General features: G+C 38.9%; 1 protein-coding gene across 3 annotated transcripts; it reads left to right on the forward strand.

Moving 5' to 3' along the window:
- Positions 1 to 9672: 9672 nt before the first annotated feature.
- HERPUD2 (HERPUD family member 2) lies at positions 9673 to 46588 on the forward strand. Of its 3 annotated transcripts, XM_052638746.1 has the most exons (9): positions 9735 to 9851; positions 10048 to 10458; positions 26729 to 26806; positions 30100 to 30213; positions 32649 to 32803; positions 40695 to 40817; positions 44163 to 44486; positions 45192 to 45309; positions 45770 to 46588. In XM_052638746.1, exons 2-9 carry the CDS (start codon positions 10312 to 10314, stop codon positions 45929 to 45931), a joined length of 1221 nt encoding a protein of 406 aa, XP_052494706.1. In that variant the 5' UTR covers positions 9735 to 9851; positions 10048 to 10311; the 3' UTR covers positions 45932 to 46588. The 3 variants fall into 3 exon arrangements, with proteins under 3 accessions (XP_052494707.1, XP_052494706.1, XP_052494708.1); XM_052638747.1 differs by lacking the exon at positions 40695 to 40817 and having other exon boundaries at positions 9673 to 9851; XM_052638748.1 differs by lacking the exon at positions 9735 to 9851 and having other exon boundaries at positions 10413 to 10458; positions 30104 to 30213.
- Positions 46589 to 72089: the final 25501 nt, after the last annotated feature.

Genomic DNA, 72089 nt, shown 5'->3' on the forward strand with positions numbered 1-72089 from the left:
AGGTGGGTGTGCAGGTGACACATGATACAGTTTTAACATTCCTATCTTCCTAGGCCCTTGGATTCCTTTATTTACATGATGTAGGTGGCTCTGGTATCTCAGCTGCATTAAATGTAGGTTGAGTTTGAGTCCAGGTTTTAGCCAACCAATCAGTAAATTGTGAGAGCTCTCTTCAGCTTCATGAACACATTAAACCTGGAATCTCTACAAAGAGCACTTATATCCAAAATCTGGCTTAATCTAGTGTTATATTTCAACCTCTGAGGTCTAACACCCTTAGGATATACTTTCTGTTTCTACTGATCTAGATTAGTTAAGTCTTGCAATTACTTTTGTGTGTAAGCTATTTCTTTCTGGGTCAATGTGTGTTCCTGTGCCTGTGGAGCAGGCTGAGATGTAACCTGTAATAGATCTAGGGGCAATAGGGGGTGGTTATGGTGTATACTGTGGAGAATAAGAGGCCCTTTTAAGACCTCTTCCCAAGATAAAGTTATCACAGGGTTTTTAAGCAAAGGAAGGCTAGTCTCCAGAGGGCAAATGTCTCTCTTGAATACAGGGAGCTTAGAGTGACTTGTAGTTTCAAGATGATCAGCTTTATCTCTAATAAAGCAGATGCCCCATGCCAATTTTCAGAATTCTGTTGTTTCCCATTGAATGCTTTAACTTTTATGTAAACATTTAAAAATTAGCCACTTTATTTTAGTAATAATAATGATGATGATGATGATAATAATAACATTAAAAAATTGCAGGTTGCATCCACTTTTGGTTTTCCTTTCTCTTTCTTGGTACCCTTTTTCTTTTTGCCCAGTATATTTTGTTTTTCCCTGTAATCCTGGTCTTTCTTCTTTGTTCATTTTTTTCTGTTTTTACCTTAAAATTTTTTTAATACAATTTTTAAAGTTTACACTCCATTTATAGTTGTTACAAAATATTGGCTATATTCCCCATACTGTACTATACACCCCTGTAGCTGATCTTACAGCCAATAGTTTGTACCTCCCACTCCCCCATCTCCCACTGGTAACCACTGATTTGTCATGTGAAAAACTTGATGGGACCATGAGTACAACTATCACTACAATTCAGAGATCCTTAAAATAAAATTTTGTGCTTGATTTTTTTGCATCACCCCTATGCCTGAAAGAACAAAATGATTCTTTTATAGTTATCATAGAGGCTTTGTGGTGTTGACTGTGACTTGCCCTGAGAGTTGAAAGACATGAGCTTGTCATTTTCTTTCTGTAAGTGCTAAAGGACACTCAGAAGACTTTATCCCATATCATTGTCCTTACAGACATATTAACTGCCATTAACAGTCAAGTGCGCAGCAACAATTTGGGCAATCATTTGTTTCAAGATTAACCACAACTGAAAGTCTGATTACTTGTAATGCCCGCATCTTACTTTTCAACAGGGAGGAGCCCAGCCAAAGGACATGACCAAAGGAACCCTCAAATTCTTTGTGTTTATCTCCTGGGGTCACTACTGATACCAATTCTGTATCAGTTAGGGTCCATTCAAGGGACTGAAGTCAAACAATATTTTGAACACAGAAGGTTAAATATAAAGAATCACCACATATAACAGGGAATTGAACTGATAAGGAGATGGGCAGTAAGGAATGAAGAGAATTCTAAGGATTACAGGAAAATCAGATATAGTGATCATCTACTGCCCTTAGGGCCGAGATAGACCTTCCTGAAGAAGAGCAGTAACTGTGGCTCATTTCACAGAGAAGTTTGCTGTGGATGCAAAGCTGCCTAAGGGGTCTGAGGAGAAGCTGTTCAAGGACAGCTTTGTACTGGTGGTACTCCATGTGAAGCCATTTGATGGGCTTCCAGGGAAAGCTGCTCATGGCTGTTGCCTGAAAAGGTTCCTGGAGGAGCTATTCACGGGATATGCTACACACTGCTGGCCACAGGACATTGCTGGAATTGAGGGCTGCAGAAGCCACACACGCTGTAAGAGCCTGTCTAAAGGAATATACTACACTACACAGGTAGAGAAATCTCTTCTTCCTCCAGTGTCCCTCCAGTGCGCTTTGCTGACAAAGCTTAATATGATGAGAGCTGGAAAAGGAAAAATAAGGTGTGCCAAGCATGCACACTTCTATTATCTTAAAATAGTCAATGAAGAGTGTTTGGGCCCTTGAGGCAATAACTTGGTTAATTGGTTCAATAAGCCATTTCCTTTAATTGGAAAAACCTTACAATGAAGACTAAATTTGGTGGTATTTCTGAAAGACGTTACAAAGGGCCCCTTCAAGAATTTGATAAAAACTGTGGACTCTCCCTCTGAATAAATGCACGTGTACACAGTACTATAGATAATTCAGGGTACATCTCTAGACTCAGATTAAGAACCCCCAAGTTAGGCCAATGACTACTCTCCATGTTCACTTTAGTAATTATTCTTAAAGTTATTTGAATGTAGTATAGCAAATTTAATATTTCCAAACTCAGTTAAACTATGTTTGCGTTTAGCAAAAAACATTTATAAACATTTGATAAATAAGCGAATAGAGTTGCGTGTGTGTGTGCGTGCTCAGTCATCCTCTCTTTGCGACCCCAAGGACTGTAGCCCGCCAAGCTCCTCTGTCCATGGAATTTCCCAGGCAATAATACTGGAGTGGGTTGCCATGCCCTCCTTCAGGGGATCTTCCCAACCCAGGGATTGAACCCACATGTCTTACTTCTCCTGTATTGGCAGACATTCTTTACCACTAGTGTCACCCAGGAAGCCCAGCCAATAGAATTAGATAGTTGTGATTTTGAGGAGAGGAAATTGGTGAAAGAGCTCTGAGAAGTGAGAGTCTAAATGCCAGAGGAAAGGTAAGCAGTTGTGAAACAACTGCCAGGTTATTGGGATTTGGGCTTGGGTAGCTGCATATAGAAAGAACAGGGTATCCATTATGACCTGCTATGCTTTGGTAAGGTACATTATTGTAACTGGCCTCCAGTATGACTGGTTCTTATCTCCTGGTATTCATGCTCCTATCTACTCTCCTCCTCCAACTCAGGGTTGATCTTTGTGACCAAATAAGAGCATCACGTAGGTGACAGCATATGATTTCAGAAACTAAGTTATGAAAGGTATTGCTGCTTAAGTCTTGGTCTCTAGTCTCCCTAGTTTTGGAGGAATTCAGCTGTCCATTGCAGGGATATTCAAAACCAGTCCTGTGAGAGATCCACATCAGGAGGAACTGAGACTTCACACCAAAAACCAGCCCAACTTGCCTCCCTGGAATTAGGTCCTCCAGTTCCAGTTGAGCTTTCAGATAATTGAATGCCAGCTGAAATCCTGACTGCAACTTCACAAGAGACTCACAACCAGAACCAACAGCAAAGACATTCCCAAAACTGACCCACAGTTTTGGGGGCAACTTGTTTTGCAGCAATAGATAACTAATACATGCATTTAGGTCAAAATTCTTTAGAGGGTGAAAAATATAAGGGGTTTCCCCTTCCTTCCTTCCTCTGGTCACCTAGAAGAGGCCAGTGAGATGCCATTTGCTATCATTTTCTCCAAGCATTATCATAAATAAATGGATTACATTATCAGAGAAATTAGGCTTCAATCTTAGCCAAATGATCACTCTAAGAATTAACTAGACACATAAGTTTCTGAAGAGCAGGAGATCCAACTGCTAAACTAGCTTATGAAGTTTTATATTAATATAGAAATTAGTAGAAATACAGATGTGACCTTATGAAGACTATTCTAGGGAAATCACATGTCAAAATGCTCATTATAAACACCATAATTGAGAAGGGTAATGCAAACTAGTGTGTTCAAAAGTAAGTCAATATTTCAAGTGATCTGGAAACTGTTCTTAAAGATGGTTGACAGATCTAGGAATATTTAGTCTGGAGAAGATGCAGACAGCATTTAACCATTAAAGGGTAGATGGGAAAACAAAAAAAACGTATTCTGGATTAGTTAAAATGAGAAAAGTGGCCTATGACAAATTATAGCAATTTTTATAAATTTTAAACTCACAATAATCATGGCTTTTTAACAGCATGTCATACAGTAGTAAAAACTGTGATGCCCCTTCTGCCTGGAAGGGTTTAAGCCAAAGTTGGCTGATTGCCTTTCAGAAATACAAGAAAAGTGATTCTGGCAGGACATGGAAAGCTGATCTAGAGGACCTCTAACATGTTGTTCCTGAAAGGCTTTTCTTCCTGAATATGTCTTGTTATACATGAACATCTTTAAATAAGACAGTTCAGTGGAGTGGAAAGAGTGTGCATTACAGAGGAATCAGAATTCTATTTGGAAGTTACTCGCTGTGTGACTTTGGGCAAGACACTTAGCCTTTCTGAGCTCCACTGCCCTCACTACCTCTCAGGGCTGTTCTGAAAATTCATTAAACGACCCATCACTCAAATCACCCATTTGGCATTTAATGCATGTGTGGCTTTCTTCCTTCCTTTGTCTACAATATGGCTTATAATCAAACATCTGGAACCAATTAAGATTTTGAAAGTGCAATGTTGAAATGAGCTAATTTTCCTAGGCTTCAAGTGTAGGATTTCACTTGTTTTTAAACAATAAATTTGATTGAGATTTGATTAGATGCTTTGTGGCACAGCATCTTAAGGAAAAAGACAAGTCTGGTATAAGTAGAAATAGAAGGAATCAGAAGCCAGATGGCCAATACCATTTTTGAAATCTGTAACTGCAAGATCATCACTTAACTTTCCTCCCAAGAGGGTTATCAAAAATAAAAAAACAAAACTGAAAACTACATTATTCAACATCATAAAGTATTTTAACTTCCAGAAAGGTATTTCAAGTAAGAAAAACTTGGTAATAAGCACTTTTCTTTAAAATTTTAAAAGAAAGTGGAATCTCACAGGAATCCATATAAGCTTCTCAAGCTGACCTCCTTCTCAATCAAAAGAATTGGAAATAAATATCTCACAAACACTGGAAATTAATTTTATTACTTGCAAATAATTTTAAGTGTTTTGCTTGTCAACAGAGAAAATTACTCCATGGGCAGAAATCACTCTGAATTACTGAACTAATTACTAAGGTTATGTCTATTGAACAAACAGTTAATATTGTTAAAGTGGATTTGGTTTTAACAAATCACAAATCCAGTATTACCTATTAGTATTACACCCTTAAGCACCTGAAAGTGGAAAAACTGACGGGTTCAAATTTGGGAAAGGAGTATGACAAGGCTGTATATTGTCACCCGGCTTATTTAACTTCTATGCAGAGTACATCATTCAAAATGCCAGGCAGGATGAATCACACGCTGGAATCAAGACTGCCAGGAGAAATATCAACAACCTCAGATATGCAGATGATATCACTCTAAAGTCTCAGTAGGTAAAAAATCTGCCTGCAAAGCAGGAGACCTGGGTTTGGAAGATCCTCTGGAGGAGGGCATGGCAACCCACTGCAGTATTCTTGCTTGGAGAATCCACAGGGACAGAGGAGCCTGGCAGGCTACAGCCTAGGGGTGCAAAGAGTTGGAAACGACTGAGCAACTAAGCACAAGAACCGCTCTAATGGCAGAAAGCAAAGAGGAACTGAAGAGCCTCTTGATGAGGGTCAATGAGAGTGAAAAAGCTGGCTTATATCTCAACACTGAAAAAAACTAAGATCATGGAATCCAGTCCCATTACTTCATGGCAAATAGAAGGGGAAAAAGTGGAAACAGTGACAGGTTTTATTTTCTTGGGCTCCAAAAATCACTGAAGACAGTGACTGCAGTCATGAAATTAGAAGACATTTGTTCCTTGGAAGAAAAGCTATGACAAACCTAGACAGAGTATTAAAAAGCAGACACGTCACTTTGCTGACAAAGGCCTGTTCAGTCAAAGTTATGGTTTTTCCAGTAGTCACGTATGGATGTGAGAGTTGGACCATAAAGAAGGTGGCGCACCGAAAAACTGATGCTTTCGAATGTGCTAGAGAAGACTCTTGAGAGTCCCCTGGACTGCAAGGAGATCAAATCAGTTAATCCTAAAGGAAATAAACCCTGACTATTCATTGGAAAGACTGTTGCTGAAACTGAAGCTCTAATACTTGGGCCACTTGATTTGAAGAGCTGACTCACTGGGAAAGACAGTGACACTGAGAAAGATCGAAGAAGGCTAAAGGAGAAGGGGGCGGCAGAGGATGGGACGGTTAGATGGGATCACTGACTCAACAGACATGAATTTGGGCAAACTATGGGAGATAGTGGAGGACAGAGGAGTCTGGTGTACTGCAGTCCATGGCGTTGCAAACAGGCTGACATGACCTAGCAAATGAACAAGTAGTACATAAACACTCTCACTGCACACTGTCTTTAGCAAATGGTAACTGAAATGTGTAGTTCTTTCACATTTCCCTTTCATATCTGCAACATGGACAAGGAACAAACAGCTCATAGCAGCCTCTAAGTAACTGCTGACTTATATACATTCCATGCTAACTATTTTCCCTATTCCAAATACCAAGTTAAACACCACCAACCAATATTCTGGGGACTAACCTTTCACTGATTAATGAAAAGAAACAGAGGAAAACAATAGAATGCAAAGGACTAGATATCTCTTCAAGAAAATTAGAGACACCAAGGGAACATTTCATGCAAAGATGGGCACAATAAAGGACAGAAACAGTATGGACCTAACAGAAGCAGAAGATTTTAAGAAGAGGTGGCAAGAATACACAGAGGAACTATACAAAAGAGATCTTAATGATTCAGATAACCACGATGGTGATCATTCACCTAGAGCCAGACATCCTGGAGTCTGAAGTCAAGTGGGCCTTAAGAAGCATCACGGCAAACAAAGCTAGTGGAGGGGATGAAATTCCAGCTGAGCTATTTCAAGACCTAAAAGATGATGTTGTGAAAGTGCTACACTCAATATGACAGCAAATTTGGAAACCTCAGCAGTGGCCAAAGGACTGCAAAAGGTCAGTTTTCATTCCAATCCCAAAGAAAGGCAATGCCAAAGAATGTTCAAACTACTGCACAATTTCACTTATCACACATGCTAGCAAAGTAATGCTCAAAATTCTCCAAGCGAGGCTTCAACAGTATGTGAACCAAGAACTTCCAGAAGTTCAAGCTGGATTTAGAAAAAGGCAGAGGAACCAGAGATTAAATTGCCAACATCTGTCTGATCATCGAAAAAGCAAGAGACTTCCAGAAAAACATCTACTTCTGCTTTAATGACTATGCCAAAGCCTTTGACTATGTGGATCACAACAAACTGTGGAAAATTTTTAAAGAGATGGGAATGCCAGACTACCTTAACTGCTTCCTGAGAAACCTGTATGCAGGTCAAGAAGCAACAGTCAGAACCGGACGTGGAACAACAGACATTCCAAACTGGGAAAGGAGTACAACAAGGCTATATAATGTCACTGTGCTTATTTAACTTATATGCAGAGTACATCATGCAAAATTCCAGGCTGAATGAAGCACAAGCTGGAATCAAGATTGCCAGGAGGAATATCAATAACTTCAGATATACAGATGACACCACCCTTACAGCAGAAAAGTGAAGAGGAACTGAAGAGCCTCTGGATGAAAGTGAAAGAGGAGAGGGAAAAAACTGTCTTGAAAATCAACATTCAGAAAACTAAGATCATGGCATCCAGTCTCATCACTTCATGGCTAACAGATGGGGAAACAATGGAAACAGTGACAGACTTTATTTTCTTGGGCTCCAAAATCACTGCAGATGGTGACTGCAGCCATGAAACTAAAAGATGCTTGCTCTTTGGAAGAAAAGCTATGACAAACATATTAAAAAGCAGAGGTATTACTTTGCCAGCAACAGTCCATATAGTCAAAGCTATGGTTTTTCCAGTAGTCATGTATGGATGTGAGAATTGGACCATAAAGAAAGCTGAGTGCCAAAGAATTGATGCTTTTGAACTGTGGTGTTGGAGAAGATTCTTGAGAGTCCCTTGGACTGCAAGATCCAACCAGTCAATCCTAAGGGAAATCCATCCTGTATATTCACTGGAAGGACTGATGCTGAAGCTGAAGCTCCAATACTTTGGCCACCTGATGTGAAGAACTAGCTCATGGTAAAGACCCTGATGCTAGGCAAGACTGAAGGCAGGAAAAGGGGATGACAGAGGACGAGGTTGAGCTCTAGTCTACAGAACATGTTCGCCTGAACACTCTCCGAGAAGCTCCAGTAGCAACTTCACCTTTCTTCTTATGGGCTATAATTGTGTCAAAAGGCTGCTGCTAGATGAAAGGGAGTCTGAAAAAGTATTTGAAGCTAGAATTAAGTTAAGTAAGTAAGTGAAGTTGCTCAGTCGTGTCCGACTCTTTGTGACCCCGTGGACTGTAGCTCACCAGGCTCCTCTGTCCATGGGATCTCCCAGGCAAGAATACTGGAGTGGGATGCCAAGGTTCTATTATAATGATTAGACACAAGGCAGAAAAAGACCTGTTACAGAAAATACAAGTCCTAGCAAGTTGTTCTCATTCCATGACAAGAAATAAAAGAAACTTCACTCTTATTTCAGAAGTGCATTGTGAGTTTATAGCTAAGATATGGTAGGTGTCCTGTCACAAAAAAAAAAGGTAGAGGAGAGGATGTAAGGAATCCTGCTGCATCAGCTGTTGAGAGGAAGAATCTCCTCTTGGTCTAACTTTCCTGAAAGTCTTCTGAAGCTGAGAGGATTAGAGACCAGGTCTCCAAAGCCCCCTGCATTATCTGCTTGTATTCACCTATAAGTGGACGCCTGGAGCTGAGCAAATACCCATCTAACAAACTTAACTTACTGCACTGACTCCTAAACCTGTGCAGAGAATAGAGAACAAGTCAGCTTGGGGCAGTAGCCTGAACCTTCGGGGTCCCAACGTCTCAGCCATAAAACAGAAAAATAACATTGCCATCTGTCTTCATCTCTCACTGAACACACAATACCTGCAGTAAACAAATACTTGTCAACTTCTGAGAAGATGAAGAGGAAGGACATGAAATTAATATTTAGTTGAAAAACTGACATACGCCAAAACTGTACCAAATGGTTTACATAGCTCATTTACTCAACAGCACGCAGTCAGGCAGGCATCATCCTCCCCGTTTAGAGAAACAAACTGAGGCATAGAAAAGTTAACCTGGATCACAAGTAAATTACAGGTAGCCTTTAGGTTTAACTGAAAGCCTCCCCCAAGATCCAGGTACCGTGCCTTGCACACAGTCGACACAAGAAATTTGGGGCATAAGTCTGATTCAGCATTCGACAACTCTAAGGATGGAGCAACACTTCCCAAGTCTTCGGGGTGTGGTCAAACCAGAATGTGCTAGTGCTAAGGCCCAAGTGCTTCTGGAGAAGCAGGGCGGAGGGAATGGTCTGCTCTGGCGGGCTCGACGCACCCCAGTGGCTTCCGGGCGACCCAAAATTTGGCTCAAGGTGTCGGGAGCCAGCCGCGGCGGGCGGCGGGGTGCGCCGACAGGCCCTGGAGGGCCGCGTGCCGGGGCGAGCCGCCCGTGACGCATTTCCGCCCTGGGTTTTCCGGCTTAAAGGGACCCGGACCTTCTTCACAACAACAACAAAACCAGCGCGCTCGCGGCCGGCGCCCGGACTCCAGTCCCCGCCCTCCTGCCACCTGCCGCCGCCTCGGCCGCACCCGGCAGTGAGCCGCGGCTCCCCTGCCCGAGGGGTCGGGCGGAGAGCAGACCGCGCCCTTCGGCCAACTTCTCCAGCTGCCACCGCGCCGCCTCGCGAGACCCGGGGCCGGACCCTGGGCGCCGCCGATCAGCAGGAAGGGTGCGGCCACCGCGGAGGACGCTCGGCCAGACTGTGCGATCGGTGGCCGTGCTTGGGCGCGGAGGGCAGCGGTGGCAGGACCCGCGGCCATCTCTCAGGTAGCCTTGCCTGTCGCGGCTGGCCGCCCTGAGCGGCCCGTCCCCTTCTCTAACCCGCGTGGGGGGACCATCGCGTAGGGGCCTTGTTGCGTTTCAGGCTGGGGGTCGCGGCGGGGGCGGGGCGGTGGCTCGGGCTGTCTCGCCCTCACCCCTCCCTTCTCACCGCTTTCTCTCTCACCCGGGCCTCCTTCTGCAGTCCGGAGCCCGGCGGAGCCCGGCGGAGCCCGGACCTGGCGGGGAAAACTGCACCCACGGCCGGGCCCTCAGACCTCGCCGCCGCCGCTGCCCATCATCCTCGGTACCTGCAATGGCCTTTGTATCGCCCGATGACTGACTTGGACAAGGAATATTAAGAACACACTCGCTTCCGTCTCCATCCCAGCTGCGCCGGCAGTAACCATCTCAGCTCATTTGAGCTTAACTGCTGCTCCTCTTGACTCTGTAAGACTTTGGGGGCACCATGGACCAAAATGGGATGGAGATTCCTGTGACCCTCATCATTAAAGCACCGAATCAGAAATACAGTGACCAGACTATTAGCTGCTTCTTGAACTGGACCGTGGGGAAACTAAAAACGCATCTGTCTAACGTGTACCCTAGCAAACCAGTAAGTGTCTAAAAGCTGGGCACAGCTGCTCTGGCCAGCAGCTTTTCGTGTCCTGTACTCTCTTACTCCCTGCTTATCCCCTCCCCTCTTGAGTCAAATAGGTCTCTTTTTAACTGTGAGGTATTTTGCATCCCGAGGTTATGTGTCTCTCTTGAGTGTCTGAACATCATTAATGTCTTCCTGATGAGGTTCAGTTAATTAGTAAAGAGTATACAGAAATATCAAGGGACGTGAGAATTGGCAGGCATACAATAAGACTGTTTTCCTTGTACTCAAAAGTCTTCAACCTAATGTGAGAATGACATTTTAAAGGAGATGCATCCTTTAAAAAAGAGAGAGATAAACACTACAACCCATATTAAAGCTTTTATTACTTATTAGAATAAAATTCCTTTTTACTTTCTCAACACCTGGCCCAGAAATTGCTTTCTGCTGAACAGCGAGTTTTTTCTTGGAAATAAGCATGTGACCTCTATAAAAGTTACAGTTTCCACACTAGTATATATGTTTTAAGAAGCAAAGAGTTTTTAGTTTGACTTTCTCCTGCCCCTCCCTCTCTCATTTTTCTCTTGTAGAGGACACAGAAATTTTCTTAATTTAGAAGAGAACAGTCCTTCCACCCCTCCACTATTTGGTACATCATTTTATTCTGTTCATACAGCATTTGTAAATCAGTGTGGCAGTGTTTTCCATTCTGAATCATATCTGGATATTGCAAACATAATAAAACAGACAGTACACCTCCATCTGTTCCCAAAGTTAGATTTGAAAGTTATCAACATAGTTGATAATTAAGTCTTGGAATAATTTAGAGAAGTATGTCATGCACAGTGTGTGAAAGTGAGGCTTTCTTGTTATCCACTGTGTAAAAATTTCATTTCTGAATAAGTAGTTTTCAGCAATTACTAAACCTTTTTTTTTTTCTTTTTTATTAATGAAGAGGCTTGGATTTTTAGGGTGGCAAATATTTTTGGCATCTGGTAAATTTAAGCCAGCAGTAAGGATGTGTTGGAAGGCAACTGTGCTTTCCAGGTTTTACTTAACACTTGTTTTATGCACACAAGTAAGGAAGACACTTGATCTATATTAAGATATTAATGAATTAATACTGTTTCAGTGTTACAGTATTAAGTTTAGTTAGGCATTTAGGTTTCTAGAACAACTATAGAAATAGGGCAGTTATTGCAAAAACAGGAGATGTAGAAAAACAACTGTTAGTTGGCATTAGCTCTGTTTGGCAGTATTTTTTCGTTCAAATACTCTTAGAAGGGAAAGTAAAAACCCTGATGTATTTAAGTACTTGAAACAAAATTGTTGGAACTCTAATTCATTCACATCTTGTCTTGAAAGCAAAGATTTACACAGGGGTAACAATTTCTTTTTAAAAATTTCTGTTTTGCAAAAGATTTCCTATTGCATATGATGAAGTAGATAATAGCTTTTTAGGGTAGTTGGAATTGAATGTCATGGATGTCCATAGTACTGTTCATAACAGCCATTATTGAGCATATATCTTAAGTACTTACCTAAGTGAAAGTGAAAGTGAAGTCGCTCAGTTGTGTCCGACTCTTTGCGACCCATGGGCTGTAGCCCACCAAGTTCCTCCGTCCATGGGATTCTCCAGGCAAGAATACTGGAGTGGGTTGCCATTTCCTTCTCCAGGGGATCTTCCTGACCCAGGGATCGAACCCAGGTCTCCTGCATTGCAGGCAGACACTTTAACCTCTGCGCCACCAGGGAAGCCCACTTACCTAAGATATATGCTCAAATATATACTTATGTGAGGATCTTTATGTGAGTAAACCAAAAAGGACTTGGTTTGTACTGTGATAGAACAAGAGTTATCACTTTTCTGAAAATTTTTCTTTTTAAAGAAGTATATAAGAGAGGAGTGTGAAACACATTTGTCTTAACCTGCACCTGAGATAAGCCTGTTTTTGCCAGGAGTTCTGCCCTCTTAGTACTAATCTCCAGTGGAGGGCTGTCAGTGCCCATCTGGATCAGTCAGCTGCTGGAGGATAGATAAGCTGCAAATTTCTCTACACCCCACCCTCCTAACCCTCTTGCTTCTAGGACACGCTGGAGGCAGTTTTGGAAGCTGTACCAAATAATATGCAGCTTATTAATTACCTAGCCTTGTGGCAAACCTTTTTTTTTCTCCTCCAGCAGGTTTTCTCCAAGTGAAAATATCTGAAGTTTATTTCTAGGTTACTGAGAGTGGGGATGGTATACATGTGTTTATTTTCATAGAGCTTCACTGAAAACTTTGTAAGGTTATTAGATTTGACACACTTAACATTCTAACTTTTTTTATCACCTAGAACTGATTTGAAGCATCACAGTTGTTGAACAGACCAACTGTTTAATGATACTCCAAAGCCATAGTTAGTCCTCAGCATAGGAATTGGAGTTCTCAAAGTTTGCTTGTAAAGTTGTTATTTAGAACAGAGAAATTTAACAGTATAAACAATATTATATTAATGATTTAATATATAGAAAGGTTAGGTTCTTATGACCTCCCACAATGACTACTTAACATTGATTCTGTTTTAAAGTGTCTCAGGTGCTAGTTGGTGTTTAACAGATCATTTCTTATGCCTATTTCTTTGCATCTCTGCCTGGTGGAGGTGGGTGGACTTTGAAGCAGAGAAGAGTTCAGTGCCTGGTAGAAGCAACTGTTTCATAGCAAGAAGTAGAAAAGTGTGTAGCTCTCGTCATTACTGCTCTTATTGGGCCTCTTGGGTCAGGTAAGGTAGAGGGCCTTGGTCCCTGTGAGGAGTGGCTTCTAGGAAAATAAATGAGAGCTGTTGGCAGAAGAATGGAGATTTGAAGTTGTTCTTTTAGGATGTCTACATGCTATTAATGGAATTCTGGCTAAACTTTGCAACAGTGTATAAAATCTTAGGATTTTAGTTTTGTGGTCAGATACTGACTTCATTTAATTCAACCTCTCCTTCCCTCAATAAACCCAACCCACAACAAATATACTCCTCCTTCCAAAGCACGTGTTCTTGGGCTTCATTTATTTATTTAATCAGGATTTATTGATCTGGCATATGAAGGTCTATGTATATACTAAGCAAAAAGGCGATAGGAGTCCTTTGCTCTTAAGTAGCTCAGGCCTTGGAGAAGGCAATGGCACCCCTCTCCAGTACTCTTGCCTGGAAAATACCACGGATGGAGGAGCCTGGTAGGCTGCAGTCCATGGGGTTGCGAAGAGTCCACTCGACTGAGTGACTTCACTTTCACTTCTCACTTTCATGCATTGGAGAAGGAACTGGCAACCCACTCCAGTGTTCTTGCCTGGAGAATCCTAAGGATGGGGGAGCCTGGTGGGCTGCTGTCCATGGGGTCGCAGAGTCGGACACGACTGAAGCGACTTAGCAGCAGCAGCAGCAGCTCAGGTCTAGTGGGGGATACAGACATATGATATTATGTGGCTAGTGTCATACAAGAGGGAGGTACTGAGTGCTGTAGGAACACAGGAAGGAACAGTCCACTTGAGCTGAGATAAGGGAATGTGAAGCTGTTTTAGAAAAGATTCACAGAAACATTTTTCTTATAGAATTGAGAACAGTTTTAAGGAGGTAAGATGATAATTTCTTTTTTTAACTGTTCTTTCAGAGATATTGTTGCCCTGATGATTTTGAATGCTTTATATTATCTAGTACCTGGTAGTATGCTGCTGCCGCTAAGTCGCCTCAGTCGTGTCCGACTCTGTGCGACCCCAGACACAGCAGCCCACCAGGCTCCCCTGTCCCTGGTTTTCTCCAGGCAAGAACACTGGAGTGGGTTGCCATTTCCTTCTCCAATGCATGAAAGTGAAAAGTAAAAGTGAAGTCGCTCAGTTATGTCCGACTCCTAGCGATCCCATGGACTGCAGCCTAACCTGGTAGTATAGTACTGTGTTAAAAGATTATAGATCCATAATGGGCTGCCAGGGGGAAAGTGTTTTCCAGTTAGGAAGCAAGGCAGTTGCTACATTTATGCAGAAGTTTAAACAGTCATTACAAAAAAACCTCAGATCTGAAATTGAGCTCTGGTGGAGATTTATCTAACTTTGGTATTGATACTTGGTTTAGAACATGGTTTAAGACCTGGTTAGTGCAGCAGTTCATGTTGATAGTGTATATAATTGTGAATCATATTCTAATATGACATTTGTCATCACTTAATGATTTTAGATTTTCAGTTCTTAAACTTGGCCTGTAGTGTGAAATAATTATTCTGAAATTTAGGTAATTGCTACTAGTGGGTGAAGATAACCTATCAAGAGGACTACTTTTACTTGAGCAGTTTCAGACTTTGATTTAGTTTAGACCAGGTATGTAAATATCAAAATGGTTGAACTTAATGTTATTCAGTAGAATGGACTGTCCTAGAGAAAACTTTAAAAATGGGAAATAAAAAATAAGACTCTCTAAATCCAGTTAGGCATCTTTTTCATTATCTTGTTTCTTACTATTTGCTCTTATACACAAACCAAGATCAACATGACTTACCCTGAAATCAACTTTGAAGGGACGTGTATTCTTTTGTTTCCCATTTTTCAGTCTTGAACTCAGAGTTGCCTGTTGAACATGTCCCTCAGTTCTGGATAGATTTCCCCTCTCTTGCTGCCTTTTCAAATTGTGCCTTTGCTCTGATTCTTTTAGAATTAAAGAGATAGGAATAGAACTAGTTGTATAGATTCTGTTCTGAGAATGTAACATTGCATAATCAAACTGCCTACAGTTCAGATAGAAGTCTTACTTTCATTGTCAGTGGAAGTAGCTTTTATAATATAATTTGAGGTTTATATCTCTGTTATTTTTGTAATTCCCTATTACCTTACTTAGGAAGGTCATTTTTTATTTAAAAAAACTTGTAAAATATTGGCTATATTCCATGTTGTACAATATATCCTTATAACTTAAATTTTATACATTATAGTTTGTATCTCTTAGTCCCCTACCCTTTTATTACCTTCCCCCTTCCCTCTCTTCACTAGTAACCACTAGTTTGTTCTGTGAGTATGTTTCTTTTTTGTTATATTCACTAGTTATATTTGTTGTATTCACTAGTTTGGTATATTTTTTAGATTACACATATAAGTGATATCATATGTATTTATCTTTCTGACTTATTTCATTTATCATAACTGAAAGTGAAAGTGAAGTCACTCAGTCGTGTCTGACTCTTTGTGACCCCATGGACTGTAGCCCACCAGGCTCCTCCGTCCATGGGATTCTCCAGGCAAGAGTACTGGAGTGGGTTGCCATTTCCTTCTCCAGGGGATCTTCCTGACCCAGGGATCGAACCCAGGTCTCCCGCATTGCAGGCAGACGCTTTAACCTCTGAGCCACCAGGGAAGCACAGGTCATTTTTAAAATCTGCCTGCTTAATCACCTCAGAACTATTGATTTAAAGGGGCTATAATCCACCCTAATTTTTGTTTTATAAGATTTTTATCAAAGGTTGATGGAAAGTTAAAAGTTTTGAATGAGTGGTGACTAAAGTTTCTTTTATTTAGCTCCTCTTGTAGCCTTTTTCTAATGTCTTTTTTGGAAAATAACAGTACTGTGAAGGTGATGTTTTGTTTAATCATGCATCAGTGGTTTTAAAAATAGAATTTTTCTAGAACTTTATTCGTTTCCTTTACATAATAATTTTTTGGTGTGTGTGTGTTTGGCCGGGGGATGGGTTGCAGTGCTTTGTTGGTTGTGGGATTTTAGGTCTTTAATCAGGAATTGAAACTGGCCCTCAGCAGTGACAGCATGGGGTCGTAATCACTGGACTGCCGTGGGATTCCCATACATAATAAATACAGATTTGATGGTCTTGAATGCTTTTACTTAACTGTCATATTTGTTGCTCTGATTTTAAACTGACATTTACTAAGTGGTTGTGTATACCAGTCACTCTACCAAGCATTTTATATATTTATCACATTTATTCCTCATAGGTTATGCTGTAAGTTTTATTATGAGCTCTCTGTTCTAGATGAGGAAGCTGAGACTTGGTTATTTTTTTTTTTGCCCAAGGTCATAGAACTTTAACTAGAATCAGAATTTGTATTTAGGTTGGTCTGGTCTGACTTGCAAGCTTCAGATCTTAAACATATGTGGTTATATATAATAACATGAAGAAAGGCATTTAGGGCTTGGCTCTATCAGTTATATACTTGCAAATTAAAAAGAAGTAAGTAAACTGTAAAAAGGCATGTGTGTTCAGATGGTTTATCGTCTAAAGACTACAGGTGAATGGGTAACATAGTTTTAATACTGTTCTAATGCATCAGTTTAGACTGTGGTTATTTTTGTGATTTTGATAAATTATAAAGAAGGTATGGGAACATAATATCTTAAGACTTCAAAGTACATAGCTTTGCCTATCGTTTCACATTCCTGCTTGTTTGTATGAACCACAACAGTCATACATTCTGGCATCTCTGTTGTATGTATACCTAATTTGGCCTGTGAGTAGAAACAGCTAAGCACAGAATGCCCCTTGGAGTTCTAGAGGAAATTATTGTTTAAGCTCTGTGAGCTTTTTTTGTTTACGGTCGTTGTAAGAGGATAAGAGGTAGAGGCAGTTTGGTTAAGCTGTGCTTCCATTTACAGTCTCTCTAAATTTCCTGAAGCGTTAGATTGGGTGGATCTAGTGGAAATAAGAGGGAGATACATTTCAGTACAAATTCACAGAATTCATTTCCCATAGAAAATGATATTTTGTGCACTTCCTGGGAACTAGCTCTTTAAGGCTGTTTGACATTTGTAGCTGAATTATATGTAAGTACTGAAATGTTAATAGTTAACTATTTTCAAAGAAATTGGACTGTAGTTCTTTGAATCAACATGTAAGTTGACTGTTGCATTTACTGAGCTGTTTAGTTATGTTGGATATACTAAGGACATGATTTTTTTTAAGCCATACATAATCATGAGAGACCCATTGAGTCCTTCACATAAAAAATCTAATCTTTTGATACCAACTACATGACTTTCTGGGCTTCCCAAGTGGCTCAGTGGTAAAGAATCTGCCTGCGAATGCAGGAGACACAGGTTTGATTCCTGGGTTGGGAAGATCCCCTGGAGAAGGAAATGTCAACGCACTCCATTATTCTTGTCTGGAAAATCTCATGGACAGAAAAGCCTGGCGGGCTATAGGCCATAGGGTTGCAAAGAGTCAGACATGACCTAGTGACTGATGAGCAAGCAAGCAACATGACTTGCCAGAAATAAAAAAGTGTTGTTCTCTTAGTAAACTCATGTTAGACTCTTGTGAATATTTTAAATGCATTAGGGATACATAGTATTTCATTTTGCTATGTAGTTAAACATTAAAAAGTCAGATACTTCAGATAAAATATATATAAACCTTTTAGAAAGAAAACATCTTTTCCCAGTTTAGGATTTATTTTTGTATATTATACTAGCAGATGAACTTTCCTCACCTTGGTTTCTAGCCATCTCTGTTAAGTAGGTAGCTAAGTTTTGGGGCCAGCTGATAAAGCAGCTGTTTATTTGGAGTGATATAGTTCTGTCTCTGGGCTACTCAGAGTGCCAACAGGATGTTTCCAGCTTGGTAATTTAGCTGCCTCTGCTCTGCCATATATCACCAGGCTTCATCTAGGGTGGAACAGTAGAGATGGTGAGAGTATTAATTGTATGTTGTACTAAGTCACTTCAGTCGTGTCCAACTCTGTGTGATCCTAAGGACTTCAGCCTGCCAGGCTCCTCTGTCCATGGAATTCTCCAGGCAAGAATACTGGAGTGGGTTGCTGTGCTCTCCTCCAGGGGATCTTCCGGACCCAGGGATAGAACCTGTGTCTCTTATGTCTAACCTGCATTGGCAGGCAGGTTCTTTACCAGTAGAGCCACCTGGGAAGCACTGTTAATAGTATCCCTGATAGGATTTGCTGACTGTTGGATGTAGGGTGTGAGCAGAAGGAAGAATGGTGGTGCTGTTAACAGAAATAGTCAAGTGTATATATATGTTACTCTGTGTAGACAGTTATCTTAACAGAAGAAATTTTTAATTGACAATATCATTAGTACTTTGTTTTAAATTTACCAAGCCTCGAGTCTTCTGAATTCTTATATTTAAAGGATGTAATGTTTTAATTAAGAGAAAAATGAACTTCTATTGTGCTGAGCTACTGAGATCTTGAGGTTTGTTATAGCAGTTAGCATTACTTACTCTAACTAATACAGAAATGAATTTTTAATCAAAGTAAAAAATACTGTTATTAGTAGGTCTGGATAAATAAATTTGTGTCACTTTTACAAGTTAAACTGAGTTTGAATTGAGATCTCAAAATCCGTTCTTTTCCTAATACTGTAGCTTATAATCCAACCAATTGAAAATTCACTTGATGGTTGTATGGTTTGTTACCGTGTCTAAGCACTGATTTTCCAAATATTTAAATTAAATTACTGATATTTAAACTGAATTTTTTCAGTATTTTTTTTAGTGGAGAAAATTTCAAGTCTTATTTAATTTATGCATCTGAAAACTTAATCTATTTTCAAATACAGTAAAATTAAAGAATTCTTTTTCCTTTTACTTCTGATTATCTGAAGGCATTTGAATATTCCATTTAAAGCAACAGTTTTAAAAATTGAGATATAATTCATATACTATAAAATTTACCCTTTAACACGTACAAGTCAGTGGTTTTTAATACTTCAAAAAGTTGTACAGTCATCACCACTGTCTGGTGTTCTGATGTCCAGAACATTTTCATCAGCCCATGCTCACTAGCCATCACCCCTTGTTCTCTGTTTCCTCAGTCCTTGGTAACCACTAATCTACTTTTTGTCTCTATGTATTCACCTATTCTGAAAATTTCACATAAATGGAACTGTGATATATGTGATCTTTTATGTCTTCCTCTTACATTTAGCATGCTTACACGATTCACTTATGTTATATCATGTCTGAGTTCTTCCTTACTTTTTATGATCAAATAATATTCCATTGTATGTATGCATAGATGTCACATTTTGTTTGTCCATTCATCAGCTGACAGGCATTTGAGTTGTTTCTACTTTTTTCTGCTGTGCATATTCTCTTACAGGCTTTTGTGCGGATGTGTGTTTTCACTTCTCTTTGGTATATACCTAGGAATGATGTATACTGAGTCATATGGTAGCTTTCTGAGGAACTGTCAAGCTTTTTAAGAGGCCATGCCGTTTTATATTCCCACTAGACTTAGCAGCAGCAGTAATGTAAAAGGGTTCTACTTTCTTCACGTTTTCATCCATACTTGTTTTTGCTTTATGTATTTTTTGGGTGGGGTATAATCTAATTTTGTTATGTTGTACTTTTTGAAAATTGATGGTCCCTTGCTGTGGAAAGATAAAAGTTTATTTGAAATAGACTATTTATTTAGGGAAAAGTTAATACTAAGATACCAACACACGATTGTTGCTTGATAATAATATGCTAATATCAGTACCATTTACAGAAATGAACCAGATGAATTTAGCACCAGTATTTTAAGCTAGTAAGTATTGTGATTCATAAGACTGAATACTAACTGAACACTTCATTTTCATTCTTAATGATTACATGTAAAATAACTGATACAATGAATTTCAAATAAGTTATGTCTTCCAAATCTATGTAAACGCTTTTGGACTTCATAACACTTCATTTAATACAGTGGCATTTAGCATCTCCTCTGCAAGACACATGACTGGGCTATAGGAACAAAGGGATGAGCTAGACAGACATGGACCCTCTCTTGTTCCTGACAGTCATATCCCACTTAGGGAAATAAACTCGTGCACATAATTACAGATTATGGTTTGTGTTATGAAGAAAACAAACTGGGTGAGTAAAAGAGAATACTCTTCTTCAAGGTTGTAAATCAGGTTAGGCCTCTCTGAGAAGGTCATTTTAAAGCTAAGACCCAAAAGATGATTAAGAAAGAGTTAAGTCTGCAAGAGCTGAGAGAGAATACTACAGGTATGGTGTCTGAGTTGGTAACGAGCTTAGCATATTTGGAGATCAAAGTGATTACCCATTTGGCTAATGAGAGAGGAGGAAAGAATAAAATCAGAGGATGTGGGAAAGAGATAGAAAGCAGATCTGCTGGGACCATCTGGTTATGGTAAGGAATTAGAATTAAATCCAGACTGGTAGGGATCTACTAGAGAGTGACAGGAATGATTCACATTTTTAAAAGATCACTCTGTTTACTGACTGTAGACCAGAGTGTGTGAAGACCAATTAAAGATGCTATTTATTAATATTACAGAAGTTCCGGCAAGAGGTAGCAGTTTAGATTAGAGTAATGACAATGGAAATGGAAAGAAATGAACCGAGAGGGGCTTCTGGAGATAGAGTCCGTGAGATTTGCTGATGGTTAGAAACGTTAGACAAGGTGAGAGAAAAATTGAGGATAATGCCCAGAGTTTGGCTTAAACATCTGGTGGCAAGTTGTTTAAGAAATAGGGAACAAGTAAGGGGAAAGATCTGGAGATTTGGAAACTGAGAACTGTTGTAGATGTTTTGACTCTGCGTTGCTTATTAAGATATCTGAAGGTGGGGACTTCACTTGTGGTCCAGTGGTTAAGATTCTGCATGTCTGCTGCAGGGGGCATGAATTTGATCCCTGGTCCTAGAACTAAGATCCCATGTGCTGCCTGGTGTGGCCAAAGGCAAAAAACAAACAACAACAGAAAACTCATAAAGATATCTGAAGGTGTTAGATGTCTAATAAATGGTTGGGTATATGGATTTGGGTTTGAGAGGGAGAGAGGCCTTGGATAGAGAAGCAAATTTGCGTCTCAGCCGAAGAAGCTTTCTTAACGTTTAGAATTGGATGGAAAATTTAGCAAAGGACTCTGGAGGGACAGTGACCAGTGATATGAATGAAATGTACAAATGCCTCTTAATGGATTTTCTAAACTTTGATTGCTCTTCCAGAGGTACAAATGGTGAAAGCCATGGTCTTTTCTCCTTTCAAATGTCAGAACCTTTTGCTAGGCACTTTTGGCCATGCTATTCCTCATCCTGCTGAGGGACTTGCTTGGCCATTATCCAGCCTTTCTGTTCAGTGGGTATGAAAGAAAGAAAGGGAAGTCGCTCAGTCGTGTCAGACTCTGTGGCCTCATGGACTGTAGCCTGCCAGGCTCCTCCATCCATGGCATTTTCTAGGCAAGAGTACTGGAGTGGGTCGCCATTTCCTTCTCCAGGGGATCTTCCTAACCCAGGGATCGAACCTGGGTCTCCAGCATTGCAGGCAGATGTTTTTACTGTGTGAGCCACCAGGGAAGCCCATGGGTATAGGCTTTAAAAAAATAGGACTTGGCGATAAGGGATTATCAGTCTCTGGGCTTCTAGGAGTGCTATTTCAGTCAGTATATTTTGGGTTAAATAGATTATGTGCTGTTAGGTTTGAAAGTTTGATAAGTGTATGTATTTCTGAAACTGGGACTCATAGTTTTAGGACTAGGAGTTCTCACAATCTTTAATTTGGAGTTTTTAATTTTCACATAAGAATTATCATTATAGATAACCGAATGATTACTTTATAGCTGACTCTCATGAGATTTTAGTACCTATATTCTAAACTAAGTGATCTTCCTAAATGTCTTTAATTTATATGGCTAAGTTTCTCAAGCATGGGTTTCTGGAGTCTATGAGGTTGCTGACTGATAGTGGTCTGTATTGTTTCTGTGAAAAAATTGTTTTAAATCTATCTACTAGATAATTATGAGAGTAAACTAAGTTGGATTGCCACTGTACTTAATTTATATATATACATGTCAGTAGTCCAAAATATTGAGTATTCTAGCATGCTTTTATGTCCTATCTTGTTTAAAAATGATCCTTGTGATAAAGTACTTGATTAATTCCATTACTGCTACAGTTTAATAGTAAAATGATGATTACCTATGTAGAAAACAGCTAATACATAGTTTTCTTACATTTTGAAGTAGTTGATAAATACTTCTTTCATCCCATCCACTTAGTACATCCTTTCACTAAAAATCTGAAGGTAAGTAATTTATGCTTTGCACATGGACTTCTTGACTTTTTTTTTAAACTAATTTCACATATTTTTCTATGTAGAGAAGGTGAAATGAATTAAAAGTTTTCTTTTTGTTATTTATAAATGTCATTTTAAACTGATTCTTGAAAGCTCTTCAAATATGGAATAGGGCTTGCTTTTTTATTCATTAAATTGATAGTTATTGCAGCTTTAAACCTATTTAGCAGTATCCTAATCATGTTCTTACACATAATGAACAAAGGTAGCCTGCTACTGGTCATACAGCTTATCAATACTGTCACAAAATCTCTCATTAGATCCTCATGAAACTGCATGTCAGAGAAGCAGTTGTTAGAGATTAGTATCAAATGCTCATTGAATGTTTTCATAGTGTTCTGCTCTGCTGTTAGAAGTTTGTGTGCATTTTTATTGTGAAAATTCAGCCTTGTGAAATAGGTGCTATTATTGCCCTCATTATTTAAATAAGAAAGCTGAGGCAACGAGTGGTGGTAGTGGGATTGTGTACAAGTTTCTTAACATTTCTTCGCCTGTCTCTGCCGTATTCTTCTCTAAGTTCAACTCCTTCACACAAGATTTTACCCCTTATGAGTTACTCAAGAACATTGCTCTGGAAATTTTCTGTTTTTCTCTTCTGCATCATCACTTTCCTGAGGATGAATTATTTCTATTGGCATACAAACATGTAATTTCTCTTTCCTTAAAAAAACAAAAACACAAAACAGTAAAACAAGACCCTCTTTTGACTTCACTTCCCTTCCAGCTATTACTTTTATTCCCTTTCTGTCTTTAGTGCACAGCTCCTTATAAACTGTGAATATTCACTATTTGTAATTGTACTCCTCTCCTTTTCTCTTAAATACATCCCAGTTAAGTTTTTACCCTACTGTTCCACCAAGATTGCTTTTATCAAGGTCACCAGGGAGCTCTATGTTGCAGGATATGGTGGGGGATGTAGAGAAATGAATAGTATGAAAGAAGGACACTATGAGTATATAACAAAAACCTAGAAACATTCAAATATCCATGTTGTAAACTTTAGTATTTCTGTGTAATGGAGCATTCAAAAAGAGTGGGGAAGACATCTTTATACTGCTAAGGAGTAATTGCCAGGGTAAAATAAGGGAGAAAACAAAGTACTAAAGAGTGAGTATCGTGTTCTACCTTTTATGTGAGAAAAGAAGGGAAACATAAGTGTGCTTATATCCACATTTGTTACGTTGTTAAAAAACCATGGAAGGGTGATTCAAAATTACAGAGGAAGAGGGTAGGGGACAGAAGCTAAACCTTTTTGTACCTTGTTCTATAATTTTTCCTTTGTTTCTGTATATGTTATATATAATTTTAAAAATTAAATAGAAAAAAAATTCCTAAACAGTTTAACAATGTCAGGATGTTAACAAAATTACAAGTAATTTTGAAACACTATATTTTGACTACATATCTCTAGTAGGATAGATCTAAGGACTGAAAAAGTGACAAGAAATCTTAAACCTCATCCAGAATTATTGAGATTATACATAGTAGGATAAAGCCCATAAGTACTTTTGCTAATGGCATACTTTTGTTAATATCATTAGTAAAAAAGATTTTCAGGGTGACAGATGTGTAAATAAAAAAACCTTATACCATTCAATTAAAATCAGAAAAATGAATATTCACTCAGGGTTTAAGTTTCTCCTTTGCAAAAAATACATATTTTGTATCTCTCTTGAAGAATCTTAGAAATAATAGCAAGTGACCGTAAGTACCCTTAGGCCCCAGATTTTGTCTTTAGATGCCATTTCCTATTAAAAGGAATCAAAGCCCCTGGAACTGTGGCTGTTTCCAGGCCTGGCAAAAGACACGTGGAAGGTGAACCTTATGTGCCCGAAAGCAAGGAAGCTCTTACAGACTGCAGAGGTCAAAATTATTTTCTACCCCTAATGAAATAATGGATCTAGGCAGTTTGATCTAAGTTATTAAAAAGGTGAATGTTTGATGGCAGACTTCATAGGGGATGAATCAGGCTGACAATATTTAAACACACTGATCGATCTTGACATGACTAAAAGTAGGTCACCCAGTCTACATGTGCTAATAATGATGTGATACAACAGGAAGTTCTCTTGTCAAACAAAAAAGAACCTGAAGTTCATCAACCCTCCAGATCTAACTGCATTTACAGAAGACTATAGGACAAACTCTACCATACCAGAAGGACACAGTCACTTACATCCAGACTGCAACATGTTTTCTTCAACAAGTAGCTAGGGAAAATTTTGAAAGAAGTGGAAGCTGTTGAAAGATTAAAAGAGACGTAACAACCCAATTCCATGTGTGAACCTTGTTTGATTCTGGTTTAGACAAACCATCAGACAGTAAAGAATCTGCGTGCAATGTGGAAGACCTGGGTCAATCCTTGGGTTAGAGTGACCCCCTGGAGAAGGGCATGGCAACCCACTCCAGTATTCTTGCCTGGAGAATCCCCATGGAGAGAGGAGCCTGGCAGGGGCCGCAGTCCATGAGGTCACAGAGTTGGACACGACTGAATGACTCAGCACAGCACAGCACACATCCCTTAAAAGGCATTTTTGAGCAAGTGGGGAAAATTGAACTGTACTGGATATTACATACTAAGCAATTAATGTTTATTTTATTGAAGGTGGTAATGTGGCTAATTACAAAAACAACTGCTACAGATACATGCTGTTTTTTGACATGTGAAAAGAAATATGGGGTGTTTGCTTTAAAACTCTTTTCCTTGCCAAAAATGAAATGGGGGTGGGTAAATGAAACAAGAATAGCAAAATGTTGATAATTGTTGGAGCTGGGTATTTGGGAATTCTAAAGATGGTAAGGGGCTTCATTTTATTCTCTCCACTTTGTGTGTGTTTGAGAATTTTAATAGTAAAGTAAAATTATAAGAAAAGACTGATATTTTTTGTATCAAATGATATGACATAGGAGTATTTATTAAATGTTTGAACTGATAGTTTATGATGGCTTAAATCAGGGCTTAAATCAGTCTTTATCACTTAGCGTTTAACTCATGTTATATAATTTACTATTGTGCCCCACTCAGTGTTCATATGTATTGATTAAAGTTTCAAGACTTGTGATATGTAGTTTTTCAAAAAAAATCCTGTGTTGTATTTGGTTGTTTATATGTAAGAATTTGTGCATTTTCAGAATGGTGCACTCAAAAATACTTCTGGGGAAATTAAATTATGCCAAAAAGCTAAGTAAGTTGGAAGGACAACTGTACCTTCTCTTGATCTTTGGTACCTAAGAACCTGTGAACCACAGATCTTAACTACAGAATGGCTCTTTTTACTGTGGTTAATTTTAATGTAAGACTCTTTTTTTAGTAGCCATGTTGCATATATAGACTGTTTGAAAATTGTCATAGTTATTACTTGGATTTGGCATGTTTAGTAATTGTCCATATAGCCAGTATTTGTTTTAGTAGAATTCAAGGAACGCTTGCCTGTTTCTCCATGATGAAATAGGAGGTCTTATGGGGACTGTACATAAATGTTTTTATTTTAAATACCTAATGCTTGTAGTGTGAGCACTTAGCAGATTTGTTAGAAGTACAAAATAAGGCAGAGATAACCAGAATTTATTTTATATTTTGGGTTGTATATGGAGATGGCACTTGGCTCTCCATGCACTTGAGCTTGTTTTTCTTGTGTTTTTGAAAAATGTAAAAAGGTATTCATGAGAATGGCAAAAATAATAAAAACTAGAATAGTTATCTAAAACTGTAAACTATATCCAAATGGCTTTTGAATTTAAAACTGATAAATTACCCTGCATGATGTTACTAAAGTAGAAAATAAATTTTATGTATACTTTTGATTAAAAATACTGACAAAATAATGCAAAATAACACTGGTGACCTTGGAATTTTATCCCATTGTTGACTGTTAATAGAAAGCCAGCCACCTTCTCATTAATAGTCTTGAAGGTTTTTAATGACAGTCACACATGCATTGCATTATGGCTGAAAGACCAACTTCCAATTTACCTATTTCCCCCATTTTAAAGATAAATTGGGAATTATCTGTATTTTATTATATCTACAGTAGATATGTTACCATTTGCTGAACTTTTAATGTCTTAAATAGAATTTGGAAAAACAAAATTCTTAAATTATGTCAGTTTTCTGCTTATTTGTGCCGAAAGGGAATTTTACTTTACCCATAGTAAGGCATCTTATTCCCAACTTTCAATTTGTATAATTAGAAAAAGTTGAATTTTTTTCTTTATCCCGTTTCTTAGTTGACGAAGGATCAGAGATTGGTGTATTCGGGCAGACTGCTTCCCGATCATCTGCAGCTGAAAGACATTCTCAGAAAAGTAAGCTTTTCCACCACTATTCAATACCAGTTACTCAGAGTGCCAGAGGAGATATGTTCTGAACTTTCTTTTGCTATCCAACCAATTTAGTTCTTAGATACTTAAAATCAACCCTTTTAGGTAGCATAATAAGTGATTCTGATTAGTTAACAGTTTTATATATCCATCTGATAGCTAAATCTGAAATAGTATTACATATTTGTGTTCAGGGATTTGTTATCTTGTGGAAGAAAGCCATATTCACTTATCATTAATGCAGGAGTAGAGTGCTCAAGTAGACCGGTAACAGTCCCCTCTCTTAAATCCGTTTTTGATGAAACTACATAACATTTTAATACACGTTAACTTGGGTTAGGAGTTTAATTTTGGGACATCAAATATTACAGAAGGAAGCCCACGTGGTCCATCAGCAAACTTTGAATCCTGGTACTCAGAGTTAAATATATTTTAATATAATTTTTTGATAGAATACTAGTTACTTTAATGGCAGCTTTTAGCTCATGTTTATTTGTGGAATTTATACTTTTAGAATTTTTCTGCATTTGAGATTCTTTTTGCTTGTGAATGTAGCAGAATTGAATATATAGCTGTTAGGTTTCACTTTAGATTTTTGACTTAACTCAGTGTTTTCTGGATATCCCTAATCTCTTTATGCTCTTGTGTATGTTTATGATCACCTGTGGGAAATTTTAAAAAACCTTACACTGGTGTATTCCTTCTGTCTAGATAGTTGACATTTTAGTTTTGCTAGTGTGACTTCCTGCTGTCATTTTCGTTTTAATCATGTAGTTTCAGGTTGCCAAAGTGGTTTAATAACATCCCTCACTGTCTCTCTCTCCCTACTTCTCCCTCTCTCTCAAAAATACTGGCTTTTGTAGCATATATCCTCCCCTCTTTCTTTTCTTAATAGACTTTATTTTTTAGAGTAGTTTTAGGTTCATAACAAAATTGGGCGGAAGGTATAACGATTACCCATTTAACTCCTGCCTCCGCACATACACAGCTACTCCCACTAACAGCATTCCACATCAGTCTACATTAGAGTGCTACAGTAGTTAGAGTTGAAGCCTGCATTGATATCATCACCCCAAACCCATCGTTTACATTAGGGTTCACTCTTGGTATTGTACTTTCTGTATAATGACAGGTATCCACCTTATAATATTGTACAGAATATTTACTACCCCCCAAATCTGCTATGTTCCACCTCTTCATTTTCTTTCCTGGTTTTATCCTTAAAAACTTTTTTCACTGTATGCTATTTGAAATATAGATTTATTATTTTAACCCAAGGATAGCTAGAGTCTGAACATGCATACTTCTAAAAAGGATTTTGCTGCCAGAAATCATTTCCAACCAGAATACTTAAAATGCTTTGGGATTTCCGTGGTGGTCCAGTGGTTAAGACCCTGTGCTTTCACTGCAAGGGACTCGGGTTCAATCCCTGATCAGGGAACTGAGATCCCACATGTGCCTCTCCATGCCAACCATGCCCGCCCCCCCCAAAAAACAACAACAACAACAACAACAACAAACAAAAACCCCCCAGCTTCAGTCAAAGGACTGTTGTGCCCCTTATGACAGAACACTTCGAACAGTATGTTTACAGTTTGAACAGAGCATTGAACTGTATAACCCTTTACTTCTTTCAGTTAAATGCTGTCATTAACTTTACCTGTTTAGTTATAAAATGTTTTATAGAAACATTCCCCAAAGGTGAATAAATACTATGAGGTAATTGTGGTTAATATGACCTTTGAAACTAGTTTTGTAAGGATGAACATTTTACACTTGGATGCTTTTTTTTTACTGTTTTTTTACTGTATTCCCAAGCTAAGGGGACATTGTAAATCAGGCATCCTTTCTACCTGCTTTGCTTGGTGTACCTCATGTAATGCTATTTCTGGGAATGCCTTTCTCTAGTATTCTAACTCCTATTAACTTCTTCCTCTAAACCCATAAACGGTTACAGTTCATGCATCTCAGTTTTGTGCAAAAGACTGATTTATATATTTCTCTAATTGGGCTCTAATGTGCTAGTCTGTTCTTAAAATAATTTTTTTTAAATTTATTTGTTTTTGGCTGCTGGGTCTTCATTGCTGTGCCAATTTTTCTCCAGTTGTGGAGAGTGGGAGCTACTGTCTAGTTGCAGTGTGCGGGCTTCTCTCTGCGGTGACTTGTCTTGTTGCCAAGCACAGGCTCCAGGGCGCGCGGGCTTCAGTAACTGCAGCCCTTGGGCTCTAGAGCACAGGCTCAGTAGTTGCGGTGCGTGGGCTTAGTTGCTGTCTGTGGGGTCTTCCCAGATCAGGGATCAGACCCGGGCCTCCTGCATTGGTAGGCAGATTGTTTACCACGGAGCCACCAGGGAAGCCCCAGTCTGTTCTTTGAACAACATCGTGAGTCTGTTTAGGCGGGGGACTGACTCCTGCCCTTTCTTGGATTCACCTCAGAATTAAGCACAGTTCTTGTTTATGGAAGATGGTGAATTCCTAGAGCTTTGTTTCTCTTTCTCACAACTGGGCATCTTTTCTTTATTTCCTGCCGCGCCCCCCCTTTTAAAAAGTCATTTTCTGATTTTTTAAAATTGCTGCGCCATCCTTTGTTCTTCTCTGCGTCTCCTTACTGTACCTTGTTTACTCGCTTTATGCTATGACAAGTATACTCATGAAATCATTAAGCTAGAATGCCAGTTAATTATTTTTAGAGTATTTTCCTTCACTCATAGTTGTAGATTTATGGAGACACACTTGGAATATTAACAGAATATAGTTCAAATATATGCTCTATATCTGTGTATAAGTGTTAGAGATAAAACCAGTTTTTGACTTAAAAAATAAAATATTATTGCTAAAATTCAGACAGATGAGATTAGAGTGAGGTTATTTGAGTTTCCTTATCACTGTAAGTTTTCAAATAATGAAAACATTTACTATTCAAAGTTTGTAGGCCTAAACGTCAATGTGACTGTCACAGTGCTGATATTAATGTGTGTAGTGTTTTTATACTGAAATAATAGGTTGCATTGACACAACTTTACAGCAGTGTTTGCTTGGTATACAAAATAATAATTTTTTTCGTATAGTAGTTCCTGAGTATTGAGACTGTTTTCTAAGCATGGAAGAAATACTCAGAAGGATCCCAGTTTATGTGCAGGTGACAGTTTATTACTAATAAAGCAGCTGTGGTAGGAAGAAACTTAAGTTTTGAGTTCAGTATTTCTGCTTAGCTACTGACATTGTTGAGCTGCGTACTTTCTAGTACTACCCTTTAAATGTAATTTTCTTTAATTTTAGCAAGATGAGTATCATATGGTTCATCTAGTATGTACCTCTCGGACTCCTCCCAGTTCTCCAAAATCCAGCACCAATAGAGAAAGTCATGAAGCACTGGCATCCAACAGCAATTCTGTGAGTTGTTCTGGGCAGAGTAAATGCTGAAGTTTTCTGATTATCCCTTCTTGCCTCTAAAAACTAAGTTGAAAACAGAACAACTGGATCTTGTGGGTGGTGAGACTGTGTTGTGAACAGCTGAAGTTAATCATTTAAACTTCATTTTTAGAGATCCAGTACACAGTGTAATCCCTTGAAGCCTGTGCCCATGAGTTATAATTTGCTATATGGCAGGTCAGTAATAGAGCCAATTTTCAGGGGTTTAATTACTGAAATACTGATAAGACAAAATTATGATATGGTTATATAATATAAACTCTTTAAGGTATTTTGTATATTATATTTAATCAAGGTAGATTAAATTATTTAAACTTTAAGTTTGCTAAAGAAGATTGCTTGTTCAATAATTGTTTTATAAAATGACCGGATTTGAGTATATATTCCGACTATGGGAGGAATAATTACTTGATGTACCCAGTTCTTTCAGACTTGAGTATTCATTTTTCCCTCTTCCTAAAATTGTTTGGGAAATTTAAAAAACTAGTTGAACTTTTCAACTTAGACATTTTTTATACTGTTCAAATTCTTTTATATTAAATTATTTTTGGTTTCCTTTTGTAAAAGCTTTATGTGACACTTTTGGAGGTGAAAGAAAAGGACTGGTTGAGTGGGAACCTTGCTTCAAGCTTGCTGGGTAGGGATCTTTTGTACTGCTAAGTGTACTTTCCTGCTTGTCAGGAATCTAGCCAGAATTTTGAGGAGGGGATGCATGGCAGGGGTGATAAAGAGAGACTGATTGTTCCTGCTTCTTTAAGAAGCTAGATCTTGTAGTTGCTCTCTTTAATTAGCATAGCCTCAATGGTAAGTAGTTTCTAGTACTAGTCATGGGAATTCAGCTTTCACTAAACCGAAATTTGTTTTCTCGATAAACCTAAGGGTCTTTCTATGTTTCCTACCTTGCATAAGAAGGGACAAAACCCTGGCACTGGCATAGAATTCTGTTTATAGTCTTTGAACAGTTGTGTTGCTCCAGTTTCTGCTGACAGAGAACTTTCTTTTCCCTTTTCTGGTGGTTCCTCGGCCATGATTTCATTTCTTTATAATATATATTCAGTTTTTCAGAGGTGTGTTATAAAAAATCTAAGAAGTATCAAAGGAGAATGAAATTGAATTCCTCTTAATTTTTTTATGGCTGATAAATTTCATTGGGACTTGATAATGTCTTAAAAATCTGTTCATGAAAGTTATATAATAAGGTCAGAAATAATTAGTTCTAGAGAAATTAGGGTGTGCTGCCAAATGGCTAGGCCTTTCTTCTATTAATTTTTTTTAGTGACTACCATATTTTGATGATCCATTTAATACGAAATCTTGCCAAAAAAGAAGCCTTTCCAAGTTGTGTGCCTAATAATCAGCCTCCCTAGTAAGATATTTGGTGTCTGTTCGGTATGGAATAACATTGTAAAGCTTTTGTTAATTTTTCAAAGGTCCTTAGGACCTTTCACATGGCAGGACTAATGAAGGTAGACATGTAAAAAGAGATGCTGTAAATAGGAAGGCAGTACCAGTAATGTGATTTTAAAAACTTGGAATGATGCTGAAATTATCTTGTATCCAGTTTTTTAAAGTAGGTAATTTATATAAACTGTAATTGTGTTTTAAATTTACATAAAACACTTGACAAACTATTTTCAAACAGCAACAAATTGAGGTGGTCTTCAAGGGGTTATGTTGATTGAAGTTGTTGAATCTGTAAGTTTCTGACACCATTAATGCATGAGAATTTAAAAATTCTGTTTGGTATCTTGTTTATTTTGTTAAAAAAAAAGTATTTGTTGGTAGTATCTTTAAACTAATAGGATTTTAGGACTGGAAGGAATCTTGAAAATCTAGTTCCATCTCATTTCTTATAGGAAAGCTGTGACTTAGGGGTTAAGTGAATTGTAAGTTTATGTTCCTTGTTAATGTCAGAGTTAACACCAAATTCTAGCATGCTCTTCAGTATTTTAAACCAGTATATGACTAATGGCATGTTATACAGTAGCTGGTACATATTAACTGTTTAAGTGATACAGTTATTAGTACCATTATTGAACACTTCTTATGTGTTAGGCATCATGAAAAGAGCTTTGCATGCGTTAATTTTCACAAATTTTGTATGCTATTTTTGGTATACTACTCAGCCTTTTATAGTTGAGAAATGGACTATTATTGTATAATTAATGGATTTTGATTTTCTAAACTCTTTAGTCTCATGAGAATTAAATTATTTATACCTATATATATAAATAAATATACCTATTATGCTGGGCACACAAGTCAAATCAGTAAATTTCTAGAATTCATTCTTTGCAGAGGGATTTCACAGATACATTTTTAGTAATGTGTCTATAATATTGTGATTATAATGAATTAAATCTCCTTGAAAAAAATAATTACATTTTTGTTTGTAGAGTTCAGATCAGTCAGGATCATCAACTCCATCATCCAGTCAAGAAACCTTGACTTTAGCTACCAGTTCTTCCTCAGAAGGATTGAGGCAACGAACCCTTCCACAAGCACAAACTGACCCAGCACAGAGTCATCAGGTCCCATATGTAATGCAAGGGTGAGTGAAACTGATAGCTTTGGTCCTCTTAAAAATCTATGACTCCAGACTTTCATGGTAGCGCCCTTCACTAATCAAAGTACATTTGAAATTTATTCATATACCTGATTATATGTTTTGTGAATTAGAGGGTTAGGTGTAGCAGTTTTGGGGCGGCTGTCCTGTGTGGTTTGTGGGATTTTAGTTCCCTGACCAGGGACTGAACCTGGGCCCTCTGCAGTGAGAGCACTGGACTGCCACTGAACTCCATGGAACAGTGCTTTTGAAAGCTGGTTGTACATTAGAATTGTCTGGGGCAGTACCTTTCGGTCTTTAATGTTTGTGCTAATCACCTGGAGATGTTGTTAAGATGCAGGTTCTGATTCAGTTGGTCTAACAGGGCCCAAGATTATGTATTTCCAGTGAGCTCTGCTGTGATGCTGATGCTTCTGATGCTTTGACCATAGTTTGAATAGCAAGGATCTAGGTAACTAAAATTTTTGTTTTTACTCAATCTTACCATGTCATGCTCAAGTGCTCAGTCGTCTCCAACTTTGTGACCCTAAGGACTATAGTCCGCGAGGCTCTTCTGTCCATGGATTTTACAGGCACGAATACTGAAGTAGGCTGCCATTTCCTCCTCCAGGGTATCTTCCTTACCCAGGGATTGAACCTGCGTCTCCTACATCTTGGGTATTGGCAGGCGGATTCTTTACCACTAAGCCATCAGGGAAGCCCCAGTCTCACTGTAGATCTACTCAAATTAGTCTTCTGGAGAACAGATGGGTGAATAAGGGTGTTCTTGGAAGAGTACAGAGCCCAGTAATCTGTTTTTTAAAAGTCCTGCTGGTGTTTATAATCAGCCAGGCTTGGTAACAATTAAGACAGAGTATTGTGATAAGTATTATGGTGATGTATTATGAAGATATGCTAACCATTGCAAGTTATCGAGTGACTTTCTTAAGAGGAGTTTACCCAAGAAGCTTGCTATGGCTATCTTATATTTAGCAATTACAATAGGTCTCTTGGGTTAGGCAGTTCCAGGGGGAATGCAGCCAACAGCCACGGCAGCTGTGGACAGCTCAGAGAGGAGGATATTGGGGAATACAGTTTAAATCTGGGTCATGTCTGAAACTGGAGTACCTTTGAAGTAAAGGAAACAGGAATAACAGTTACTGACAGTTGTTTTGCGTTGCATATTGTGCTGTGGTGTGTGTGACAGTGCTCCAGATCTATGATGGAGGCTGGAAATAAGCAAATGGCTAGGACCCCCCCAAAATGGTAGTAAGTGACGCAACCAGGGAGTAGCCACTAACTGTTATGCCAAAGGGGATGTAATAGCATATGGCTGCTTTTTACCTTGAATTTTATAAACTTAATTCAATTCTTAATGTAGAAAAACAAAGCTGAGTATATAGAAAAATATGAAAAAGACTCATTTGTCTCATATTCTTGAGTTTTTCTTTTAAAAATAAGTGTTTAGTAAGGCTGATTGTAGACTTTATAAAGCATCTCATGAAACTATTTTTGTTTTCAGAAAATGATTATTACAAACCGGAACTTTGTTATTTGTAAAAAAGTATTGTCACGATTTACATGGTAGAATAGTGGCTTAAAATAGTTTGTCTTATGACAGTGATTCCTTTTCTGTCTTTTTTGCAAAATAAAATAGCTCAGTTCCTCTCAATTAATACAGAGTGCTATTACTAATATTTTACCAAATATGTTGGTAGTGATGGAAAGTGAGAATGGATATAATAAACCTTGAAGAATATATAATGATATGTTGACAATAGTTATGTCTGCACAATATTTTTAACTCTGTCTCATATTTACAGTGAATATATTAATATGTATATTTAACTCTTGATTTATTAAATTAAGGGAAAATATGCATAAAATAAACCTTTTAAAGCATTTTTAAAGTGCACAGTTCACTAGCATTAAGTATCTACACAGTGAATATATACTCTGTAATAAAGTATATGAAGTCGCATGTTTTCAGAATAAGACCATGGATATCTTGGAAACACATTAATAATTTCTTTAAACTAGTCTGTTGAGAAAATCAACAGACTTTGGAGCAAAGGCATTTAGCTGTTAGAAATATATAAAACAGATTAGAAAAATCTGAAATAGTGTTTATTTTGCTAAAAATGAGTATTAAGATGAAAAGAGGTAAAATCCTTAAATAATGGTTAGTTTTAAATCAGGAGGGCAGTATAGCTGAGTGGATGTATAGATTCAGGAGTCAGCCTGCCTTGGTTTGAATCCTAGCCCTGTCCACTGACTACCTTGGGCAAGTCTCTTCTCTGCTTCAGTTTGCTCATGATCTGGAGATAATAGTACTTACTGTACAGAATTTCTGTGTGGATTAAGATTTCATGTCTGTAAAGAGTTAGGTGATATGTTAGCAATTATTTATAAATTCATTCATACTTATAAATGAATGCTGTATGTTCATTCAGCAAACATATTTATAGGCATTTGTGAGTCTGACACACTGAAACATCCGAATGAATGCCAGTACCCGGTGCTGGAAAATAAATCTGTATTTGGAAAGAGCACTTTTGATTTACAAAGTTATTTAAGTGAAAGTTCAATAAGTAGGTTATTCGGCTTAACAATGAATGTGATATAACCTAATCTTATAGTTGTAATCTTTTACTAAAGAAGACTTTACATCTGTCTTTAAGTAAAATTTTATTTAATATAGCCTTGCCTTACATGTGCAAGAGCAGTAATTTAGAAATTTGAAGAATTCACCAACAAAATAAAATCTCTCCACATCATTTTTAGACTCCAGCACAGCTTATATTTAGCTAGTCACATATGTTTTCCACCATGTAGGTTAGTACTGTCAGTCTTTAAAATGGCTAAATTCTGATCACTGTTTCCTGAGTTTTTGAATCACTAGGTTTGGGGTAGTGTTTAGGACTCTGCCAACTTAACAGCATTCGGGGAACCTAACTTTTCAAGAAATCCTAATGCAGGTGATTATTTGCCCATTAAGCTCTTGAGGAAACAATGAGAAGACCAGACGGTACATGTGCATCACATTGGCTGTCCATCTATAATGTCACATTTATAAACCTCGACTGTTTTGGACTCAGTGTGTTATGCTGTCATGTTTATTTAACTCTAAAAATTGCTGACTGGTTCATAAAAAATTGCCCACTGTTAGGTACACTTAATTTCCCTGCCTGAAATAGTAGCAGCCTTGTTTTATAATTAAAAAAACTGAAAACCTACTCATTGTACTCTTCCGTTATCTGATTTTTTGATAGCAAAAACTGCTTACAACCCACCACCCAGAGATAACTATTACTAACATTTTTGTACTTTCATTCTAAATACTTTTAAAATAGAAACATCATACTATTTTATTTGTGGGGCCCTAAATGGGAAACCTTAAAAAGAAGGGCTAGCTTTGCGGTTTAGAGCTAAGATGGTGCCTGGCGGAAGAGATGAGGGCGCAGCTTAAGTTGTTTGTCAAAATTTTTGATTGGCTCTCTTGATTTCTGTGCACGTGGACAACGCGTGATCACCGTAGACCCCTGTCATGATGTAAGCACGTGGTAATCTGACCTTTAACTTGATTGGTAGAACTATGGAAAGGCCCTCGCAAAACCCCCCTGCTTGCCTATATAAACCAGGAGCTTAGGACAATAACGCGGAACAGCTTAGACAGAACCCCTGTCACGTCTGATTGTCTTTCCCTTGCTGAGGGGCTGGGTTGACGGACAGCAGGCTCACTTTTCCTCGGGACCCCTCAGCTCTGCTGAGGGAAGTACCACTGCCTCTCTCTTTCTGCGGAGCGCCCCCCGCATTTATTTTATAAACCTTTTAAAAAAGCAGAATGTAGTCTGGACATATTTCCAGATCAAATATAGATCTACAACATTTAAAGTTTGTATTAGCAATCAATTTAGCTAAGGACCTGAAAGGCCTATGCACTGAAAACTATGAGATAATGATGAAAGAAACTGAAGACACAAATAAATGAAAAGATATTCCATGCTCATGAGTTAGAAGAATTAATGTTGTTAAAATGTCCATACTACTCAAAGCAATCTATAGATTCAGTCAGTCTCTATCAAAATTCCAAATTTTTCACAAAAGTGAACAATCCTAAAATTTGTAGAGAACCACAAGATCCTAAATAGCCATAGCAATCTTGAGAAAGAAGAACAAAGCTAAAGGCATCACACTCCCTGATTTCAAACTATACTATGGAGTGATAGTAATTAAAACAATATGGTATTGGCATAAAAACAGACTAGGGGAACAGAATAGAGAACCCAGAAATAAATCCATACATATATAATCAATTAATTTATGACAAGAAGCAAGACTATACAATGAGGAAAGGACAGTCTCTTCAATATATGGTGTGGAAAAACTGCAACAAAATTAAGCTAGACTACTATTTTATATCCTACATAAAATTAACTCAAAATAGGAATTCCCTGGCAGTCCAGTGGTTAGGACTAGGTACTTTCACTGCTGAGGGTGCAGGTTCAATCCCTGATTAGGAAACTAAGATCCTGCAAGCCACACAGCATGGCCAAAAAAGAAAAAGTTAACTCAAAATGAATTTGATTTGAATGTAAGGCTTGAAACCATTAAAATCCTAGAACAAAATAAAACTCATTGACGCTGGGCTTGGTGATGATTTTTTAGATTTGACAACGAAAGCAAAACTAAATAAATGGAATTACATTAGACTAAAAAGCTTTTGCACAGTAAAGGAAATCATCAACAAAATGAAAAGGCAACCCGCTGAATAGGATAGAGTATTTACAAATCATATGCCTGATAACGGGTTATATACAAAATATGTAACGAACTTATACAATAGCAGAAAACCAAATAATCCAGTTTAAAAATGGGCAGAGGACCTGAACAGACTTTCTTTCAAGAAGGCACACAGATGGCCAGCAGTTACATGAAAAGATGCTCAACATCACTAATCATCAGACCAGTGCAGGTCAAAAGCACAGTGAGACACTACCTCACACCTGTCAGAATGGCTGTTATTAAAAAGACAACAAATAATAAGTGTTGGTCAGGATTGTGGAGAAAAGGGAACCCATGGGTACTGTTGTTGGTAATGTAAATTGGTGCATCCACTATGGAAAACATTATGGAGTTTCCTAAAAAAAATAACAGAACTACCATGTGACCCATCAGGTCCAGTTCTAAGTATCTGAAGAAAATGAAAATATTTAATTTGAAGAGACAAATGTGCCCACATGTTCACTGCAGCATTATTTATAATGACCATAATAAGGAAACAACCCAAGTGTCCCTAGGTAGAAAGTAGATAAAGAACTTGTGCTACATTTATACACAATGAAATACTATTCAGCCATAAAAAGAAAACTTATAGTTTAGCTTTCAGTAACCGTTGTTAAGAGCCTGATTCATCATACCATTACAAATTCATACTTCCCAGTGCAGTAAGTTGGAAATGTCCTTGTTTTAATTTAGACATGATAAAGAGACATTCTTTTTATTCTGTTTTGTGAAGTGCTTATTTGTTGGCATGTTGGTATTTTAAAAAGTTCATTGGTGACAGTTCTTTATGTAAAAGAATATTACTAATTGATACTATTGAGTATTATTACTTAGCACAAGCTTGGCATTGTATTAAGCACTTATACATGCTTTATTTCATTGAACTTTATACCAACTCTGTGCTCGAGGTACTGTTCTCTCCCAATTTATGAACGAGGAGAAGGAGGCTAAAAGGTACATAGCCTGCCTTACTTCAGTAGTCAGTATCAGGACTAGAATTCAGATCCACATCTGACTGGAAAGTCTGTTAACTGTCTTGTTGAAGTGAATATTTTATCATTTGTTTCAGTGTATTTTTTGGTGTTATCATTTATATTTTGATTTCATTTATAATGGTGGTTCTCTCCCCTCTACTCTCCCATTTAAAACTTTTCTCTAGTCAGATCTATTGGTCAGATTTGAAGCAGTCTGACTGAATAAGCCAATTTGTCGTATAAGGATCATGTGGCTTTCTTCAGGAAAAGTTTACTTAGAATTTACGGTAGCTGGGCACTGAAGACAGGAAAATGAATTATGTAGTTGCCCTCAATGGAAGTAGGTCAGATCGGCAAATAAATTGCCATTCACTGATGTGCTTCTATGGTTTGACAAAGTTTTGCAGGAGCCTGGAGGAGGGAGTGCCTGTGTGCTTACAGAAGGTGGGAGAGCTTCATGGCTGGTAACATTGGGGCTGATTTTAAGGGAAGTTCAGCAAGGGAGAACAAAGTAGTGTGGAGAGTCTTGAAAAGGCATATTGTGGAGATAAAGTGGGAATTCCATGCAGGTTTTCTTTGAAAGAATTTGTTTCTGATTGTTTCCAGTTCATCTCCTTTCCTTTATCATTCTTAACTTTAAAAGCATACTAATGAATCTCTATTAGAAGGATCTTACCTAACATCCTGCTTCAGCAACAGTTAATAGACAACAGCTCTCCAACCTTTCCCTTGTTCCTCTTTTTTTTTCTCTTGGGCTGGAGTATTTTTAAAGTAATCCTAGACGTCATATCCCTTCATCTGTAAATACTGTGTATCTGTAACAGATATGGACTATAAGAATCACAATACCATTAGAACATGCAACAGAATTAAAAATTCTTTAATATCTTTTATTACTCGATTTGTGTTCCATTTTCCCTGATTGTCCCAAATGTCTTTTTAAGATGGTTTGGATTGGATCAGTATTCAGAGATTGACTTACTGCATTTGAGTAATTTTGTTTCTTAAGGCTCTTTTAATCTAATCCCTATCCCTATCTTTTTTCACTTTATGCTTTTTCTGTTGTTCTATGTTCTAATTTCCCATAGTAGTCTAGATTCAGCTCGTTGCATCCATGTGGTATCATTAATATTGTCCTCTGTTTTCATAGATTGCCTGTAAACTGGTAGTTAGATCTCGGGCCTAATGATTAAATTTGAAGTTCAGCTTTTAAAAACAGTTTTATTTATTTTTGGCTGTGCTGGGTCTTTGTTGCTGTGTGGGCTTTTCTTTAGTTGCAGCAAGTGGGAGCTACTCTAGGTATAATGTGCTGGCTTCTGGTTGCGGTGGCTTCTCTCGTTGCAGAGCACAGGCTCTAGGGTGTGTGGGTTTCAGTATTTGCAGCTCTCGGGCTCTGGAGCACAGGCTCAGTAGTTGTGGCACACTGGCTTAGCTGCTCCGTGGCACGTGGGATTCTCCTGGATCAAGGGCAGAACCCATGTCTCCTGTGCTGGCAGGCAGATTCTTTACTGCTATGTCAGCATGGAAGCCCAAAGTTCAACTTTTAAATTTTATTTATTTTTACTTAAGTTTATATGGAAAATGGGATATTTATTAAATCACTTTTATAAAACATTTTGACAGTTGACTAACAATTAACAACCTAACTAACAATTTTAGAATCTTAACATCATAGAAGTTTGTTTCTTACTCATGTAGTAGTCTGATTCTAGGCTGTGATGTTCGTTGTTCTGTATATGTGGGGTCAGGATCATCTTAGATAAGCCGTAATGTCTTACTTGGGGCTTTCCTTGTGGCTCAGATGATAAAGAGTCTGCCTGCAATGCAGGAGACCTGGGTCAGGAAGATCTGGAGAAGGAAATGGCAACCCACTCCAGTATTCTTGCCTGGAGAATTCCAAGGACAGAGGAGCCTGGAGAGCTACAGTCCATGGGGTTGCAAAGAGTTGGACACGACTGAGTGACTAACACACATACACAGTGTCTTACTTGAGGAATGTTGAACAGAAGTATTTTTTTTCGGTGAGTTTTAGTATGTTTTGTCAATGGATGACATAGTTCAGAAATAAAAATGTAGAGAAATGCTTTCAACTTCTTCTGGAACATTAAAAGACATTTTTTAAAATTATTTTATTGCAGAAATGTAGACAACCAGCTTCCTGGGCAGGCTGTTCCGGCTGGATTCCCAGTGTATCCCGCTTTCAACCCACTGCAGATGCTGTGGTGGCAACAGATGTATGCTCATCAGTATTATATGCAATAGTAAGTCAGTTTGAGTTGATTTTTTTACACATTGTGTTCTTTGCTTTATTTTCTTTTTCATCCTAAGTAAGTTGATTTGGGATTTCATTTACTGATGTATATTATTGGTTTTTAAAAATTATTTTAAATTATTTGCTTAAAGGAAAAAGGGTATGCATCCTGTTCACATCAACTAAACCTATTCTCTCCTTCTTCCTCTCTCCCTTAATTATATTTGGCAGTATTCAGGTGCTTTCTTTAAGAGAACATTTTATCTATTTAAGAGGAGAAAACTTAGGAAAGTTTCACTGGAAGGCAACAATTCTATATGAAGATAGGATGTCAACTAAAAAAGGGAATAGAGAGACTCATACGTCAGGGACGCTCATATTGATGTATTGATGTCGGGTTCACTTGTGGCTAATACGCCTTCTGGACTTTTCTGTATTTTAGTTAAGTTTTGCTCCTGATCAGCATGAAACATTCTTAGCATGGAACAGTTTCTTGGTGTTCTTTGTGCTGGGCTTCCTATGTATTCATTTAACATTTCTAGTGTTCTTGCCTGGAGAGTCCCAGGGACGGGGGTGCCTGGTGGGCTACTGTCTCTGGGGCCGCACAGAGTCGGACATGACTGAAGCGACTTAGCAGCAGCAGCAGCTTCTCTTTAGTGTTCTCCTCTCCTTGTTACTGTGATTCTGTTACCCTGTTCATTCTTTTTCTCTTTCTGATTACTCATTTTGTATCCTTTGATAGCCTGTTTTTTTTCCCTTTTTCTAAATGGTAACATTCCTTGTTCAGTTAAGTATTTGTATACTTACCATGTGCCTTGTGATACACAGTCTGGTAGGGAAGATAGAATTTAGCTCCAGGCTAGTCCTCTTGGATTTCCTTTTTCTGTGGCCTTAGTTGTTAGCTCTGTGTGATGGCTCCCAGTTCTTTATCTCCTGTGCCTCATCTTGTGTCTCCCCTTAATTGTTGGAGATTTCCATAGAGAAATTTGCCTGCCTTTAAATTCAGTTAGGTCTGAACTTTGACTGCATCATCTTGTTATGTGCATTCTCCTTCTTGACTTCCTTGTCAGTGATACTCTCTTCTCAATCATCCTCCAAGCCCTTAACATTAATCAGGTTTGATTCTAGCTTCTGTTATCCCTGAACTCAACAACTTACCAAGATGAATTAGTATGTTGTTACTAGCTTCTGTCCTTCCCTATATTTTACTTCTGATGTTTTCCCTAGATATTTCTAATATTAGACCCACTTGAATGCAATCACTTTTCCTCCTTTTAGGCTCCTGACTGTATTTCATTGTACTGCTTGCCAGGTTAACTTAACACATAATTGAGTCCATCATTCTCCATTCCCTAAAATATCAGACGGCCCTCTTGCCTACAGCGTGAAGTCTGTATCCTTATTCTTCCTCTATGCTGCTGCTGCTAAGTTGCTTCAGTCATCAGTCATGTCTGACTCTGTACGACTCCATAGATGGCAGCCCACCAGGTTCCCCCATCCCTGGGATTCTCCAGGCAAGAACACTGGAGTGGGTTGCCATTTCCTTCTCCAGTGCATGAAAGTGAAAAGTGAAAGTGAAGTCGCTCAGTCATATCCGACTCTTAGTGACCCCATGGATTGTAGGCCACTAGGCTGCTCCATCCATGGGATTTTCCAGGCAAGAGTACTGGAGTGGGGTGCCATTGCCTTTTCCAATTCTTCCTCTATACCTTACCTCATAAAGCTAACCTGCTTTATTAACTTCATATCCTAATGCTCTCCTGTGTAATCTCTTGGCTCCAGGCAGGCTATTTATACCTTACCTGTTGTCATGGTAATCGTTATCATAATTAGTCACTTTGGTCATGTCCGATTCTTTGTGACCCTATGGGCTGTAGCCCGTCAGGTTCCTCTGTCCATGGGATTCTTCAGGCAAGAATACTGGAGTGGGTTGCCGTACCCTCCTCCAGAGGATCTTCCTGACCCATGGATTGAACCCATCTCTTATTGGGCTGTAACACCAGCACCACCTGGGGAAGACTTAGTATTACACTATATCTTTACACCTCTTGTCTTGTTTACAACATCATGGGAACTGTGTAATAAGATAAGTGGGGCTTATTGTAGTTAGCTACTGAACCATATAATCTTATGTACATCATTTAACTTCAGAGACTCAAGTTTTCACCTTTAATGAAATAACTCACTTATGAATCAGAATGTCCATGAGGTAGGAAGTATTCTGGAAATGAATATGGGGCTTCCCTTGTGGCTCAGCTGGTAAAGAATCTGCCTGCAATGCGGGAGACCTGGGTTCGATCCCTGAGTTGGGAAGATCCCCTGGAGAAGGGAACAGCTAAGTTGGACATGACTGAGTGACTTTAACTATAGATACAGTGTATCAGCATACTGGCTTAAATAAGCTTTTTTTTTTTTTTTTAATTAATTTTTTTTAAACTTTTTTTTTTAAAATAAGCTTTTGTACCATAGAAAACTTCTATTTCATTTTGCTATCTTGATTTTAAAACTTTCTTGTAGAGAAAATTCAACATATGTAAAGACAGAATAAATAAAGTGAACCCCGGTATTCTCACCGCCCAGCTTTTAAACATTTATCAATTCAAGACTCTCTGATTCTACAACTTTCCCCTCTTTGCTGAATAATTTAAAGCAAATTTCAGATATATTATCTCTTTACTGGTAGTCTTTTCCAGGAAAATTTATTCTGACTCTTAAGCAGTCAAATTATAAGCAAACTTCAGGACCACACATCTTCGTAACTTGACAAGGATCTACACCAGTGTTCTCCAGGTGGAGTTCTCAAAAGTCAGGATTGAGATTGAGGGATTGTTATCTGGGACCTAGTTAATATTTGAAAATACCAATACAAATCATTTACTATGAGAGTGTATACACAGGGTAATGATTAATGTACTTATTTAGACAAATCTTTTCAAACATGGGTCTGAGGGAGAGGTGGTATGTGTGTGTGAGGGGGTGGCAAGCAGTATTTATCCTATGTAGAAGAGCAAAAGAGGCAATTAGGGAAAAGTTTTGGAGAAAGATTTGGTCACAGCCTTATAATTTAGTGAATGAAACAAATAGTGGCTGTTGTTAATCTCTTCCACCTCTCCGCCTGCTGTCCTAGACTACCAGGCTGGGAGAACCTTTCCTGAGCTACTCCTGCCATCCATGTTGGCTCTACTTTCGCACTGGGAATTATGCTTACCTAGGAAATGTGGTATAGGAGTTGTGATATTCCATGTAAGGTTTATGAGACATACATACGGCTTCCCAGGAAGTTCTGAAAAATATAATGTAGTATGATAAATGTTTTTGTTTTTCTTTTTAATATTTATTTTGGTGACTATTTCAGTCAAGCTGCAGTTTCAGCTCAGGCCACGTCAAATGCTAACCCAGCCCAGCCTGCTGCTACACAGCCTCTAAATTTGGCACATGTGCCTGGAGAAGAACCCCCACCAGCTCCAAACCTAGTGGCCCAAGAAAATCGACCCGTGAATGACAATGTTCAAATGAATGCACAGGGAGGTCCAGTGCTAAACGAAGAAGACTTCAATCGAGACTGGCTAGACTGGATGTACACGTTCTCACGAGCTGCAATTCTCCTTAGCATTGTATACTTCTATTCTTCTTTTAGTCGGTTTATCATGGTAATGGGAGCCATGCTACTGGTTTATTTGTGAGTGATGTTCATTCATTATAATTACTTTCTAAAACTTAAGCATGGAATCTGACATGTGGTAGTCTGTTGCGAATGTTGAGTGAAGGAATATGAATGTTGGGCTTCAGATACCTAGCATCAAGAGCAAAGCAAGTTACATTTTGTAAGACTGTTTATGAGAATTGTCTAGAAGCAGATTTTTTCCCTTTACTACTTTTTATAAAAATTGTTAGTTCAGTTAGGTATGCTCTAGTAATCATTTAGAACTTGAGTATATGATGCAGTCTTGGAGAGGAGTTTCTTTTTAATTAAGTATAGTTATCGATAGTAAGTCTGTTAGATATAGGTCGGATTTTTTTTCATAAGTAGACTAACTCCCTTGCTCCTCTTTTTTCTTAGGAAGCAAACAAATATCTAGTTGAATTTCATTTTGAGAAATATCAAAAAATGATTTTATGACTCCTGATATGTCTTACTAGCTCAGGATAGAGTTTAAATTGATTCGTGTTTTCCTGTCATTGGTTTGAGAGGGGTAGTTCTTGATCTGAAGAAGGAAATTAGTTTTTTTCATTTATCATAAATTAGTTTTTTTCATTTATCATAGTTCAACCCATGAATGAAAATGTTCTAATCATTTTGCTCTTATAGGACAGAAATATTTCATAGTGTTACAAGTAAAAACAGTTGTGACTTATTTTCTTTTCTCTTTATTTTACTGAGCAGACACCAAGCTGGATGGTTTCCTTTTAGGCAAGAAGGAGTTCAGCAACAGGCTCCCAACAATAATGCTGAAGTTAACAATGATGTACAGAATGCGAACAATCTAGAACTTGAAGAAATGGTATGCTTATGAGGTTTTCATATACTTAAATATAGGTGTTTCTTCAGCACTGTATGAGACCAATATAGTAAAAGAATCTCGGGTATTTCATAGTATGGAAGAAAAGTTAACATGCTAATGTGTGGTTTAATTCCAGAGAACCTATAATACTGAGTCAGTCATATATTAGAATTAAGTGGAAAGAACTAACATCATTCTTCCTAAAAATAGCCTAGGAAGAAAGTTATGCTCACGGTGAGAAATTATTGTATTAAACTGGCAGTTATTCCTTTGAACTTGAACAAGGAGGAGTTCATCAGGTTTGGACTTAAGGAAGATCTCTAACGACCAGATAGTTCTGCTTCCTTATCATATACTCATATTCCTTCTTTAGGAAGAATTTAACTCTCTCCTTTTCTGTAATGAGTTCATGGTAGCTGCTAAGACCACTTAGGAATATGTTTCTTGTTTTGTTTGAAAGGAGCGTCTTATGGATGATGGGCTTGAAGATGAGAGTGGAGAAGATGCAGGTGAAGATGCCAGTGCGATTCAAAGGCCTGGATTAATGGCGTCAGCCTGGTCTTTTATCACCACATTCTTTACTTCGCTAATACCAGAGGGGCCTCCCCAGGTTGCCAATTAGACTTGAAAAACTGTGCCGGCTGCAAAGGAGGGTCTGAATTTAGGAAAGTGTTTTAAATAACAGTGCAATTTCAAAAAATTTATTACTTTCTTTTCATCATCATGTATAGAGGTGTTTTTTCTTTAAACTTCTCATGCATATGAATATTTTAAGCACAAATAGACTACTAAATATGTGATTTTTTTTTTAAGATCCTAACAGAACATAGCATAACAATATTGGTCTTCCAGGTTTTATTAATTTCAATTATGTATATTATATCAAGACAGACTTGTGTGTCTTATTTCTTTAAAGAGCTGCTTCACATATAAATGTCTATAGCTTATAGCCCAGCCCTTCAATGTATAATTTGAATAAATATATCTATTTTCTGTGAATTGTCCTAAAAGTTTTAAACAGAATGACCTCATAGTTTTTAATGAAGAATATTAATTACCTAAAATGTGCTAGTAGCATCTTACCCAGCCATAAAGCAATAAACTTCTCAATAATCTTCATTTTGACATTTGAATAAATGGAAACTTTCTATTTTAAGGGGATGTATCCCATCAATTGGAATTAATACCTTTAAAAAAAAGGCAGCTCTTCAATGGAATTAATAGTGACATAAAATGTTTGATATAGGCAATACTTTTATAAAATAAGATTCTGGAAATCACTCCCTGTAATTTTTTTAAAATAAAAGGTCAATTATGGTAAAACTGTCTTGTGGTATATTTATTTAAACTCTTCCATATTATACTCTCTCCGTACAAAAATCCATGTAAATTTCAGTAGTTCTGGGGTTGCTGAAGTCTTCAAGGTCATTTTCACCTCTTTTTATCCCAGATGGATATCTTCTAGTTCTCAGAGAGTGTAAAACCTCTTTGAGTTCAGTTCAGTCGCTCAGTCGTGTCCGACTCTTTGCGACCCCATGAATCGCAGCACACCAGGCCTCCCTGTCCATCACCATCTCCCGGAGTTCACTCAGACTCACTTCCATCGAGTCCATGATGCCATCCAACCATCTCATCCTCTGTCGTCCCCTTCTCCTCCTGCCCCCAATCCCTCCCAGCATCAGAGTCTTTTCCAATGAGTCAACTCTTCTCATGAGGTGGCCAAAGTACTGGAGTTTCAGCTTTAGTGTCATTCCTTCCAAAGAAATCCCAGGGCTGATCTCCTTCAGAATGGACTGGTTGGATCTCCTTGCAGTCCAAGGGACCCTCAAGAGTCTTCTCCAACACCACAGTTCAAAAGCATCAATTCTTCGGCGCTCAGCCTTCTTCAGAGTCCAACTCTCACATCCATACATGACCACTGGAAAAACCATAACCTTGACTAGATGGACCTTAGTTGGCAAAGTAATGTCTCTGCTTTTGAATATGCTATCTAAAAATCCCTGTGAAAGTCAATTTGATTTTCCTTAAGAAAGGAGTAAGTCTGTTACAGGGTAGCTAATTAAAATGGAATAAATGCAGATAGTAGAACTTACTATGGAGGAACTTTATCTCATGTGAAATGTATTATGGAAGTATGTGTAGTACTGTTACAGTAGTATACAATAGCTGTTCACCAGGGTGAACTATGGTACATTTGTACACCATTTGGGTTCATGATTAGGGATGGCTTGTTTCAGGGCTGATAAATCATTGCATCCAGAGGGAGCATCTGGATTTTAACTTGGGAACTAAATAAATAAACTGTCAGAGCCAAAAGAAGTGTTCTATAGGTCAGATCCTAAAAAGTAGAGTCGGTGGGTAGAGTAAGAAAGAAAGCAGATGTAATTATGAGATTGAGCAGTCTCAGTCTCGTCTCTGCAGTTGGGAGTTGGGCAGGGGAGAACTGAAGCCACAGAATTCATAGAGGGGAGCATTATTGTGTGGGACACTATCTGAAGGAAATGAGCAGGTCTCTGCATCCTAACTGCAGGTTGGGCCCTAAGGAGAAAGATTCTGGTCGTTGACCCCCTGTGAAAGGCTGTGGCTAAGCATTCTAATAAAAGCGAAATGTATTATACTACTATATAATTTCCCCCATATTGTTAATTCCCTCATATTAGTCTTACTTCCAGTAAGTCTTTGTCAGAAACTACAGCCCAGTGTCATCTATGTTTTGGACGATTAAGGGAGGAGCTGTGTCCATGCTGGGGCCGGATGGTGCTTAGAAGGCAGTTGTAGCATGGAGATGGTTTCCAGATGGAAAAAGAGCCGCACAGAAGCCCAGATACTGGTCTCTAGGCTAAATGGTGACTAGCAACAGTCAGGATGGGCTTGAAATACTTCCCAGGACTAGACTTGTATGTCTAGCCTAGTGTTAGTCGCTCAGTCTTGTCTGACTTCGCAGCCCCGTGGACTCTAGCCCGCCAGGCTCATCTGTCCATGGGATTTCCCAGGTAAGAATACTGGAGTGGGTAGCCATTCCCTTTTCCAGGGGATCTTCCTGACCCAGGGATCAAAACTGGGTCTCCCTCATTCTTTACCATCTGAGGAGGTTCTGGGTCTCGTCAGAGTCTTTACCATTTGAGGCACCAGGTCAAGCAGTATGGGTGAAAGGGTTGGTTTTTATTGGCTGGGTGAAAGGAAAGAGTGATCCTGAGGGCTGAAGAACTGGAAATATTTTCACCATAGTTTGATGTCACCATCTATCATCATTCTAACTAGTTCCTCTGGCTGCATCGTCCCTATTGAAATTTGGCTTTTAAGTAGGGGAAGCAAGGCCAAATTTGGAGCCTCATTAGTAGAGACCCCGTGTCGTTTTTTGCTTCACTGAGCAAAGACTAAGGTGTGCTGCTCTGTATGTCAGCTCTCTGTACGTCTGGTGTGTATTAGACCCTGAGGCCTGTTGTGTCTGGAATCATGTTGATGGATGGAATGTGGTATTCCCAACTACTGATCTTTCCTGAGAGTCCTGATGTGGCTAGCTGACTCACCTCCCCGCATGACATCACACACTGTCACTGCTGCATGGTGGGTATAAAGCATATATATTGTATTTTATATCTTATAAGGGCTTCCCTGGTAACTCAGCTGGTAAAGAATCTGCCTGCAATGAAGGAGACCCTGGTTCAATTCCTGGGTCAGGAAGATCCCCTGCATAAGGGATAGGCTACCCATTCCAGTATTCTTGCGCTTCCCTGGTGACTCAAGATGCTAAAGAGTCCCCTGCAATACAAAAGACCTGGGTTTGATTCCTGGGTTGGGAAGATCTCCTGGAAAAGGGAATGGCTACCTACTCCAGTATTCTTGCCTAGAGAATTCCATGGACAGGAACCTGGTGGGCTACAGTCCATGGGGTCGCAGAGTCGGACATGACTGACTTTCACTTCACTTATATCTTACACATAAATGATATTTTGGTTGTTTTAATATTTAAACATTAAAAAACAATTTTTTTGAATTTGAAAAATTGTGACAAGAATGTTTACCATGAAGTTTACTGTCAACAGATGTTTAAGTGTATAATACAGAGTAGCATTTAAGAACATTTAAGTAAGACGTGAAAACAAAGAAGAATAATGATACTTCTTGAATAAAACTGTTGGGGAACAATGCAAGCCTTTTTAAATTAAAATACCATGGCATCTTTGAAATAAAACTTTTTCTTACAAAAAGAGCCAAGAACAATCTGGAGCTTCTTGACTGTCAGGAGTCTTGTAAGTGGAAGGCTTTTCTCAGCATCATGGGGCCTCAGCCCAAATAGGGAGGACAGCAGGAGATCTGAATCCTTCCAGAGCATATCTCAGGGGTTAGTGTCTCACATCACACTTGGGGGATAAGCCCTGGAGGCCCCAGTATAGGGTGCTAGTTTCAAGAGCCTTCTTGCCGAAGCTTACTTTGATCCTGCTGCTACATTCTAGCTCTTTTACTCCAACTGATGTGTTTTCCAAAGTGAAAATATTGATGGCTACATAAACTATTTCATGTGGTGCAGTAAAATGGTGTGGTCCATTTTGCCCAGCTATTCCCAAGCCATAGGAAAGTTGGAAAAATTAAGATCTATATAGCACCTTAACCAGTTATCATTCCTCACAGAGGGTACATGGAGAAAGGCTGTCATTATGTGTTAATTTATATAATTAATAGAAACCATTATAATGTTTTAAAAATTGCTGTTACTAACGTCTGAACATTTGTTAAATTTCTGGCTCTGTGCTGAGTACTATACCTGCATTGAAAAAATATTTAAAGCAACTCAAGGTAAGTGCTATTGTTAGTTCCATTTTTCAAATAAGGTAGCGAAGACTCATATTAAATAGCTCACTTCAAGTCATATAGCTAGTAAGTGACAGAATCAAGTCTATTTTACTTCAGAACTTGAATTTTCTAAAAGTAATTTTTCAAATAAAGCACGTAGAGACTTCAGCTTCCAGTAATGGGTGATTAGCTTGTTTTGCCCCAACCCCTCTGCTGAGAAAACTGGAAAAGTTAGGATATATTAAAGCATCAGAGAGCTACCAAGAAAGCAGGAGCTGATACTCCACACAGATGAGACCTATGTTTGGTGCCACATTTTACTCTTAGAAGCACTTTGTAATTCAAGAACAAGTGAGAGAAACAGCAAAATTTTTGGTAGACTCATAGGAAACAAAAATTAGAGTTCTGACTGCACCAAGAAGAAATGTCCTTTAAACGTCCTGGGCTTTTTCTTATTGGATCCCCAAAGGCCTACCCCTTGAGTGAAGGAGAACTGGAAATTGATTCTATACTCACAAGGACTGAAGCCCAACCTCAAGTGGTCTCAGTCCCTAGCTGAATGAGGCAACTGGCCCCAAACCTAGTGGACAGCCAGAAGCAGAAATAAACCCCTCTGAAGAAAGGTAACATCATGCAGTTTCTCAGATTGTCTCTATAATTGTTCAAAGTCTGTTAACCCCAATAAAAAAATAACTAGCAATACAAACACATTAAGATTTGACCAAAAAGGAGAAAATGAAACAGATAAACCTTAGAAAATTAAGATATCTAGCATTATCTGATAGAGACCTTATAATACTGTGATCAAAATGTTAAAGGATTTACATGACAAGATGGAGAAACTTCAGAAGACAACTGGAAATTATACAAAAATTCTAGAACTTAATATGACTGAAGTTAAGAAATCAGTAGATGGCTTTGATAGTCACAGTTTAAGAGAATTAGTGAACTGAAAGGTAAAAAAATTATCCAGAGTGATGCTGGGCGGAGAATAGGGCAGACAACACTTGAAGAGATAATGGCTAAGAATTTTTCAAAATTGGTGAAAGACACTGAGCAATGATAGTAGAAATATTATTGGCTTCCAAGCAGAATAAATACAAAGAAAATCATGGCAAATTACTACAGAGTAAAACTGCTGAGAAACAAACTTTAAAAGTAGCCAGAGGAAAATGTAGCTTATTTTCAAAGGAGCAACAGTAAGTACGCCTAGTAAGTGATATTTTCAAAGAGCTTATAGAAAATAACGGCCAATATGGAAGATAATGTGCAGCAAAAATATCCTTTGAAAGACATTTTCAGGCAAATGAAAACAATTTGGCACCATTGGAAAGTACTAAAGGAAAATACTAATGGGATTTTGGGCAGAAGGGAAATTATCACATATCACAGCTTGGAGGTGCAGAAAAAAAACAGAAAAGCATTGGAAAGGTAAATCCGTGCATAAATCTAAAAGGATATTGCCATAAAATAATCCATTTATGCTTTATGGGGTCTTACATGTATAAAGAATTAAAATACATGACAAGAAAAGCATATAAGTCTGATAGGTAAATAGGATTGAGTATCCTGAGGTCCTTGAATTGTCTTGGAAATGGAAATGATCAAGACACTAATTTATATGAGAAATGAATAATTAGTGTGTTTTAATTTCTATGATACTTTTTAAAACCAATAAAAGAATGTAAAACTAACAGGACAGTAGAAAAGGAATATGAAATTTAAATTCAAATGAAGGCAAGCATGGAGAAAAAAAAGTAGATGGGAGCAAACAGAAAACAAAAAACCAGGAAGGTAGATTTAAATCCAAATGTAGCAATACATGAAGCATAAATGGACTAAATATTACAACTTAAAGACAAAACCTGGGGATTCCTTTGCATGTTGTTTGTCGCTTCTCTCTTGTTGATTTTATTATTTTTTGTCTTTGTAGTGGTTTAGTCGCTAAGTCGTGTCTGACTTGGTCCACGGACTGTGGCCTGGTGGGCTCCTCTGTCCATGGACTTCTCCAGGAAAGAATGCTGGAGTGGGTTGCCATTTTCTTCTCCAGGAGATCTTCCAGACCCAGAAATTGAACCCGGGTCTCCTGCACTGCAGGCAGATTCTTTACTGAGCAATGAGAGAAGCCGTCGCTCACTATGTGTGTCAGCGTGTTCCTCCTTGGGTTTATCCTGCCTGCAATTCTGCACTTTCTGGACTAGGGTGACTGTTCCACTTCCCACCTTAGGGAGATTTTCAGCCATTGTATCTTTAACTATTTCTCAGGTCCTTTTCCTCTCTATTCTCCTTTTTGGACCCCTGTAATGCAAATATTGGTGTGTTGAATGTTTCTTGTATCTTCTTGATCTGTGCTTCCATTCTTTTTCTAAAGTATTGGATCATCTTTACTATCATTACTCTGGATTTTTTTTATGATGAGATTAGAAATCAACTACAAGAAGAACAAAACCCAGTTCTATGAGACTTGAAAACAACATGCCTTAAGTACAATGTAAGGATAGCTGAAAGTAAGGTTGAAAGTAAAAAGATGGGAAAAGACTTCTCCTGCAAGTATTAACCAACAGAAAATGGGTGTGCTTAGTATCCAAAGCAGACTCAAGGGTGAGAAGCATTAATAGAGTAAGAGGGTATGCAGTCACTCAGGCATCTTGCCACTCAGAAAGGCTTTGCACCCGCTTAGTGATGGACCAGGAAGCTAGCTTAGTCAAGAGGCATCAAATTATAAGTATCTGAAGATAGAATATGTGTGTCTGTGTGTTTTGCGGAAAACACAAGAGATAGAGTAGTAACATTCAAAAGGATGAGAAATGTGAAACGTGTAACATATTCTTTTTTTTAATCACCAATATTTATTTGATATCTCATTATATACCAAGTATTAGAGTGTTCAAGCTGTGAAAGTAAACCAGTAAGACAAAATGGTGTTTTAGAAGGCTGGTTTTACTACAAATTAATAATTTTCTCCATAGATAAATATTTTCAGTCGTGGTGCATTTTGGTGCATTTTTTTTTTCAGGTTGAGCAGTTTATTTTATTTTTAATTAATTAATTTATTTTACTTTACAATATTGTATTGGTTTTGCCATACATTGACTTGAATCCGCCACAGGTGTACATGGGTTCCCCATCCTGAACACCCCTCCCACCTCTCTCCCCATCCCATCCCTCTGGGTCATCGCAGTGTACTAGCCCCGAGCACCCTGTATCATGCATCAAACCTGGACTGGCGATTTGTTTCACATATGATATTTTATGTGTTTCAATGCCATTCTCCCATACCGTCCCACCCTCGCCCTCTCCCACAGAGTCCAGAAGACTGTTCCGTGCGTCTGTGTCTCTTTTGCTGTCTCGCATACAGGGTCATTGTTACCTTCTTTCTAAGTTCCGTATAGATGTGTTAGTAGACTGTATCGGTGTTTTTTTTCTGGCTCACTTCACTCTGTATAATAGGATCACCGTATCTTTGACAAAGGAGGCAAGAATATACAATGGAGATAAGACAATCTTCTTAACAAGTGGTGCTGGGAAAACTGGTCAACCACTTGTAAAAGAATGAAACTAGAACACTTTCTAACACCATACACAAAAATAAACTCAAAATGGATTAAAGATCTGAACGTAAGACCAGAAACTATTAAACTCCTAAAGGAAAACACAGGCAAAACACTCTCCGACATAAACCACAGCAGGATCCTCTATGACCCACCTCCCAGAATATTGGAAATAAAAGCAAAAATAAACAAATGGGACCTAATTAAAATTAAAAGCTTCTACACAACAAAGGAAACTATAAGCAAGGTGAAAAGACAGCCTTCAGAATGGGAGAAAATAATAGCAAATGAAGCAACGGACAAAGAATTAATCTCAAAAATATACAAGCAACGCCTGCAGCTCAATTCCAGAAAAATAAAAGACCCAATCAAAAAGTGGGCCAAAGAACTAAACAGACATTTCTCCAAAGAAGACATACAGATGGCTAACAAACACATGGAAATGTGCTCAACATCACTCATTATCAGAGAACTGCAAATCAAAACCACAATGAGGTACCATTTCATGCCAGTCAGAATGGCTGCGATCCAAAAGCCTACAAGCAATAAATTTTGGAGAAGGTGTGGAGAAAAGGGAAGCCTCTTACACTGTTGGTGGGAATGCAAACTAGTTCAGCCACTATGGAGAACAGTGTGGACGTTCCTTAAAAAACTAGAAATAGAACTGCCATATGACCCAGCAATCCCACTGCTGGGCATACACACCGAGGAAACCAGAATTGAAAGAGACACGTGTACCCCAATATTCATCACAGCACTGTTTATAATAGCCAGGACATGGAAGCAACCTAGATGTCCGTCAGCAGAGGAATGGATAAGAAAGTTGTGGTACATACATACAATGGAATATTACTCAGCCATTAAAAAGAATACATTTGAATCCATTCTACTGAGGTGGATGAAACTGGAGCCTATTATACAGAGTGAAGTAAGCCAGAAAGAAAAACCTTTTCTTTTACAAATCAAATGAACTGGCTTGGAGCCTACCCAGCCTCACCCCTGGTTTTTGGAATCAGCAGGTGGCGCTAGTGGTAAAGAACCCGCCTGCCAAGGCAGGAGATATCAGAGATGCTGGTTTGATTCCTGGGTTGGGAAGATCTCCTGGAGGAGGGCACTGGCAACCCACTCCACTATCTTTGCCTGGAGAATCCCATGCACAGAGGAGCCTGGTGGGCTACAGTCCATAGGGTCGCAAAGAGTCGGTCTCAGCTGAAGAGACTACCCACGCACATGTGCACATCGTTATGAAATGCTACTGATAATAGATCCACACATCAAATGCGTATTGTTCTAAGTGCTTTGCAGATATTAACTTATTTAATCCTCACAGCAATCCTAGGGGATAGGTATCTTTATTAATATTTCTATTTTACAGATGGAAAACCAAGCAACTGGCAGAGTTGGTATTCAAAACAAGGCAGCCCCAGTGCCAGGGTCCCTGGCCTATATTCTATGCAATACGGACTCTGAAATTTACAGTCTGTCCAACGTTTTGGAAAAACATTATTGAACCTCTCATGAATTATCCCTTTCATTTTGATGACTCCAGGTTGTCATGGAAACTGTGCACAAGGAGGTAGAGAGGAGTGTGAAGAGGAACACATATTTATCTGGGATTTACTGTGAACCCAGGACTCATCAAGGTATAACTGCCTTACATGTAGATATTATGAGCCCCCATTTTAATATGAGAAAACTAATGTTCAGAGACATTTCAGAGACTTAACAAAGTCACTTTCAGTAAGAGCAGGGAAGGGATTCTATCTTGGTCCATTTGTCTCCATCGCCTCTTTCAAATGAACCACATTGTCTTGTTTATGTGGCTTCTAACACTATGAAGTTAGCGCACGTGTGTGCTTGTTAAGTTGCTTCAGTCGTGTCTGACTGCTTGCAACCGTATGTACTGTAGCCCGCCAGGCTTCCCTGTTCACGGTATTCTCTAGGCAAGAAGTCACAGTACGTTGATTAAATCTTGGCGAGTTGCTTCTTCAAGATTGTCAACCTCTGCTTAACTACTTGTTACACCTCGGAAGTGTGACTGGCGAGGCAGGGACGGTGGTGTTGCACTTTACTGCTTTTTCCACTAGATGGAGGTGTAACACCACATATCTCTTCTGCTGTAGGCCTGGAGGAAGGTAATTTCAGAGTCTAGGGGCACCCGAGGGCACAGAGGCTACTTCAAAGTAGCAAGAGGAAGAATAGAAAAAAGGAACCTCTCTCTCTTGGCCTTCACATTCTGATCCTTGGTGCTAAACTCTGAGAAGGCTGGAGAGTGTGACCCTCAGTCAGCTTCAGGATATGTAGTACTGACAGCCTGGGCTTTTTTCAAACAGTCTTGAGTTCAACTCTTAGCTTCACCAAGCCCTGGTGAGTGGACTTGGGCAAGTACTCTCATTGACAATGGGCTGCCCTATCTCAGAAGTTCCTGCCAGTGAGGAGAGGTCTCTGGGCATCTAAGAACTTTGGCACTGCAATAGATGTTTATGAAACTGTAGGTCCAAAAACTCAGTAATCCTACTGGGGTATAGTCTGCCCCTGCTCAACCACTCCCCATGTCCTTCTCCTGCCCCTTCTGTGGACTTGCTTGAGGTTACAGAGTCATCTGGGATTAGAGCCTATTTCAAAGCTCTTCCCTGATGTGCTGGCAGCTATCTGGAGAGCTTCCTTTAATAAAATTCTTTTGGGGAGATAGTCATAAATTTGATGGGTTTAACTGTTTTCCTTTGACCCTGCAAAAGTGTTAAGGGCATGAAAAGCAGAGAAAGACTAATTAACTGCCTCGCATTGGAGACATGGCATCTAAATGCAATGTAGGATCTTGGATTGTGATTCTGGATCAGAAAAAGGACATCAGTAGGACAACTGGTGACATTTGAATATAGTCTGTAGATTAGTTAATAATGGTGGCTCAGACAGCAAAGAATCTGACTGTAATGCCGAAGACCTGGGTTTGGTCCCTGGGTTGGGAAGATCCTCTGGAGAAAGAAATGGCAACCCACTCCAGTATTCTTGCCTGGAGAATTCCATGGAGGGAGAAGCTTGGCTGGCTACAGTCCATAGGGTCACAAAGAGTCAGACATGATTGAGTGACTAACACTTTCACTTTTGCTTCAAGTTAGTTTCTTGGTTTTGATTACTGTACTGTGGCTATGTAAAATGTTAACATTTGGGGAAGTGGGGTGAATGGTGTACAGGAATTCTTGTATTATTTTGTAACTGTCAAGTCTGAAATTATTGAGTCTGAAAGCTCAATAGGAAAAAATTATTCATATGAAAACATTACCTTAACACTATTATAGAATATTTCAGACATACAGAAAAATATAGAGGATAAAAATAACCACTGTATAAGTGATTCAAGGTGTGCTATGTGTGTGTGTGGGGGAAACACACAAATGAGTGGTTCCTGAAGGAGTTAAGCATTGTGCTCATACCATCTTTCTGTATGCACAGTTGGCTCCTGATGATTTGACTCAGATCACTGTTTTTCAGGCAGTGAAAGTGTTAGTCTCTCAGTCGTGTTTGACTCTTTGCAACCCCATGGACCACAGCCCGCCAGGCTCCTCTCTTCATGGAATTCTCCAGGCAAGAATACTGGAGTGTGTAGCCATTCCCTTCTCCAGGGGATCTTCCTGACCCAGGAACCAAACCCAGGTCTCCTGCACTCCCTGAGCCACCAAGGAAACTTTTTGACAGTCTCCACTTCAGGATACTTTAGCGGAAAATTCAGTGATGAGATGACAGTATTTGATAATGAGATGGCACTTTATGCCATAAGTCTTACTTAGTAATTCTCTTGGGAAATGTTTTTCTTCAGTCCTCATCTTTCAGTGTGCCTGTGTGCTCAGTTGCTCAGCAGTATCTGACTCTTAACGACCCTATGCACTGTAGCCCCATGACTGTAGCCCGGCTCCTCTGTCCATGGGATTCTCCAGGGATATAACCATTAGTGGCTAAAACTAAAACGTATAGATGAAAATGGCCTCAGTGACTTAATGTTTCATTGACTTTTAACTTAAAACTTTATTTATTTCTGGCTGTGCTGGGTCATCGTTTGCGGGTGGGCTTTCTCTAGTTGGCTGCAAGCAGGGGCTGCTCTCTAGTTGTGGCTTCTCCTTGCTGAGGCTTCTCTCGCTGGGAAGCATGGGCTCCTGGCGTTTGGGCTTCGGTGGTGTGGCTCCTGGACTCCAGGGCACAGGCTCAAGAGTTGCGGTGCGCAGGCTTAGTTGCTGCATGGCACAGGGGCTCCTCCTGGATTAGGGATCGAATCTGTCTGTCCTGCATTGGCAGGTGGATTCTTTGCCAGTGAGCTACCAGGGAAGCCCTGACCTTTAACCTAAAAAAATAAACTTTTAGAAATTTTAGATTCACAGAAAAAATCGCAAAGAAAGTGCAAAGAGTTCCCACACACCTTGCAGCCAATTTCCCTTATTATTAACCCTTTTCATTGGTATGGTAAATTTGTTGCAAGAAATGAATCAGTATCGATATATTGTTATTAACAGAAGCCCATATTTTATCTCCTTAATCTTTACCTCATGTCTCTTTTCTATTTCAGAATCTTCTCTAGGCTATCGCAGTAAATTTAGTTTTCATGTCTACCTAAACTACTCTGGGCTGTGACTATTTCTTAGATGATTTTTGTAACTTTTTGATGACCTTGACAGTTCTGAGGGGTACTGGTCAGGTATTTTGTAGGGTGTTCCTCCTCTGGGAGTCATCTGATATTTTTCTCATAATTATACTGGAGCCATGTATTTTTTTTAGGAACAGGCACAGAGGTGAAATGACATTTTCATCACATCATATCAAAAGCACACACGATCAACACGACCTGTCACTCTTGCTGTTGATCTTGATCACCTGGCTGATGTAGTGTTTGTCATATTTCCCCACTAGAAATTCACTCTTATCTCCTCCCTTTCTATTCTGTGCTCTTTGAAGGGAAGTCGCTGTGTGAAGTCCACGTTTAAGGAGTTGGGGGTTTGGCTCTAGCACTATGAGAGCGGAGTACCTACATATATTATTTAGAATTTTTCTGCATGGGAGAGTTGTCTCTTCTTGCCTACTTATTTTTTTCAATCATTTATATGTCAGTATGAATTCATGAATACTTATGTATTTTATGCTTTGGGTTTTTTTAAGCCTTTTTTATTTTGTTTTGGGGTGTAGCTGATTAATGATGTGATAGTTTCAGGTGAACAGCAAAGGGACTCGCCCTTCATATATGTGTATCCATTCTCCCCCAAACTCCCCTCCCATCCAGATTGCTATGTAACATTGAGCAGAGTTCCATGTGCTAGACAGTACCTCTCTGATGGTTATCCATTTTAGGTATAGCAGTGTGTACACGTCCATTCTAAACTTCCTAACTATCCCTTCTCTCCATCATTCCTCTGGCAACCGAAAGTTCGTTCTAAGTCTGTTTCTGTTGTGTAAGTAAGTTCATTTTGGATCGTTTCTTTTTTAGATTCCATATATAATAGGTATCATATGATATTTCTCTTTCTCTGTTTGATTTACTTCACTCAGTATGGCAGTCTCTAGGTCCATCTATGTTGGTACAAATGTTATTATTTCATTCTTTTTAATGGCTGAGTAATATTTCATTACACACACACACACACACACACACACACAGAGCACAAATTCTTTGGGTTTTAATCCAAAACTTCTTTATTTTGTTGCATTGGGAGCGCTTTCAGTTGTCAAGACTGAAATTTGAGAGGGGGGTTGGGCAGGATATGGATGTGGGGATATACACAGAGATGTGTTAACTGAAATGGGTGCCACAGAAAGATCGCTGGTAAGTAATTTAAAAGGTTACTACCTTAATGTCGAAACCAAAGATTAATATGTATTAAAATCGCAAAGTTGCACTCAAGTTGAGATAAAGACTGCAGAGAAAGTTATATATTGCAGTAGGCTGTTTCATACCTCAGATTCTTAGGGATCACCTGTTTCTCAACTAAGCACATGTATACGCCCTGCTTCCCTTCACTGTGCCTCTTGTTTTGTGCGCACCAGACTGTGCCTGACTCTCTACTGTGCCCATGAGGTACCTGGCCCTCAGTAGGTGTCCAGATGCAGAAAGATGCTTGCTGCAGCATTGCTAATAGTAGTAAAAATGGGAAACAATATGAATGTCTAAAAAGGGCATGGTTCACAAACCTTGTTTTAAGAAAACAAGGGCATATTTACTTGATGGAATGTCAGACAGCATTTCTAAATGATGGTTGTAAAGACTATGTTGTCACCTCAAAAAAAGCATTTGGATTTTCTAGAAAACTGACCCCTCCCACATCCTTTATTAAGAAGCTGCTGGAGGATGTGTTTCTTCAGAAAAAGAAAAGAGGAAAAAACAGAAATGGAAAGACCCTCAGGATTCCAGATACTAGAGTTAAGAGTTACAGGCTTTAATAAACTATATTTACTAAGTTTGAAGAATTAAAAAAAATAAACAAAAGGCAGCCATGGGATACTGGAATCAATAGCAGAGAGAGGTGAAGGGAATCCACAGGGAAGTTCCTGTGGATGGTAGGATGAAGGAAGTTCCCAGGATGGTAGGCATTTTGCAGATAGAGGAGGCAGCCACAATATGCTGAGAACAAAATTTCAAGATACCTGCTGTCTTACTACCATCACTGTGACCTTTGAGATGGTAGAATTACAAAACGGAAACAACCTAAAGTCTTAAGTTATTGCTGGAGTTGTCAAGGGGAGTTCCTTGGAGTGCATGGACTATAATGTGAACAAAGTATAAATGTGTATATGATGTGTATGCATGTACTTTAAGCTAATGAAATTATGAGATCTGTCTTTAGCTGCTTCAAGATATTAATACTCTAGGGGCTTCTAAAATATTCATAATATTCTATTTCTTAAGCAGGGAATGGATACATAGGTATTAATTTATTGTTATTCTTTAACTGCATATATTTTATATACTTTTGTGTACATATATTGCAAAATAAACAGTCACCTTCTTCTGTGCATTATGACTACCTTAGATTGAAAGTTAATTAATCCTATTAATTGAATAAGATATGTAGGATTAGAAATTGGAATAGTGTTTTGGGAAAGTTTTCACAATATATCTCAACAATCTAAATATTATCCTTTGATTTAGTAGTCCCACTTCTAAGAGCTCAACCAATGGAAATAATCCTAGATATTAAAAAAGGATGCAGAAAGATGCTCACTGCAGTATTATTAATAGTGGTTTGTTAAAGTAGCATGTGTCCACCAATGGACTCCCAGGCAGCTTTTCCAAGTGATGGTTGTAAGGACTATGTTAATCTCCAAAACGCATATGGTAGGCTAGATAAAAAAAGAGAATACAAAATTTTGTCTACTGGATGAATATAGCTATGTGAAAAGAAATGTGAAACAAAAAGATTTGTCCCACATTTGAGAAGTTCATCCTATCCCTAAGTGTTCTTTAGACCATTACTTTGATAAAGAACAATAATTTATATATAAGGTATAATAGAAATGTATAAACACATAAACAGAAAACATGTTTGAATTATGGATGATATCCTTTTCTTCATTTAGATTAGTTTTAAACATTGAAACACACTTTTAATAAATATGACCATTCAGAAATACAGTTGGAAGAATTGTACACATTTATGGGTAAAGATGGAAGATTGAAAAGGCAGGGCTATGAATGGGATGGGGACAATATTCCTTTTGGCTCAGTGGCTGGAACTGTGACAGACAGCAGAATTCAGTTAGTTGTCAGATGAACGTGAGATGACCCCTAAAATTTCTCCCATTATGTCTATGACCTTGCATTTCATCATTTGAAAAGAAATTACAAGATGTTCTACTGTTACAGTGTTAATTTCTTCTCAAGGTTTTCCAGTCATCAAAGCTTTGTCCGAAAGACAGAAGACTCCTGGATAAAACGTCGGTTCCTAAGAAGGTGGACAAACATACCTTCCCTAGTCTCCTTTCCTCTTCCCTCTGAAGAGAACAAGCTGCCCTGACCTCCAGGGTAAGTTCAGTCCTTCTCTGCTGTTACTCTCTCAGCTGAGCCACCATGTCTTAAAGTAGTAAGAGATTCTACCACTTCTCAAAGGCCCTTAAGTGCCTTACAGCTGTTTCTCTTTGGAGGCTTGCCAGGCTGATGGAATCTCAGATCACAGACACAGATAAGACAGACAAAGAAAGAAAGACACAAGGAGAAGGTAAAAATGTCCATAATGAACTCACATATCTTGAGGAAACCTCTAATCTAATGAGGATGGATTTTGTTGAGAAGATTGTACATGAACAATTAATTATTCATGGCAGAGACATCATTAGGATTTCATTTTGTTTAAAGGCCTCTAAGTGACTTAGGCAATTGGTTTAAGCTGGAGAAGAATTTCAAGAAAGAGACAAGGGAAAGCTTATCATTATATTGACCTTTTGAAATATTTTCATGATAGTTATTATGACTTGGCACATTAATTACACTCCAACTAAAAACCTCCAATGCTTTGCCTGGGCAAGAGTTTCCACAGGGGTGGATCATGGACCAGTATGGTCAGATGGAAGCAGATTGACAGAAATTTCTGAAAGGATTAAGAGATTTATTTCAGAATTCTATAATAATTCAATTTGGCATTTTGGTTATCCCAGGAGTGTAAAAGGAGTCTCATTGAAATGACAACGGAATTTGTAGAACCTGTGACATTTGCACTCAGTGATTCTTTTCTCAGGGACCTAGGGGAGGGGAGCACCTGCATTTGTAGTAAATGTAAAGTAAGATATTAGTATAAACCCTAGTGAGCTGGAGTATTACAGGCTCTATTGCCTGCATATCTTAAAAGGCAACCATCAAAAGTTGGTGTCAGGTTGACATTTCAATGTGGGGTTTATTCTAAATGTAGCTAAATGGTAAATTTATAGAGAGGCATTGGATACAAGATAAATTTCAATGGACACTGAAGAAATGTAAGCTGAATTAATTCAGAAGTTTTTGTCTATCGTTGTATCCCAAGTACCCAGGACAGTGGCTGGCACATAGTAAGTGCCCAGGAAGTATTAGCTGTTGAGGAATTTTAAGGTTGAAAGAGTAAATCAGGGCATGTCTATGTGGGCACCAAGTAGGAGCTGAAGTTATGGAGTGAAGTTGGTAAAAGGGAGAACTTTTCCCCTGTTTGGGAGCCAAATAGCGCTGAAACACTGCTAGGGTACCTAGTGTTAGAGTTAGCACACTAGGCCTGAGCGTGGCGTGGTAGAGAGGAGAGAGCTGCAGATATGGAGTAGGAAACCTCGTGGCTGAAGTTTCAGCTGCCTTCTGGGCCAGTGGCAGCAGCAGCCACAATATGCAAAGATCACATGTTGCAGTGAGATGGAGTGTCAATAAACAATAAGCGTAACAAATAAGTAAGTTATAGATTATGGTAGAAGGTGGCGAGTGCTACAAAAGCTTTTTAAATGGGAGTATGCCTAATATGACTTCATTTACAAACATCTACTTCTGAAGCCTGTCTCATGGAAAAATAAGATATTCCTTTAACTTGATAATTCCCAGTAATATATTTTTATAACCACTGCTCAACAGATGATGATATCAAGCAAACATTTACATAGTTTTTATACAATGGCAGCTTTAATTCTTCAGCAGCAAAGTTTCCCCAGCAGCCCCCATATTTTAATATCATAACTAACTACATGTGTATGTGTTTATCTCTCTCAGGCTCTCCGTACTTCCGTGTTATGCAGAGTGGTGAGATGGCATGTTGTTTTCTTAGCTTGACACATACCACAGCCAGAATTCCATGACATAGTTTACACATTTTACAGCTGAATGTTTAGGCCTTGAGAACAGGCCTTCCTTTCTTAAAATCAAATACTTTGCTTTCAACACTGCTTCCTTGACGTGGTACAAGAAGAAGTCTTGCCCTTGAGTTTGGCTTTGAGTGAGAAATGCAAGCACTGGGATGAAGCAGAGGGCTGAGGCCAAAAGAAATGTTTCTTCTCTTAGCTTAGATTGTGGCCAGACTAAGAGAATTTATTTTTTCATACCAACCGAACACACGTTCGCAGGTAGGGAAAAGGAGACTAATGTCTGCGATTGAGTCTTGAGGTAGTTGCACCCTGCCCTGCTTTCTTTTAGCTTATTAGCAACTTGTGGTTCTTGCCTCTTAAGTCCTAAGAATTTTAGGAGTCAGGTGCCAAGTTATTGTTTGCAATAAAAACGTGGGCTTTGTTTGCTTGATCCTATTTTAGGAAAAACAGAATGTACCAAGATGCTTTTCTTCCTTTAGTCTATACAGTCCTTCCCACCTTCCACATTTTAGCCTAAAGATAGCTGTAGTTCTTTGTTTTCTTCACTCATTTGAATCTAGGAAGCATACTGGTCAGAAGGCTGAACACTAAAGCTCTTTTCTCTGAGCTACAGTGAAACAAACTAGAGATTTCATGCATCACTCTGATAGTATTCTGTTTCCTTCATCACTATAATTTCATTATTGCAGGGAAAAAAAGATGGTGCTACCTGGATGGAAGGGGGATCAGTGCAATACAAATTCTTGTAAATGTGTGAGTGGTGTGCATAAAGATGCAGGTTTCCATCTCATTTACCTTTGTTTCGTACACACTACAAATAAGTAATCTGCAAAGAAGCTGGGGGTGAGGTGGGGGAGGCGACCCCAGCCATAGCTTTAAAAGCTGCTTCTACATTAGGATTACTATTACTATTTGGCATGAGGCCAAATTTCATCTTCTAACCACTGAAAGTCTTCAGTCTGTGAGAAAAAAAAAGAAAATAATTCAATACAATGATGTAGCTTACCTTTCTTCTCTGAGAAAAATGATGTCCACCAAATCTGTACCTTTAAGCCAGTCTGACTTGCCTGTGAAGGCAACTGGCAAATAATCACTGTGGGTACTTTAGCTCAATGGGCTCACTTTTTTGATGCTAAATTCTAGTTCCATCCCTGTTATACTTGGCTTCTGCCATTGGTTGATCTCAGAGCATCAGCCCTACTTTTGATGGACAAACTTTACATTTGGATTTTGTTTCTCCAACTTTGACTCTCAGATGGCCTAGGAACTCGTCTGATTTGTCCCCCCACCACCCCCCCGGCCCCCGATTGCTTCAAGTATATCAACCTAGGCTCTGAGCATCAGATGTCTACAGGGTTCAGGTCAGGCCACCATAACTGCCTGAATATTTGGATTTCACAGTAAGAGCAAAGCTGATCCCATCCACCGTGATTAGGGTCATGATGAAGGCACTCTGGATGTGCTGCGCAGCCTTGTTCCTTATCTGCAGCCTGAGACCACGGTCTTAAGCCTTCCTCTGAAGTTTGAGGGCTCAGCTGTAGATTGGAAGGGTCATGATTTGCTTAGGAAGGAGATCAAAATTTCATATGCCATGTGATAGACACAGTAACGGCAATACAGAAATGTTTACATTAGAATCCCTAGAACCTCTGACTATGTTATATTACCTGGCAAGAGGTAATTAAGGTTAAAGAAGGAATTAAGCTGCTAAATCAAATGATCTTAAAATCAGGATATTCTTTTGGCTTATAGAGGGAGGCCTATGCAACTACAAGTGTCCTTTAAAGAGGAAGGGGCTTCCCAGGTGATGCTAGTGCCAAAGAATCTGCTTGCCAATGCAGGAGATGCAAGACACCTGGATGTGATCTCTGGGTTGGGAAGACCCCCTGGAGAAGGAAATGGCAACCCACTCCAGTATCCTTGCCTGGAAAATTCCATGGACAGAGGAGCCTGGCAGTTTACTGTCTATGGGATCACAAAAAATCAGATATGACTGAGTGACTGAGCGCGCAGGCGCGCGTGCGCGCGCGCGCACACACACACACACACACACACACACACACACACACACACAGTAGAAGAGGGAGGCAGATGAAGAGGTCAGAATTAGAGATTTGAAGATGATATGCTATTGGCTTTGAAGATAGAGAAAAAAGCTGTGAGCCAAGAAACAAAGAAGCTAGAAAAGGCAAGGAACTGGATTCTCTCCTAGAGTTTCCTGAAGGAACATAGTCCAGGTGACACCTTGATTTTAGCCCAGTAAGACCCATTTCTGAATTATGACCTCCAGAACTGTTAAGATAATAAATTTGTGTTGTTTGTGGCAAACTGTTATAGCAACAATAGGGAACAAATAGAACCCTCAACAACAAAAAAGCCCTTTCTATTCTATGATGAGTTTTTATAACCTAAAAAACATCCTTCTTGAACATGAAAGATTAAACTGCTACTTAAAGTGCCTGGACTACTGTAAATACAGCTTTTTTGTGCACATCTTTAACTAAATCCTTAAATAAGAAACTTAAATATGAAAGTGTTTGCTCAAAGGATATGGACATTTCAGAGACAAAAATTCCTGATAAACTGCACAATATCTCCAGAAGTATACAGAGTGCCCTCCCTGTGAGCTCTTGCCAATAACTATGAATTTATTTTTAAATCTTTGCCAATTGTTAGATGAAAAACTGTTTTTCATGTATACAATAAATATTCCTTGAGTTGTCACTTTGTGCCAAGTACTGCACTGTACAATGTGCTATTTTAACTTCAAAATGTTTAGTTGCTTGTTGAGATTAAACATTTTTTCATAAACTCAATATTACACACACGTGTGTGTGTGTGTGTGTGTGTGTGTGTGTGTGTGTATATATATTCTGCTTGTAAAACTCGCTCTGGCTGTGGTGAGGCAAATGGACAGTGGAAGGGGACTCAGGGCCAGAACTGAGGTCCAGAGGTCCCTCCACAGGCTATGGCAATAGTGCAGGTGGTGGCTGAGGATGGCTGGGCTGCGTGTGTGCGGTGCAGAGGATGAGAAGTGGTCAGATTTGAGGTGTTCTGTGAGGCAGAGCTCAGAGGGCCTGCTGATAGATTGCAATGGGGGCTGCGAGGGAATGAGGAAAATCAGAGTCACAGTATGAGATTTAAAGGCCACCACATGTAAATGCCTTCCAGCACATGTCTAGTGAGCAATAATTGTTATTTCCGCTTGTACTTTCTTCTGTTTTCCCTGGACATTTGATCATTTTTGGATCAAAGGACTCAAGGTAGTTCTTGTATTAATTAATGTTGCCCACAGCTCCCAAAGAGCGCATGTGTAGTGGAGTGAATTTGCCTGTGTTACTTGCTACAACAAAGGAGCCCACACCAGGAAGTAACTCAGGATTTAAACTTGTCAGGTGATCTTGTGGAGTGTTTAAAGAAGCAGGGGACTTCTCTGGATTGAATACTGTCAGGAGGTAATATTAAATCTATGCTTAGACAGCAATAATTTTTACCTGGGAGATGAGAAAGAAATGGAGTGGAACTAAAGGTATAATTAGCAAAAAGGCAGTGGTCATTCATGTCGGCTGAAAGAGGGAGACATTTGATTATTTGCATGTTTCAGTATCCATGCTTTTGTACTCAGACATAATTTCAGAGGAGTCTCACTTTTGGCTCACTCTATCATGGTCCCAGAGTGACCACATCTAATGTTGGGGTTCTGCGAAAACGTATCTTTAGTACAACATCAGGGTTGTGCCATTAGCGACAGCTGATGGCTTTCAGAGATTTTTTTTTCTCTAATTCTCAATTTTGGTCAAGGGCAGATAAAGTTAGGTCACAGGATCTTAATCTGTGATGTTGAGATTCTCACCATTACTGAGATTCTGCTTGTCGGGAGGTTGTCCAGAGAATATCATTTGCACTTGGACAAGTTAGTACTTCTTGCTCCTTTGATTATGGGGTGCATTGTTGAATGATCTGACATGATAGTGATTGTGCATGACACAATGTTTGTCTGTATGGGCTGTCCCAGTCAAGTGGGATATAGGCAATTATGAAAGAAAAAATTAGGCATTATAAGAAGCTGGCAGATGACTAAATGCAGGCCAGGAAAACATGTCCTGAAGTTCAGGTGGGTCTGCTCTAGGGATCCAGGCCATGCCCCATCGTTTTAGTCCAATCACAGACTCCTCCATTTCTCCAACTGTACTTATGTTGGAAAAGTAAGAAGTATTTACTATAGTATTAATTCCCCCTTAGCTAGTGAGCTTAATTAATTCCTTGGGGCCTTCAGTGTAAAGAGAGTATGTAGATAAAAGTAATAGTGTAAGGAGCACAGATTCTATTGAACAATCAGTCATTTTTTTTACAGGAAAAACCATTTCTAGTTTTACTCAGTTTATGTAGCAATTTTCAGTGATTTACTAATAATCCTTCATGACTGTGTTTGGATATATACACAAACACAAATATAAAATAATAAATATAAATATTTTAATGATAGCTTTAAAATATAATTAACCTATTAATACATTTCAAAACAATATATATATTATATTTGACCTATCATTAAATATTTTTCCATCATTCACATATATTTAAATGATTATTTCATCAGTGAGAGACATGGCATGGAAGAACTTGATCCTTAAATGACAGTACATCTATTTCTGACACTTTGTCAAATTAGAAAACATATTTCTAGACAAAATGAAAATACAACCTACAGAATTGGAGAAAATATTTTCAAATATTTGCAAAATAGGGTTTAACTTCCAAAATATACAAACAGCTTTATAACTCAATGCAAAAAAACCCCAAAAAACCTAATCAGAAAATGTGCTGAAGACCTAAATAAATGCTTCTCCAAAGAGAAATTCAGATGGCCAACAGGCACGTGAAAAGATGCTCAGTTCAGTTCAGTTCAGTTCAGTCGCTCAGTCGTCTCCGACTCTTTGCGAACTCATGAATCGCAGCACGCCAGGCCTCCCTGTCCATCACCATCTCCCGGAGTTCACTCAGACTCATGTCCATCGAGTCTGTGATGCCATCCAGCCATCTCATCCTCTGCCGTCCGCTTCTCCTCCTGCCCCCAATCCCTCCCAGCATTGGAGTCTTTTTCAATGAGTCAACTCTTCGCATGAGGTGCCCAAAGTACTGGAGTTTCAGCTTCAGCATCATTCCTTCCAAAGAAATCCCAGGGCTGATCTCCTTCAGAATGGATTGGTTGGATCTCCTTGCAGTCCAAGGGACTCTCAAGAGTCTTCTCCAACACCACAGTTCAAAAGCATCAATTCTTCAGTGCTCAGCCTTCTTCACAGTCCAACTCTCACATCCATACATGACCACAGGAAGAACCATAGCCTTGACTAGACGGACCTTAGTCGGCAAAGTAATGTCTCTGCTTTTGAATATGCTGTCTAGGTTGGTCATAAGTTTCCTTCCAAGGAGTAAGCATCTTTTAATTTCATGGCTGCAGTCACCATCTGCAGTAATTTTGGAGCCCAAAAAAATACAGTCAGCCACTGTTTCCACTGTTTCCCCATCTACTTGCCATGAAGTAATGGGACCAGATGCCATGATCTTTGTTTTCTGAATGTTGAGCTTTAAGCCAACTTTTTCACTCTCCTCTTTCACTTTCATCAAGAGGCTTTTTAGCTCCTCTTCACTTTCTGCCATAAGGGTGGTGTCATTTGCATATCTGAGGTTATTGATATTTCTCCTGGCAATCTTGATTCCAGCTTGTGTTTTCTTCCAATCCAGTGTTTCTCATGATGTACTCTGCATAGAAATGAAATAAGCAGGGTGACAATATACAGCCTTGACGTACTCCTTTTCCTATTTGGAACCAGTCTGTTGTTCCATGTCCAGTTCTAACTGTTGCTTCCTGACCTGCATACAGATTTCTTAAGAGGCAGGTCAGGTGATCTGGTATTCCCATCTCTTTCAGAATTTTCCACAGTTTATTGTGATCCACACAGTAAAAGGCTTTGACATAGTCAATAAAGCAGAAATAGAAGTTTTTCTGGAACTCTTTTGCTTTTTTGATGATCCAGCAGATGTTGGCAATTTGATCTCTGGTTCCTCTGCCTTTTCTAAAACCAGCTTGAGCATCAAGATGTTCACGGTTCATGTATTGCTGAAAAGATACTCAACATCACTAATTATTTCACTTTCACTTATTAGAGAAATACAAATCAAAACCGCAATGTGGTACCACCTTATACCAATCAGAATATCCATCATTAAAAAACCTACAAATAACAAATGCTAGAGAGAGTGTGGAGAAAAGGGAACCCTCTTACCCTGTTGGTGGAAATGTAAATTGGTACAGCCACTATGAAAAACAGTATGGAGGTTCCTCAGAAAACTAAAAATAGAATTACCATATGACCCAGCAATTCCACTCCTGGGCACATTTCCAAACAAAACTATATGTCAAGAAGATTCATGCATCCCTATGTTCATAGCAGCACTATTCTCAATTGCCAAGATATGGAAACAAACTAAATGTCCATCATCAGAAGAATGGATAAGAAAGATGTGGTACATATATACAGCAGAATACTACTCAGCTGTAAAAAAGAATGAAATAATGCCATTTGCAGCCACATGGATGCAACTAGAGGTTATCATGCTAAGTGAAGTAAGTCAGAAAGAGAAAAATAAATGCCATATGACATCACTTATATGTGGAATCTAAAATATGACACAGGTGAACCTATGTATAAAGCACAAACAGAATCACCGACATAGAGAACAGACTGGTGGTTGCCAAGGGAGGGGGAGTTGGGGGGGGGGGGCGGATGAAGTGGGGGCTGGGGTTAGTAGATACAGGCTTTTATACACAGAGTGAACAAACAACAAGGTCCTACTGTATAGCACAGAGAACTGTATTCAATATCCTATGATAAACTGTAACGGAAAAGAATATTTAAAAAATGAATATATATATATATATATATATATATATATATATATATATATATATATATACACACACACACTTTTCTTTCATTGTTGGGAGTAAGCCAGAAGTCATTATAATTTTGGATTTATCATCTGTATATCCTGATTTTAGTAAGCAGTCAATCAAATCACATCCATTTAGGAAGCTACAAAGGCCCCAGGAGAGGTATAGAGGTAGTCAAGAACCCTAAGTGAGAATCCATATCTGAGTGACATGGTGAACGAAGAGGAGGGTGTAGAAATCTATTATGAGCTGGAAGAGGGCAGCACTGTGGAGAGCTCAGGTGCTCACCACTCTGAGAGGAGCTGTAGTTGGAAACATGACAGAAGACAGAACAAACAGGGGAAAGGTTTTGGGTTTGGTTCAGTTCAGTTCAGTTCAGTTGATCAGTCGCGTCTGACTCTTTGCGACCCCATGACTGCAGCACTCCAGGCTTCCCTGTCCATCACCAACTCCCGGAGCTTATTCAAACTCATGTCTATTGAGTCGGTGATGCCATCCAACTGTCTCATCCTTTGTCATCCCTTTTTCCTCCCACTTTCAATCTTTCCCACCATCTGGGTCTTTTCCAATGAGTCAGTTCTTTGCATGAGGTGGCCAAAGTATTGGAGTTTCAGCTTTAGCGTCAGTCGTTCCAATGAACACCCAGGACTGATCTCCTTTAGGATGGACTGGTTGGATCTCCGTGCAGTCCAAGGGACTCTCAAGAGTCGTCTCTAACACCACAGTTCAAAAGCATCAATTTTTGGGTGCCCAGCTTTCTTTATATTCCAACTCTCACATCCATACAAGTTTATAAATCCAAATATAATTATGGAGGGACCTTCTAATGTACCCCCAGTGTGCCATTTCTCCTGCTGATGCTACTCAACTCATTGTAGGTGGCTAATCATGTAGCTCTAATTCTGTCTTGCCTCCGTGACTCTAGGGAGGAGACAGTGAACTAGCAGAAACTGGCTCACTTTAAAAGTGCCATAGGTGAGCTGACCTTGGACAACTGCCACACTGAGGTTGTGCAAGTCTCACAACAACCTTGGTGGTTGATACTATGGTGATCTTGATGTTTCAAGGAAAAACCTGAAGGTTAGATGTGGCAAGTTAGTACTTTGCCCACATGCACGAATCTCGTGAGTGAGCTAGCCGGTTGTGAATGCAGGTGGTCTGACTCTAGAGTCCACACTAGTCCATGCTCTCACATCCTCCCTTGTTCTAGGTCTACCCCCTGCAAAGTCACAGTTGTGTTGCGAGTGTCCCATGTTAGTGGCTTTGACTCCAAGGTTTTCATGCTGAACAACTGAGTGGACAATGGTGTTGTTTCCTAAGAATAGGAAGACAGGGGTGGGGTAGGTCTGGGGAAAGGAGAGGTGAATCAAGATTTCTGTTACGTGTGGGGTGATTATTAGACAGCCAAGTGGAGAGCTGAGTCAGCAGTTGGATTTATAAGACTGGAAAGACTAAGGACAGAGACTTACAAAATTTCCTAGCAAGACATTAGCTGTGAATTCTTTATTGAACTTGTCCTCCCTCTCCCTTTATTGAACTTGTGTCCCATTGTTCTTTGCTGGTTTCAGTTCCTGGCAGAGCACTTGGGGAGGCCCTGTCATGTGCTGTGGGGTGTTGCCTGGTGGAGCCATGGCTACAAGGGAACTCTTGGGGCTGGGCTTCAGGGCCATGTTGGGCCATAGCCCTCTGAGATA

This window comes from Budorcas taxicolor, chromosome 4 (genome assembly GCF_023091745.1).
Source record: "Budorcas taxicolor isolate Tak-1 chromosome 4, Takin1.1, whole genome shotgun sequence".
In the NCBI taxonomy this organism is placed as follows: Eukaryota; Metazoa; Chordata; class Mammalia; order Artiodactyla; family Bovidae; genus Budorcas; species Budorcas taxicolor.

Excerpts from the sequence above, each read along its gene's own strand:
- HERPUD2 (XM_052638746.1), top strand. The coding sequence starts at position 10,312 with ATGGACCAAAATGGGATGGAGATTCCTGTGACCCTCATCATTAAAGCA. Across the intron at positions 26,807-30,099 it reads TGAAAGACATTCTCAGAAAA|CAAGATGAGTATCATATGGT; the intron begins GTAAGCTTTTCC and ends CTTTAATTTTAG. Across the intron at positions 40,818-44,162 it reads CATCAGTATTATATGCAATA|TCAAGCTGCAGTTTCAGCTC; the intron begins GTAAGTCAGTTT and ends TGACTATTTCAG.